Source organism: Tasmannia lanceolata, unplaced genomic scaffold, assembly GCF_043159265.1.
Source record: "Tasmannia lanceolata isolate RefF3 unplaced genomic scaffold, GAP_Taslan_0.1 ptg000013l, whole genome shotgun sequence".
Classification (NCBI taxonomy): Eukaryota; Viridiplantae; Streptophyta; class Magnoliopsida; order Canellales; family Winteraceae; genus Tasmannia; species Tasmannia lanceolata.
The window spans coordinates 9419681-9491769 of record NW_027518690.1 but is presented as its reverse complement, the minus strand read 5'-3'; the positions used below and the strand labels follow the sequence as shown (position 1 = coordinate 9491769).

General features: G+C 38.5%; 2 protein-coding genes and 1 pseudogene across 10 annotated transcripts; 2 read left to right on the top strand and 1 right to left on the bottom strand.

Moving 5' to 3' along the window:
• Positions 1–18541: 18541 nt before the first annotated feature.
• Positions 18542–34956, top strand: LOC143889727 (uncharacterized). Of its 9 annotated transcripts, none has more exons than XM_077394039.1 (9): positions 18571–19032; positions 19256–19306; positions 32848–33238; positions 33327–33512; positions 33597–33779; positions 33868–34164; positions 34253–34330; positions 34436–34660; positions 34748–34956. In XM_077394039.1, the coding sequence occupies exons 3-9, from the start codon at positions 32858–32860 to the stop codon at positions 34769–34771; spliced, it is 1374 nt and encodes a 457-aa protein (XP_077250154.1). In that variant the 5' UTR covers positions 18571–19032; positions 19256–19306; positions 32848–32857; the 3' UTR covers positions 34772–34956. The 9 variants fall into 9 exon arrangements, 7 of the variants coding, with proteins under 7 accessions (XP_077250154.1, XP_077250155.1, XP_077250157.1 ...); XM_077394040.1 differs by having other exon boundaries at positions 19251–19306; XM_077394042.1 differs by lacking the exons at positions 18571–19032; positions 19256–19306 and adding an exon at positions 19576–19760.
• Positions 34957–35072: 116 nt separating this feature from the next.
• Positions 35073–41004, top strand: LOC143889729 (trigger factor-like protein TIG, Chloroplastic). The gene is made up of 6 exons (XM_077394046.1): positions 35073–35212; positions 35368–35548; positions 39043–39135; positions 39403–39483; positions 39583–39732; positions 40816–41004. Exons 2-6 carry the CDS (start codon positions 35483–35485, stop codon positions 40924–40926), a joined length of 501 nt encoding a protein of 166 aa, XP_077250161.1. The 5' UTR covers positions 35073–35212; positions 35368–35482; the 3' UTR covers positions 40927–41004.
• A 29836-nt stretch (positions 41005–70840) lies between these two features.
• On the bottom strand, positions 70841–71663 carry LOC143890933 (glycine dehydrogenase (decarboxylating), mitochondrial pseudogene; annotated as a pseudogene).
• Positions 71664–72089: the final 426 nt, after the last annotated feature.

Below are 72089 nucleotides of genomic sequence, written 5' to 3'. Positions count from 1 at the left end.
TGATCACTAGAAATTAAATAATATAAGTCATAATTAATTTTATTTTAAATTTTTTTTTTCACAACTACTCCAAGAGCTCCTTTTTATTCATGGCAATGAACATAGACCAAAAGTGTCATGTGTTTGAAACTAAAACTTTTAGATTCAAGATACATTAAAAAAAAAAAAAGCCTCTCAACCAAAAACGAGGTACATATGCACAATTTTTAATCATGACAGAGTAAACAACATAATCATGTTAATCAGCTGTACTTTCTCATTCTTCAAAGCCAATATCTTAAAGACCAATAACCATATTCCTATGGTAAAATGAACAATTTCATAATTACAGAGAATAAATACATTTCAGCTGTGAAATTCCAGCATAATTCCGTTCTCTCCTACGCGGAATCAAATAAATCAAAACATTAAAAATTAGCTAAAGCACCTCTCACATGATTTAAAGCATCACTAACTTTCAGAAAATTTCACAACTAACTACTGACATAATTCAAACACTCATGAGGCCATTCTAAAAACAATAAAGAAACAACATGCTTCTAAAGTTAATATATTTTGATTCGAATCAACATATAAATGCTAAACCTACAGATCGAATATCAAGCATTCCAAATAGATTCAGAACTTTAAGAAATTTCAAAAAATAAAAACAATAACATTCAGATATAAACAATGAGATTTTAGGAACTTATAGCATTTGATTCACACTATATATATAAAAAAAAATCAAGCAAGGGATGAAAAGAGTACAGAATCATAGAAAAATACCTTTCACTAGGTTTTATACCCGCGGCTTGAAATCTCAGCTTGAATTCCTCGTGAATCAGCCTGAATCTGAGCTTAAGAACGTGAAAAATCTGGAATTTCAAACTTCAACAGCTTGGATTTAAACTTGAGGATGAGACAGAGGTAACACGTGAGCGGCAATAACTTTCGCTAGAGAAGATGATTGGAAAGAAAAGAAAAAAGAAAAAGAGGATAAGAAGAATGCAATGTTCGGAACTTGATCGGAGCTCCGGCGAGCTTGCCGAGGAAGATGATCGGAAAGAGAAAAAAATGGCAAGATGAGTTAGGGTTTCAGATTTTTATCTCTATTTTCGTCTCAAATTAACGAAATAACAATCAAAAGTGATAATCTGAACCGAAAGAGACTAAATCAGAGCCAACAGCTCTTGGATCTAGTTTTTTTTTTATGAAAAGAAAAAAAAAACAAAATCAGATCTGAAAAGAACAAATCAAATCTGAGATGATAATTCAAAAGACTAGTAAAAGAAAGCAAAAGAGGTGATTGAATAAAGGAGTATTCGGCCGGAACTCTGGTAGATCCCACCGGAAAATAAAGATCGGAGAAGAAGAAGGGAGTTAGGGTATTAGATCTGGTATTTGGGATTTTTCTCTCTCTGGATTTCTACGGAAAAAAAAATGAACCACCCCTTTTTTTTCGTTGATTTTTCTTATATATAAAAAAAAACAGCCGTTGATATTGGCACACCCCAAATTAATGGGCGCACAAAATTGATAAGCGCACAATTCAGCCGCGACAAAAAACGGGCTAATTCACCCCCTTGTTATGAAAATAAATTTTTTATCTCCTTTTTACCCATAGACAGCCCCCTACCTTGATTAATTCAACCCCCCTCTTTCATGCTTACACCACGGTCTCTCTCGGCTCGTTCGCTAGGCAAACGCGTTCGGATCTCGATGAAATTTTGCAGGGACCTTACTAGGACCCTAACCTACCTTGGAGTGAAATTTGGAGTTTTAAAGCATTGGTTTGGTTATGGTTTGCTCAAATATGAGAGGTTTAGGGTACAGTCAAAATGGGGTGTCTACAGATGCCCCTCTTTGGCAGAGCGTGCTTGTCGCGCAAATGCCAAAGCCGAACAGACAACACATTTTGATCGACCCGAAAACAAAACAAAGTAATTTTTGGATTTTTGGTACAAAAATGATATCCACAAAAGAAAAACAACAAAAAGACACTACAAGACTTAAAGCAAATAGGAAAGTGATCTCTCACTAACCCTTAAAAAGAAAGGTAATCATGGTATCTCAAAGAGACCACCTCTTTCTAACGCTCATGACTCAACTCAACAAACAGAAAACACAAACACTCCTTCATTTTTTTTATTTTTTTATTTTTAAAATCACAAACACTCAGAGAAAATTTGTTTTATATGGTGCCGCATAAACTAGCTCCATGGAAATCCCAATTCGTATGGTTCTGTACAAACCAGATCCATATAAATCTTCTCTTAGACATACTAAAACAAACATAAAACCAAACACTCAAAGAGTTTTTTTTATTTTATTTTATGATACTGCATATACCAGCTCCTTGTAAGTTCAGATACTTATGGTTCTGCAAAAATCAAATCCATATGAACCCCTTACAGATATTACAAAACTAAAACATCCAAAGATTTTTTTTTTTTTTTTTTTTTTTTTTTTTTTAAATGCGCTGCTGCATAAACCAGCTCCATGCAAACCTTTCACAGATATACGATAATAAACATAAAACCAAACACTCAAAGAGTTTAAAACCAGGGCGATAGCTATACAGATCATTGCTGAAAATCCATCTGTTTAGTTATCAAGGTAACTCTGACTCCTCTCTTTCAAGGTAGCGAATCACCTAAGATTTAAATGGTGCCACATAAACTAGCTCCATGTAAATCCAGATTCATATGATTCTGCAGAAACCAGATCCATATGAATCTCTTCGCAGATATGCCTGACTCCTAACCAGTTAGGTAGCGACACATTACGGATCAAACCTGATTGTATGGTGCCGCATAAACCAGCTCCATACAGATACAAAACCAAACACTCAAAGAGTATGAAAAACTTCACCAAAACAATTATAAAACCAAACACTCAAAGAGTCTCATTTTAAAAACTAAAGAAAAAAAAAAAACAAACCGCGTATCACAAACTCCGGTAATTTCCAACTTCATTGGAAACTTCTCAAAACGCTAAATGAAAATCAAGACCGTGAAACACGAAGCATTTAATTTCTAATCTTATTAGAAACTTAAAACAATGGATGATTGAAAGAAAAGACATTATAAACTTTCAAAATGATGAAAGAAAAAGGATCAGACCATGAGATACAGATTCTGGTAACTTTCCAAAATATCTGAAAACAAATGAAGCAAAAGATCGACTCTCATCGATTTCGTCGATGAACCAATCATCTCTCACAAAGAGTAACTAAAGAAAAATCTCGGTCCAAGACCAGACTCAAGTAACTTGAAGAAATTGTCGGGTATCAACTCTTTTTCAAAATATTCAACAAATGCTTGAAGTTGTCAGAATGAATTCTAGACTCCATTGGGGTAGAGAATTTCCAAAAGATTTGACTCCAAAGGAGAACAACTGGAATGAGGAGCTCGACTCAAAAAGAGCATGTTCGAACTTCTCTAGTCGTTATCTGATGAAAATATCCATCTCAAGCATCATCGCTTGCTTGACATCTTTTATGACGTAAGTTATAAAAGATGCCCCTAGTATGATTATTTCCATAACAAAATTCATTATAGAGCAAAATAAGAAAAACAGGCCAAAGGCTTTTTATTGTCAAACATTTGGGATTTACAAAAGATTCTTCTCATGAACACTTGGATTTACAAGACTTTCCACAGGTACAAGAAACTTGCTCTGTTCAAAATTCTCTTCATTTCTACCATCCGCTGATTACTGCAAAGGAATTTAAGAGTCTGCCACTTTCTGAACTATGCTCGGTCTCACATTATCCACGAGAGCCGCTAATTTTCCTCTTTTCTAAGGGATTTTTTTTTTATCACCTCAGCTTTGGGGGAACTTTGACTATCAAGACCTCAAAACTTAAACTCGATTCAACAAAGGAAAGACAAAAAATAAACGAAGACTTTGACAACACATGACTTTTACACTAAGAGAGACTGAATCTGCTTCTTAGACTGATAAATGTTTTAAAATGTTAAAAGTCAACCACTCTTAAAATCTTTTGAATACTGCGCTTATAGGTATTTTACTCCTCTTTTCGGTATTTCAGTCATGGTTATTATCCCTTTGGATTGCTTAGTCTGAAACTCCTTAACTCAAAGAGTATCAAAGAAAGCTTTGCTGTCGCTTATTCAGACATTGAAGTAATGCCAAAGAAAAAGAAAGCTTAGCTGACTCTTAGAATTGTCCTTTCTGTATGAAGTCACTGCTATGACCAAATCGCCTTTTCAGGTTTTCGGTTTAGCGGATCATATGCCTTAATTTTTGCCTGGACCGTCTGCCCTTGCAGATTTTCCATCCAGCAGGCTTTGCACCCTAATTTTTGCCTAAGCCGCCCTTTCGGGTTTTCAGCTTAGCGGGGAATGACCCTAACTTTTGCCTAGATCGCCCTTTCGGGTTTTCAGTCTAACGGGTCTAAGACTCCATCATTTTTTTTTCTTTCTGTTTCTCTACAAACCCGGGCCTAAAATACACCAAAAGGACTTTCAGGTAGGTTTAGGTTCAAGCAGGGTAAACATTGGTGTGTTTAAATGTATTTAAACCGAATCTGGACCTTCCAGACTGCCTACGTATCCCTGAAGAAAATGGGAATCAGGTCTGCGTAGTTCGCCCATTTGGGGTTTCAAGGATTTCTTTTCTTTTTCAAAATGTTACGAAAGATTTGACCGAACCTGAATTAATCAGGCTACCTACGTACCCTTAAAAAGGGATCAGGTCATAACGTATTTCAGGTTCAATATCTTTTATGACGCAAGTCATAAAAAATGCCCCTGGTTTTGAGTTTGTCAAAGAAAGGAAATATATATTTTTATTGGCTCAAAGGGTTTACAAATGGTTTTAAACATATAGGTTGTTGGCTCAAAGCTCAAATCGATCAAAGATGGCCTCCTGGTGTATCAGGCATAATATTTTTTTAGCTGATCCAGGTTTGTAGGTTCATTTAATTTTTCTCCATTTTCATTGAGGAGTCTTACGGCTTTTCCAGGCAGGACTTCATCAATGATGTAAGGACCAGACCAGTTTGGCCTGAATTTCCCTCTCGGGTCAAATATTGGTGCCCTATTGGACTTCAAAACAAGGTCTCCAGGCTTCAAGTCTCGGACGCGAACTTTCTTGTTGAAAGCTCTTTCAATCCGCCTTTGATATCCCTGAATGTGATATAAAGCTCTCAGCCTCTTCTCATCTATCATCTGCAGCTCATCATGTCTGGCTCTTGCCCACTCAGACTCTGGTAAGCTAGCCTCTATCATCACTCTCAAAGAGGGAATTCTCAACTCAACCGGCAAAACTGCTTCCATTCCGTACACCAAAGAATACGGAGTCATACCTGTCGAAGATCTGATCGATGTCCGATAAGCCCACAAAGCATATGGAAGTTTGTTCGACCAGTCTTTATAAGTCTCAGTCATCTTACTGATAATGACTTTGATATTCTTATTCGCTGCCTCTACAGCCCCATTTGTTTGAGGTCTGTAAGGAGATGACTTATGATGTCTGATCTTGAACTCTTCACACAGGTGTAAAACCTCCTTTTTGAAGTGTGACCCAATATCTGAAATCAACTCGTGAGGTACTCCGTATCTACAAATAATATTCGCACGAATGAACTTCGCAACTGTGTTCGAAGTTATGGAAGCATAGGATGCAGCCTCGATCCACTTTGTAAAATAATCGATAGCCACCAAAATGTACTCATGCCCGCTCGAGGACTTCGGATAAATCTTCCCAATTATGTCTATTCCCCATACTGAGAATGGCCATGGCGAAGACAAAGAATGCAACTCTGAAGGAGGAATATGAATGAGATTTGCATAGACCTGGCACTTGTGACATTTCTTCACAAAAGCAAAGCAGTCTGCTTCCATTGTGGGCCAATAAAAACCAAGTCTCAAAATCTTTCTGGATAACATTTTCCCATTCATATGAGGGCCACAGACTCCTTCATGAGTCTGCTCAATAAGCTCCGCAGCTTTGTCTTCATCCACACACAGGAGTTGAATACCATCAAAAGATCGCCTGTACAGCTCTTCACCACAAATGATGAAGTTGGCAGCTAATCTCTGAAGAGTCTTTCTCTCTTTGCTCGAAGCTTCAGGAGGATGTCCTTTATCAGAAATGAGATTCTTGATATCAATAAACCACGGCTTCCCATCTGGACACCTGGCTGATATTTCAATCGCATTCACATGCGCAGGAGCCCACTGTAATCTCACAGCTAAGGGTTGGACTTCCATAGTTGCAGAGATGTCAAGCATCGAAGCCAAAGTAGCCAAAGCATCAGCAAAGTGGTTCCTGGTTCTTGACAAATGAGTAAAAATGATATTCTTAAATTTTTTAACCAGAAATTCCAAATATGTATTATAAGGAATCAATTTATCCTCTCGAGTTTTCCATTTCCCATTGATCTGACAAATAATGAGCATTGAGTCCCCAAACACATCTATGTCTTGAATTTGAAGAGCTAAAGCTGCCTCAAGCCCTGCAATACAAGCTTCATATTCTGCCATGTTGTTTGTGCATTCAAACTGCAGTTTGATGGATATAGGGATATACTCTTTCTTTGGAGATATCAAAACAGCACCCACTCCTTGACCCCGATTATTGACCGCTCCGTCAAAATACATCGACCATCTGGTACTCGGAGTTTCTTCTTCAATATCCATGATCTCTTCATCAGGAAACTCAGCCTTCAGAAAAACATTCTCCTCTGTGGGAGAATCAGCTAACTGCTCTGCTATAACCCGTCATTTGATGGACTTCTGAGTGACATAAGTGATGTCAAACTCCGACAACAATAACAACCATCTTGCAGTCCTTCCTGTAAGGGCGGGTTTTTCAAACAAGTACTTTAACGGATCCATCCGTGACAATAAAAATACCTTGTTTGATAACAGATAGTGGCGAAGCCTTTGGGTAGCCCAAACTAATGCTAGACAAGTCTTTTCCAAAACTGTGTACTTTAACTCATATTCTAGCATCTTCTTACTGATATAATAGATAGGCTTTTCTCGCTTAGACTCTGGATCTTTCTGAGCAAGCATACAACCCATTGCAGTGTTTGTAATTGACAAATACATCAACAAGGGTTGGCCATGAATGACAGGTGATAAGACAGGAGGCAAAGATAAACATTGTTTAACCTTTTCAAATGCTTCCTGGCATTCATCATTCCACTTCTTCGAGGAGCTCTTCTTTAAAAGCTTGAAAATTGGTTCACATGTCATAGTTAAATGAGATATGAACCTTCTCAAGTATTGAACTTTTCCGAGGAAACCTCTGATCTGCCTTTCTGTTCTTGGCGGTTCCATTTCCTGGATTGCCTTGATCTTTTGAGGATCTACCTCAATTCCTCTTTCACTGACCATAAATCCAAGGAGTTTCCCTGATGTAACTCCAAATACACATTTGTTCGGATTCAGGCGAAGCTGATATTTCTTGATTCTCTCAAAGAATTTTCTCAAAGCAATTGTATGCTCCGGTCTAGTCTTTGCTTTAACGATCATGTCATCTACATAGACTTCGACTTCTTTGTGAATCATATCATGAAGAAGAGTAGTTGCTGCCCTCTGATATGTTGCACCAGCATTCTTTAAACCAAATGGCATTACTCTGTAGCAGTAAGTACCCCACTGAGTGATAAACGCTGTTTTCATCATGTCTTCGGGTGCCATCTTGATCTGGTTATATCCCGAGAACCCATCCATAAAGGATAACAGAGCATGTCCAGCAGTATTATCCACCAGGAGATCAATGTTTGGCAATGGAAAATCGTCCTTTGGACTTGCTTTGTTTAGGTCTCGAAAATCAACACACATTCGAACCTTCCCATCCTTCTTGGGCACTAGTACTACATTAGCGAGCCATTCAGAGTATTCAACCACTTGGATGAATTTCACCTCTAGGAGCTTCTTGACTTCTTCATAAACTTTCAACTCCCATTCAGTTTTGAGTTTTCGGAGTTTTTGCTTCTTTGGATTAATGCCAGGGATTAAGGGTAATTTGTGCTGAACAATCTCCTCATTTAATCCCGGCATGTCATCATAAGACCAAGCAAAAACTTCCTTGAACTCTTTAAGTAAAGAGATTAATTCCTTGCGCTCCTCAGGAGATAAAGTTTTGCCAATCCTTATTTCCCGAATTAAGGTTTCATCACCAATATTCACGATTTCAATCTCCTCTTCGAGTGGTTTTGCACGGCGACTCTTCTCCTGTTGAATCATATGTTTGATTTCAGGGGAAGTTTCGTCGGCATCCTCATCAGAGGGGGAGTCTTGATTATCATTATTATTATCAGATTTTAAAGCAGATTCAGTAGATGAAACAGAAACAGGAATATACACAGAAGAAAACTCCTTTATTTCATTGAAAGTAGAATTGAATACATCCAATGATGAATGGCCCACATCAGGCTTTACAATGGACTCATGAAATGTATTTACGGACTCAAATGATAGGTTGACATCAGTATCAACCGATTCAAACAAATGCAAAGAAGAAACGTCAGGCTCATCAGCAAAAACAGCCTCCAACTCGACTTCACTAGGAGAAATGGACTTATCTCCGGCCTCAGAAACAGACTTGACCTCTACAGTACCTGCATTAAAAGAATCATTAGAAACGGAAGACCCTGAATTAGACTCAGAGAATGACACATACTTATAAACAACTGACTCTTTTGAAGGAGAAAGACAGGACTGAAAAGTAACCTGAGGTAGGACCTGAGAGGTCCAATTAGTCAAAGGTCCATCAGCCGGGGTGATAAGGTGAGTAGGATTCAGTATGAGCGGGCTCTTGCTGATCACGGCTACAGTCTGCGAACTCTCATGGAAAAGAGAACTCAGTGCATCCGACCCTACTGCATCTGCCCAGTCTATTTCAGTATCTGTTTCAGCTCTTGTGCCCTGTAGACTCATCAGCTCATCATCAAGTTTTATGTCAAAGAAGATCTCAAAGCCCGGCAGCCACTGCCCAGTAGATTCATCTTTCCATGCTTCAGCAAAGCCACAGAATGGGATATCAGATCCTTCTTTGCGGAACCTCCCATTCATAGTCAGATCAAATGGTCCCATCGGCAAGTCTACACCTCTACGGCGACACGCTGCCCATTTTATCATATATCGTTTCATTTCTTTGATCTCTGCTCTGGTTGGTTCATACCCAAGTCCAAATAAACCATTAAAAGTCTTGAACACTGGCCACTCAGTCATACCCTGATGGTATCTACCAAGTCCTGCCCCTGGGATATAACCCTGCAGACGGATCATTCTGACAACATTCGAATTTGTACTGCTTAAGAAAAAGATTTCTTCATTCATCGCTTCTTTAACAGTTATAGTTGCCACTTCTAAGGAGAAACCAGTCAAACTAATATCTCCCTCCCTTCCCAGGGTCAATTCCTGCGAAATTTGACCCACTTCCAAATCCGGGTCTCCTTTAACAGTGACCACCTTATGGTTCAAAATAAATTTCAATTTCTGATGCAAGGTGGATGGGACAGCTCCAACTTTATGTAACCAAGGACGCCCCAAGAGCAACAAAAAGGAGGCTTTAATATCTAACACTTGGAATTCGATATCAAATTCTTCTCCTCCTATCAATACCTCTGTGACTAGAGTCCCGATCACATCTCTTCTGGTCCCATCATAAGCCAGAATACCCTGGTCAGAAGGAACAAAGCTCTCAGGTCCGAAACCAAGAGTAGTCGCTGTACTAAGAGGGCATACATTCAGTGCAGACCCATTATCAATAAGGACTTCGGGCACTTTCTTTTTATTACAAACGACAGTAATTCGAAGCGGCTTCGTATGGTCTTTCCCCTCTGGGGGCAAATCACTGTCTGTGAACGAAAGAGTCTTTGCTGTTCTGGCCACGGAAACTACGCTGACAAGCTCGTCAGGAGTTATCTCAACAGACACCTGGGCAGAATTCAACTCTTTCAACACCACTTTCCGGTGTTTCGAAGATGACATCAATAGACCCCAAACAGAGATATTTGCTTGGGTTTTCTTCAACTGCTTCAGAAGATTATCATCTTCTTCATTCACCACGAACCGATTCTGCCTCTGACCATCAGCAGCTCTTGCAATCTCTGCCGGATTGTCAGCGCTCAACTCAGGGGGTTTAAAGACTCTCCCTCCTCTGGTCATATGACGCATCTCGTCACATTGATCATCCAGCAACAGTAATTCATCATCATCCATACTCAAAACATAAGGAACTCTGACATCTTCCTGCTCAAAGTCATCCATTTCTAAAACATATGCGGTCTTTCTTCCTTTCCTCGTGTCATCATTATGAGAAAGATACGATTGAGATGAAGAAGACTCCGCAATCTCTATGTCACTGAATGACAAAACATAGGGCTGCTTCCCTTTCACATCCTGAAGTTCTTCCTCATCGAACTCCAAAACATATGTGTTATCTGTCATGATAGCACATATAAGGGTGGATGGATCAAGAATGGGCTCATCACGAAAGATGGCATTTACTGTAGGAGGAGGAGCAGCACGATGATTCGGGAGAGGATTCTGAGTAATATTCGGCCCTTTAACTGAGAGCTCATCTTTATCAATCAGATTTTGAATTGCATGCTTCAAGGCGAGGCAATTTTCAGTCAAATGGCCCGAATTCCTGTGATACTCACAATGTTGATCCAGCCTCCAGTATGGTGGTAATGGATTTGGCACAGGTTTCAGATCCGGAAGCTTTATCTTTTTGTCCCTCACCAGCTTTTTCAATATCATCGGTAAAGGATAAGGGAGGGGATCGAATTGCCTGAAAACATTTTTTCTTACTGGTCTAGCCACCTCAGCAACAGCCTTGACCTCTGGTCTGAAAGCTGGCTTGAAATAGTTCACTGCATGAACTTCTTTAGGTGGGGCCATAGGCCTCTTGCCTTCCCGCACATCGGACAATGCCTTCGCTCTAAGCCCTTTGGCTATAGCGTCCTCTGTCTGGGTGCCAGTTTTTATCAAATGATCAAAACTGGGATAGTGTTGGGGTGCTATGAAATGAAAGTATTGTGGAGACAGGCTTTTGATCACCAACTTGATCTGATCTTCTTCTGGCATCCTCTGACTCAATTGTGCAGATTTGCGCCTCCAGCGTCTGATAAACAACGTGAAAGTTTCCTGAGGACCTTGCTTTAGCTGCTTCAGGTCTCTCTTTGTTATCTCGATCCCCTCCTCCATCGAAAATTGTTCAACAAACAAGTTCGATATATCATCCAAAGATCTTGTTTCTTCCGGCTTTAACCTCAGAAACCACTTCTTAGCTATTCCTATGAGAGACATGGGAAATAGCTGAGCCATTTGTTCACGGCTCAACCCGTGTTGCTGAGAGAGGGTTATGAACCATCTGACATGGTTCCTCGGGCATCCAGTGCCATCATACCTATCATAATCCGGCGCCTTGAACTTTGGCGGCAAAGTAACACTCGGAGTTTCAAAGTACTCCGAAATATCAAACCTCTTCGGCCCTTGGAATTTCATGTTTTCAATGTCCTTGGCCATCTTCTGACACATATTGAATAACTCATTCTCCCTATTTGTCTGCGGAGCGCAATACTCTTCAGCGTATTGGCCTTCGTCGAGGTCAATCTCCTCAGCAGGAAGATGAGGTCTATTGGGAGCAGGAAATGCAGAAGGAGTAGGCTGGATGACAGGCGCTCTAGAAGTAGAGGTCTTGTCAGTATTCTGAGATTTCAGCACGGCCATTTCTTCTTTCAATCCCGAGATATCTCGAGACATGTTTCTCAACATTTCTTGAATGACCATCATGGGATCAGTTATATCAGCCATTTGGTCAGACTCAGATGAGTTTGATAACTCAAAGGTAGGGGATAAAGATTCTCTGGATGATATAGGTGAGTCAAAATGACGGACAAGTCTAGAAACAGAGGAAGATCTAGACCAGGTAGGTTTGGACTGGTTTTCTTTTGATGGAGCGATGGTTGCTCTCTTTCAGAATCCTGAATGGAAATTAACATATTAGATTAAATGAATGATGGTTGAAATAAGACATTCTGAGCAAATAAAGATAAGAGAAAAACAAACACACTTTCATTGATAAAATTTGAATTGTGATTACAACATATGACAATACGAATCTCTGATCACAATTTGGATAAGAAGATTGACAAATAAAAAAGGAAATACAGAAATCAAGATAATCCAACAGATATGAAATTTCAAGACTCTTCAATCCGAGCTCTCCTGCTTGCAGGCTCTTCCAATATTTCATCACGTCGGGCTTGGGATGATAAACTGAACCTCCTTTCCATATTTTTGTTTCCCCAAGCAGCCACAATGGATCTGATAAGATCAGGAGTGAGATCCTCACAAAGAGGAGGGACTACAGCTCCGGGAGGACATAAAATTCCCGTAACCTGATGGAGAAATCTCATGGGTGCATAAAAAGATGATTTCTCAAGACCCATGAGGTAAACAAATGGATGTGGGTAAGTGCTAGTGAAAATTTGGAAGCACGAATGACTCACCCAACGAAACTGGCTCCACTCTACATGTTGTAACCAATTGTGCCATTCATCAATAGACTGAGGTTGATTGGCGATTGGTTTCCATGTACGGAAATTTTTCAGGGTATACGGATTTTGGTTTTGTCGCTGAAGAAATTGAAGTTTTTCACCAAGCCAGACATACAACAACTTTACACACCCACAAAAATTGTCTTTGATCTCTTGGGAAGCAATAAGATCTAGTCCCAAGAAGGTCTCTGCTAACATGGTGGGTATAGGATTCCTCCCCTCATTAATCTGATCTACCACTCTTAATAGGGTCAAAGATGCAACGTGGGAGTTTCCGCGAAGAACGTGTCGTGCGAAGACCATAAAGATTAAAGCGCTACGTCGACAATCTTGAAAACGAGAATTAGTAGGATCGACGTTTTTGGAAAAGAGCTTAATCAAGTCTTGAATTTTTACGCACTTATCCGTTAGACATGGCAGAGCATCCACAGTTTCATTTTTGAATAGTTTGCAAAACAGATTATGAGGAGATTCTATCCTTGAAGGTTTGATCCAGAGTCCCTCAGATGGGAGCTCTAGCAGGGCACACCAATCCTCAAATATGGGACAGAGTTCAAAACGACCAAATTTGAATACATGAAGAACAGGATCCCAAAGTCCAGCGGCTGCTTGGAGAAACTTCCAATTTATATCCCGACTGTTCAAATGAGTGAACGAATTGATGAAATGATCAGCCATATTTCTCTGTGACTGTTCACGCGGAAGAGCTTTAATTGCATCGGCTATCCAATTATCCAACAAAATGTTCGCCATAATCAGACCTGACACAAAGATGGAAGGGATAATGAGGGAATGAAGAAAACTTGGAATAATCAAAGATTAGAGATAAACTTAATGATCAAACATAAGAAGGATACAATTGGTGACATCGAATATTCCAATGATGATCAAAGATGATCAGAAACTCAGAAACAAGACCGCGGTCACAAAATGACAAAAGTAGATCATAGACCGGATCTAAATCTGGAAGATGGATGTCAAAAATGTATGATCAAGGAGATCAACAATGATAGACTATGGCCATAGAGACAGTAGACAAACTGTCGACCATATCTAAAGACAAAACAAGCAAAAATTTGATTAATATATACGAAATATGAATGACACAACAAAAGAATGGATAAATGAGGTTTGAATTTGAAGAATAAAACAGGTGAAATTTATCATCACTGGGCCAAAGAATAAACCGTAGCTATAAGTGTGACAAGTATAAGTCACTAGCCGGGTTTAGATCTGAGAGATGGATAAACAAGACAGACTGATTCAAGCCAGGGATCTCTACTAGAAAGTAGGTCCTGATCTTATAATCAAGAGATATATGGACAAAATCTCAATGAGAAGAGCAAAAGATAGGCCACGACCATGAGAGGGGCAAGTAAGGCCACTGGTCGGGTCTAGATTTGAAAAACGGATTGATATGACTAATTAGATTAGACAAGGAAACCTCACTAAAGAGTAGGCCCTAATCTGATAATCAATATATAAGATATATACATATATATCCTAACCAGGGGCACCAGCCCTAAAATATGATCCCATAGAGTCAAGACACTTGACTCCAGACAAACATGTGAGTGTACTAGGACCGCGCTGTAGTCACATAAAGTGAACTACAATAGTCTATGAATAGGACATGGCTCCTAAATCTAGGCTCCAACATGTGTGAGAAACACATGTTCGTCCTTATATGGATACAATATATATAAACACATGCAGATCCTAATTGGGTTTCACTAAGCCAGCAAATATATTCATGTACATAATATATGTAAAATGAAAGTAGAGCTCCGGACTCAATATATCGGGTACTATGCTTATGATCCATACTTAACATGTATAACACAAGTACGCCTAGTGCTATACATAGTATGCTTCATTGCTCATCGGCTGCTGTAAACACAAGTACGCCTAGTGTTTACGTCTGCAGCACCGGCGCATAGCTTGGTAATAGATACAACAATCCCAGCAGGGTAATGACATCCCATCTGGCATGTACTGTATCTATCCCATGGAGCCAATAATAATAAAATCAAATAAGAGCAAAAATAAAAACAAAATGATGTATGCCGTGCAGTGTGTGAATCCCTTGTTTTAAACACCTATTTGGTGCCCCTGGATTCTAAGCGATTAAATTCCCATTTACAATGATTTTAGCCAAAAATTCCTCAAAGTTAGTAACAAATGGCATTTTAACAGAGTTAGGCAACGTTTCAAGAACATCCCCAGCAGAGTCGCCAGCCTGTGGACCCCGATCCGTGATAGGCGGCGAGAGGGAACGGGTCCCTAACACCATCTGGATCATCCACGTGTGTGAGAGCTCTGCCAAGGAACTCTCGAAACGGATGCCACCCTCATAGCATAGCACGAGTGGCGATATAAAAGAAAGAGATATGTCTCAATCCGGAACCGAGGTTCGAAACCGAGACATACCTGAAATAAACTCAGAGTCGCCATCCATGGATATGCCATGGAACCCTAAAATCAAATCCTCTGTGCAATGGATAACCAGAAATATATATGGGTTCGTGCCTGGTTACGAATGGGGAAGGTCTGAGAGCACCCCCGATTCGTCCGAGTGCAAGCATTTGGTCTCTTATGCCATTTATTATTAACTCCAAAGAAGTTTGGGTAAAAAAATCATCTGAAATGGGAACAATCCTCAGGAATCGTCTACCTAAGCATGCATTTCCTGAGGATAAAGATAATAAATACATATAAAATAAAATGAAAGATGTGCCACCTAAGCGTAGCTAGGTTATGAGTGACAAACCTAATGGGTGTCTAAGTTCTGATGTGCAAACACATGCAAGCTACAGCAAAAGGTATAGGATCAGTACGAGAAAGTAAGAAAACACATCAAAACATATAATAACAACATAATAAATCCTAAGACTCTAAATTATTAGCCCGAGTCCTCGGATGGTCTGGTATTCATCCAAAGAAGCCTACGTATCCCCGCCTCCACGAGAATCAAGGCAACGTAGTTCTTCGCGCCTATTCTAAGCTAGGATGCCTAAGACACCTAGACCGCTATCCTAGACTCGATCTAAAAGACCGGACCAATTATTAAAGTTTATTGTACGATTATTTAAATTCCAGTAAATTGTGGATTTTAGGACACCCTATATGCCCTAACTAAATGCAGATTAGCCCTAGGCTAATGCAGGTGGTTCCTACAACCTATGTGTAACTAGGCTGTATTTCCTAAGGAAAACCAAGGGTGGACTAGCGTATCCTACTCTAGTCATCACTCGGCAATGTGGATCGCCGACTGACCGGACGGAGGCGCTCCTATAACTCTAGGACAGACCCCTAACTCTAAAAACAAGCACACAACAAACAAACAATCAAGCAACCTAGCAAAAGAAAAACCTAACTCTAAAACTCTCTATCTAGGAAAAACACCTAACTCTAGAGGAAAATCTTTTGAAAACAAAATTAGAAAGGTTGCTTATTCAAAGAAAAAGATTTTTAAAATGTTATTTACAAAAAGTTTGGCTGGACTTGGGATATAAATCCCGAGCTGCGCTACGTACCTCGTGGGAGAGGATCAAGCCAACGTAGTTCGAAACGAACTCTTTATCTATGAAACACTTACAGCAAATCAACCATTTTTATGTTTTAAGTTTCTAATGTTTTTTTTTTTTTGAGATTTTTAATGATTTCAATGTTTATGGATTTTAAAATTTCTGATGCTTTCACCCTTTTGGCCAAAGACCGGAGGGAATATACAAAATAACACCTTAGGGACAAACCCTAGGGCGAATAAAGGAAACTATGTTCTAATAACACCGTTATAAGAGCAAATGAGTCAAAGACTCTCTAATAAGAGCACAAAGGGAGCAACCGATTCAAAGACTCTCTAATAAAAGCAACTAGAGGATAAATGAGTCAAAGACTCTCTAAAAGAAATGGAAACACGATTCGAAGACTCTCTAAGAGAGAAGAACACACGAGTCAAAGACTCCACTGACAACAACTAAAGGGTAGATGAGTCAAAGACTCTCTAAAAGAGAAGAGGAAACACGAATTTGCACATTTGGCAGAGGTAAAACACCCCACCGGGCCGGACAGCTACCTAGCCATAGGTTGCAACAAATGTGCAACCCAATACCCATAAGGATAGGGGTATGTTGCCAAGCCGAGTAAGGTGTTCTCCCAAAACCAGACGATGCACAGAGAGGAGGACTAACGAGAGAATGAGACCGGGCGGGTCTCTCAAACACACACAAAGATGGGCTCTAAGCAACCTTATCATTGCCCTTGCAAAGGGGGAAGCGAGGCTAAGACAACTAATTGACCAAATTGGTCTCTAATTAACAAAAAAAAAAAAAAAAAAAAAAAAAAAAAAAAACAAACTGAGGTGCAATCTCAGAGAGGATTCTACAACTGAGGCTTGCCTCCAAAGGAGGATTGCCTAACGAGACAGAGTATGTCTCCTAGCACAGGTTATAGTATCTAAAGAAATCTAACAGAAATATAAAAGACTGTGCTAGTCTAATCAAAGAGAGAGGAAAATACTACCAGATAATCGCAAATTCCAATCAATTATTATAAAAACAAATCAAATATCAGCAAAATATGATTTACAACTAAATAGTGCACAATCTGTAATAATAGTAATCATACAATGATAAGCAACATTAATTAGTCCAGACCAGCCGCTGGATAGCCTAATAAAGCAAGAAACAACATTAAACACTTCTATGCCCAACCACAAGTACCACTGCCCCGATATGGGGGTGAAATCAGATGATGCTAAAGTAATCATCTGATATCACAAATACACAGGATAATATTCCTACAAACCGCCTTGAAATCAGACAGTACTCATGTCGATAAAATCAAATAGAGTAGTCATCTGATTTCCTTCTTCAAAAAAAAATTATCATTGACATATGACAGTACATATGATGGACTATGATGACAAAGAAACTTAACCCCTTCAATCAGATAATACAACAACTCTATTACTAAAATTCTTAATTGACCAAATTTAGACAATTACTAAAATCAAATAACCAAAACAACATATATTCCTAAATGAGTTGATTTAAAATAGAACCAACCTCCAATCATATATTCTTTACTCTGACGGATTTGATCTATCATAATTTTAATAGTAAGCAAATTTATTTATAATAAACGGAAAACAAAGATCATGAGGATAATTTTTATGAAATATTTAACCTTGCACAGAGATAACATGAGTTATTGAAGCTAATATATAAACTTGTTGAAAAGGAAGTTATTCAGCTGGAGCATTAAACACATTTCAAACCCCCTCCTTTTTTAGTATCCCTATGATAGTCATTTTTTTTTTATCATCATGTAGAGAGCGTCATTCCATTATGCTTAGAAAATTAAATAAGAACATTCTACCTGTTGAACACTCTCTTTACGAATTTAGGCATTGTTAAAGGAAAATAATGAATGGATTGACTAACATACAAATGTCCGACTGAAACTTAATACAATAAAAATTATATGTCAATGGGTTTGCATAAGGTCAAAAACATTACCTGATAGAACTAGAGATAAGGACAAAAATGATTTCCAAAGTAAATATTATATTAGTACAAACCTGCTCAAACCTGCTCAAATCTAAAGTAAAATATTCAAACAACATAAGACATTATGCCCAAATCCTCTTGAAGACATTTAACAATTATTATGAGAAAACTGGGCTAAAAAAAATAAAAATAATAAAAATAAAAAATAAATAAATAAAAATAATAATAATAAAAAAAATGTTGAAGTCTGGAAAACTGTGTTCAAACCCAAAATTTAACCAATTTACAATAAGACAGATGAATGGGGTCATCAACAATTAAAAGGGATAAGCCATAGGGAAATAATATGATGAGTGAGAGTGCTGTCCATATTCAAAACGAAAGAGTGTTCCAAATTTCAAAGTGAAGTGGGATCTACACATAATAAAATAAAAGAGAGAAGCATATGTCAAGGGTGCACTACAACAAAACCGCTGTTTAGCAGCGGTAATTTAGCAGCGGTCTTTAAAACCGCTGTTGAAAGTGGGTATTTAGGCGCGGTCAATTAGACGACCGCTGCTATATCATCGGAGAAAAAAAAAGCTTAAACAAACCACTCGCGCCATATTTTTTTTCTCTCCCGCTGCCTCTTTTCCTCTCCCGCGCAAACCTATATTTTCCCTCTCATGCCCTAGCTTTTCTCTCCCGCTCCCTCTTTTCCATCAGGATCTGCTAACGATTAGGAGCCCAAAACTGTCGAGAAACCCTAATCTACATTGCCGATTGATGAAGGAGAAGAAACTGAGGAAGAGAGAAGCTTCTATTGCTTTGTTTTGTAGGATTTGACAATTCTTTTTCCTTTATTTGCTAGGGTTTCGACCATCCCTCTGCATTTGGTTCCATCTCCACGCCCTCCCTGTTTTTGGCCATTGTCAAACGAAGAAGAAGGGGGCTGATTTGGGGTTAGGGTTCCTTCTGGCCTGAGATATCTACCATCGTTCCAACAATGTGAGTCCCCTTGATTTCTCTTTTCTTTTTGAAAAAGGGTTTCATTATTAGTTCCATCTCTCTCTTTCTCTATAAATCTGTGCCAAGGCTCTGTTTTTTGTTTTCACTAGTACCCATTTTCTGATTTTCGAGCTAGGGTTCCTTTGTATTTTCAGTTGTTTTTCATTTCATCTGTTAATAGATTTATGATTCTCTTTCCCTTTGGTAATTTCGGCAAGATTAGAGAAGGATAAGACAAAGGAGAAGAAAAGAAGAAAAGGGATCTTAACTAGAGGTAACTTTTGTTTCTTTTTCCTTAATTTTACTAGTTTTGTCATGATATTTATGATCTGGTTCGGTGTTTATTTTATTTTGTTATCTCTATGGATCTTCTCCTAATTGAGTCTCAAATTTCCCAGATTTTTTTTTTCATTTCAAAGGATCGATTTCATTTTTTTCTTAAAATTATGGAGATTTTAATAATAACATTGTAATGGTGTAGAACATTTAAATAGAGAGTGAGATCGCACCTATGCCTGGATGACGATTAAATGATGTCAATGTGGGGAATGTGTTGTATCTTTGGCCAATCTTGGCCCCCTTCTTCTCTACATCGTTCCTCCAGTTTAGGACAACATAAAATCTTCAAACATTCAAGTGTGGTGGGGAGGCCATAATCATTATTGTCATCATCAGGAAACAAGGAATGGAGTTGACGATAATCTTCAATTATCAGTTCTTTGAGGGAGGTGAGACTTTCCAGCCGAGTGGGCATGAACTTGAGATTAGAACAAAAATGGATTTCTAGAGTTTTGAGTGTGGTGGGAAGCCCCCCCCGCCCTCTCCATTTGCCAAGGACTCTAGGTTGTGACAGCTATAGATCTCCAAATGTTGGAGAGAGGGTAGATCTTGCAACCAGCCTTCCGTGGACCAACACTTCAAATCATCAGACCATCCTATGTTTAACCTCTGAAGATCGGTTAGGGGTTTCAGCAACCCATGTGGTAGTGATCTCAGGCTTTCAAAGCGTTCGATAGTCAATATGGAAAGAGAGGTGAGGCAAGGAACTGATAAGCTTAATAGCTTCTCACCACACCTCCCTAGTCTTAAATCACAAAGAGATGAGAGCAATGGAAGGGTACTCAATTTTTCACAGCCAATTATTTCCAACTTTGTGAGGGCAGGAAGAGGGTTGGCTTCGGGAAATGCCTCCAGCTTAGGGCATAATCTTAATGTAAGCTCACGAAGAGAGGGAAGATGGATATCAGGAGGCAAGAGGCGTTCACATTTTCTACAGTCGTCAAAAGTAATGCTTGTTAAATTGAAGAGATGCCCTATCCAACTTGGAAAGCTGACACCACCATAGGCAAAAATTTGTAAATTTTTGAGGTTTGTGTGGGGTTGGAGGCCTTCCAAGACCGTCTCGTCATTAACCATTCCATCTTCTGAATTATCATATCCATCCCATTCCAACACTAACTCATCAAGGTATTTTTTATCTTTCAAATTGGCTTCTTTTGCCTCCTCTATGTTTTGCACATTCTTGAGACCCGAGATGTGAATTTTTCTTTGACGTTCCTCATGTCCTTCAACTCTCCTATCTGACAACCACTCTCTTTGCACACCTTGAATTTCAACAATGTTTGGAGCGAAGTTAATTTCCCAATTCCTGGAAAAGAAATCGAGTACCAATTCAAATGGACCGATTGTATGGCAATATATCGTAGATTAACTAGATTCGTGATACCTTTGGGTAACCCTTTAAGTTTGACGCAAAAATCCATACATAGCGTTTGCAGATTACAGAGATTAGTTACTGATTCAGGTAGCCTGTCTATCATCGTGCAAGAGAGGTCAAGGTAACGTAGATGCTTCAAATTGCCAATTGAATCTGGCAACTTTTCGATTCTAGTGAAACTCAAATCTAATACCTGCAAGCATGTCAACTCCTTGAGGGCATCATTGATGATTGGTGGGGGATTAAGAGAATTAACACCCACTAGAAATGAGCGTAAGCTCTTAAATTTGTACAATACCTTCAAAGATATTGGATTCTGTAGTCCTGATTCCACGATAAATGGCGTGCAATTTTAGGGATGGTGCGTGACACACCACATTCCATTCTAAGACATTCATCACCTGAGATAGATTCTGCTAGATCATGCATGAGATCATGCATCACGTATATTGAAGTCTCCCGATAGAATTCATGATGAGAATATTGAAAGAAAGACTTCAGCAATAAATCATCAAATATCTCCCCACCTATGTCTTCTAGGATCGTGCTTCATTTGGGTTGAATGAAGCCCACAACCATCCATTGTCGGACTAACACATTCTTCCCAAACCGAAAATGTTTAGGAAATGTAGCACAATAGGCAAAACATTGCTTTTGATTCGGTGGTAAGTAATGATAGCTCAATCTTAAAGCTGGTAATATTTCATTTTTATCATCCTTCCATATTTTGCTTGTCAAGATGCTTTCCCACTCACTCACATTCGTTTTAGAAGACAAGATGCCCCCCAATGTCTTTATGGCCAAAGGCAGGCCTTCGCACTTCTGCACGAGTTGCCTACCAATATCCTCCAATTTTGGATGCGCATTTGAAATTCCTGTCACAAATGCACGCCTAGTAAATAGTTCCCAACAATCACCATCTGGTAAAACCTTTAAATGGTGAGCACCAACTGTGCCCACTATAATTGCAACCCTTTCACTTCGTGTAGTTACCATAATTTTACTCCCCTTTGCTCCAACACCAAAGGGGACTCGTAGACTGTCCCAGTGAATTTGATTTTCATCCCAAACATCATCTAGAACAATTAAAAATTTCTCACCATTTACTTTCTCTGCGCGGCATCCAAGTTTGAGAGACCACAGTGACTTCCAGTTGCAGATTCAATAATTGCATTTGTTATTCTCAATACATTAAATTTGTCAGACACACAAGCCCACACTCTTAGCCCAAAATGGGTCTTTAGCCTCTGATCGTTATAGACGAATTGAGCAAGAGTAGTCTTCCCAAGCCCACCCATGCCCATTGTGGGGTTTGATTTCAGGGGTCTGCAAATCTACAAACCTTCAGCATGTACTGAAACTGTAGGAACCCGGGGAATCCAAGAGGGAAATTCGAGGGAAATTCAACTGCCAACGGTAGCTCGTGGGCTTGTGCTCGTCATGCTAAGGGAAGTGACAAACCGAGAGACGAGAACTGCCTCATTACTAATAGCTTTGGAGGCTGCGACGTCTTCCAAGCGCTTCCAAGTCAATTCCCTCTTCTCTTGCATCTCTGTCTCCCTGACTTCGTCTTCTTGGAATCTGATTAAGCACTCCTCGAAGAGCTCTGAATCAGCATCCGAGAAAATCCTCCTTACGTTCAGGGTCAAGCTCTGGACAGCCTGGTTCCAATGGGTCCTGGTGTTTTCCTCCAAGGCTGGGAAGATGATGGGAAGTATCACCTTCCGATTCTGCGTGATCAAGTTCCGTATGTGGTCATTGTTCCAGAGCAATAAGGCTCGTTCCGCCACCTGAAAAAAAATAACAGTAGTAAAACCAAACTATTAAAGAAAAACTAAATACTGAGTCAGCTATAATGAGAAATAAATATCAGTGAGGTTCTAACATTCACAGTTGCATTAAAGGTTGTTTTGTTCTGACACACAGTTTCACAAAAGGTTGCTTCTTTTTCTTTACAGATATATCTAACCAAGTTCATCCATTGTGGACATTATGTGCCTCTTTGGTCAAGTATTGAGGGTGTTTTCCAAATCTTAGAAATGTACTTGAATATTTCATTTTTATTTTCTGAATGTTGAAAGGCTTTCATTAATGAAAACGAGACCGAGAGGGTCCCCAAGATACAATGAAAAGGAGGCTAACAGAAAAAAGAAAAAAAACAAAGTACCATACAACAAACGAAATCAGAATTTAGGGAGGGATAAGATCCAAAAAGCTCTAAACTTTCCCTAGAAACACCCTCTCTCGCCAGTCTGTCCGCCTCCCCGTTGGCAGACCGCCTCACATCACATGGAGGAAAGAGACTGATGGCAAACCCAATCTATCCCGAATCTCGTCAAATAAGGCTGCAAATCTCCAAGGAGCCACATGAGAACCTCTAAGCCACCGGATGATGTTAAGAGGGTCCCATTCAATCTCTACCTTGTTCAAATCCACGTTGTGGAACATTTTAATTCCTTGGTGAATAGCCCGGACTTCCGCCTCGTTTGCATCCACAACCCGAATCGAACCTCTGAATGCCCATAATACTACTCCTCCATTGATATCTGAAACTTGCTCTAGTACTAGAATGCTTCACGTGTACGCCTTTAATCAGCTGATTAATAACTGAAATGATGCTTACAGGCTTACACCAGAAGTCAGCGGATTCTAGGTTTAATCTTGCAAGGAATTAAAATATCCTTCGAGGTTCTGTTAGTTTCTTCCGTGTCTCAATAATGGGAACAATTGGTTAGTACTTAGTAGTTATTCAATTCCTCCTACTTACTCTGAAAAGCATGAAAAGTCAGTCACTTTCCCATTGACAGAGTCACAGTTTCCTGATGCAACTGATAAATCTAACAAAAACGTTATACCCAAATTCTCTAGTGGTGTGGAAACAGAAGAAGCCCTCGACTAATTGTTTATTGGACTAAAGTCAAGGTTTCAAGTTTCGGTTTCAGTATGCATTTTGATCGTCAATGGAAATGGAACCATGTGGGTTTCGAATGGAAATTTCAGTGGGCATCCCGTAAAATTACGGAAATTGTAATGGAAACACAAATGACGCACATTTAAGATAAAACTTCCGGAAGTGCTAGAATAAGCAGAAATACACTAAAAAACCATCATATAAATAAAAAATCACTCATAATAACAACATCAAACATATAGCGCATGTCTGATTTATAAGTTATGCATACACTAATTTTCATACACAATTCAAATAAATATAATTATATAGTTGGGTTGGTGGCCAAAAAGGGCCTCATATGGACTTTTTCCAGACAAAAGAGGGGTAGGGATACGATTGATTAGATAGGTGGCAGTGAGAACACATTCACCCCAAAAATCTAATGGAAGGTTTGCTTGAAACCTCAAAGCACGAGCTACTTGAAGTAGGTGCCTGTGTTTCTGTTCGACCACTCCATTTTGTTGTGGGGTGGCCACACAACTATGTTGGTGAAAAATCCCTTTGTTGTGAAGTAAGGATTGGAATTCAGAAGAAAAAAACTCAGTACCATTGTCGGTTCTAATTTGTTGAACTTTGCTATTAAACTGATTTTTTATTAAAGCAAACAAATTCTTGAGATAAGATAAAGTTTGAGATTTGGTTTGCATCAAGTAAACCCAGGTGACTCTCGTGTAGTCATCAACAATTGTCAAGAAATAATGAGCACCACAATGAGAAGCAGTACCATAACGGCCCCAAATGTCACAATGAATTAACATGAACGATCTTGTAGAAGAAATACAACTCAAAGGAAATGCTAATCTAGATTGCTTGGCAAGTGGACAAATACCACAGATTGATTTATTAGAAAAACAAATACTCAGAATTGTTCTTGGACAATGTTTGAAGACGAGAGTGAGAGAGATGCCCTAGTCCCCAATGCCATAAATCAAATGATATGCTGTTGGAAGGGAAAGAAGCCTGGTTGGCCTGGTGTGGTTGGAGGATGTAAAGACCTCCTTGCTGTTTACCCGACCCAATCACCATCTTCGAGGACAAGTCCTGCAAAATACAATGTTCAGGAAAGAAAGTGATTGAGCAATTTAGTATTTTAGTGAGCTGACTAACAGAAAGAAGGTTATGGTTAAAGGAGGGCAAACATAAAACATTATCAATGGGTAAAGATGATGTCAACATGGTAGAGCCAATATGAGTGATGTGTGCAGTTTGACCAGTAGGTAAGGAAACTAGCTTCATGGTTGAGGTGGGTGATGCAAAGCATAAGAGAGAGGGGTCAAAAGCCATGTGGTCTGTTGCTCCACTGTCAATAATCCAATATGGGGTAGAGTCACTCAAGCAGGCTGAAACATTACCTGAGAGGTTGGCATTTGGGGTTGAGTTACCAGTGGATATAAGAGATAACAACTTATGGTATTCATCAGCAGTAAAAGAAAATTGTGGCTGGACAGATTCAACTCCTGCAATATTTGGAGGAGAAGTGTGTTGCTGATGGCTGTTAGAGGGACTAGCTGCGTTGGCCATGAAAAACGGCTGCTGAGGACAATTTTGCTGCTGAGCAGTTGCAGGTTTGGAGTTGCGTTGATTGCTCTTGGCTGATTTACGAGGGGGGTAATCATGAATCTTAAAGCACTTATCGATTGTATGGTTATCCCTCCCACAATTAACACAAAGTTCTTGGAATTTGGGTGTGTTGATGGTTGATGGTTTGAGGAGGAGGCCGGTTCGTTCGAGAAGCAGCCATGGCAGAGTTCTCTATAAATGATTTCGGTTGAGCATGAAGGGAACGTTGCCTTTCTTCTTGAATAAGAAGATTATATGCACGATTGACGCTTGGTAAGGGGTCCATCAAAAGAATATTACTCCTCACTGAACTGTAGGCCTCAGTTAGGCCCATTAGCAGCTGCATCAACCGTTGTTGTTGCTCAAAGAGAAGCGGCAGACTTGGAAGGTGCACACGTACAAGGGCCAACCATTGAAATTGAAGAGAGCTCATCCCAAAAGGGCTTGAGCTTGCTGTAATATGCACAAATGGAAAGGTTCTCCTGCTGTAATGTGGCAATAGAACTCGTTAGTTCAAAGATTCTTGGGGCACTGCTTTGAGAGAATCATTCTCTCAGTTCAATCCAGACATCATGAGCTGTAACACCATTGTTGATACTATCAGAAATTTCACCGGAGACGGCATTTAGCAACCAAGACGTGACCATATCATTGGCTCGGTCCCATTCGCTGAACATGACAGAATTTGTGGCCGGTCGAGGAAGAGAACCATCTATGAAAGCCAGTTTTTTCTTGGCATTCAAGGCCATCCGCATAGCACGCGACCAATTGTAATAGTTGTCGCCAGTAAGAATTTTGGAGACAATAACAGCCCCAAGGCTGTCAGAATGATGGATGTAATATGGTGATGACGAATACACATCTACAGAGTTTCTAGAAAGAGCATTGGAAATCCTTGTTTCTGAAGGTAAAGGAAGTGAAGATTCATGAGAAGAATCTGATAGCGGAATAGAGGAGTCTGCCATGATGGTTGGATAGAGCTAGAGAGCAAGTAACTTGCAGGATTAAGGAAAATGTCTATTGCAAGTCATGGATGATAGGTACTTGGCCGTGGATTGTTAAATCCTTGTTGATTGTAGGGGAAGCTTTCAATGCCTCTATTCTGATCACTGTATGTTTGTGACCTTGCCCATGTCCAAGGGAATTAGATGATCCTGCCAAATAAAGAACCTCGTAGTTATATTGTGATGCTGGGGGTTTCATGGGAGTAGAGGAGGATGTCGTAACCGTAAGCTCATCATATCTTAGGAGGGACACACACACACACAGAGGGAGGGAGGGTCATGCATTGATTTTGTTAGTGTGTAGCGATCTTTTTTGATATAAATATTTCCTTACAGTTTTCATCTGAAGCACGGAGTTGTTTGATGCGAGCTTCAGATTGTTGGGAATAAGTATCCTCGAGAGTTTTCTAATGCTTTCGAGCAGAGGTAATGTGAAGGACATGTGCGGGAACTTCTTTAGCAAGGATTGTGTTGATCCAGGCAATGATCAATTGATCCTTGCCTGGATACATTGATGGGTACATTGATGAGCACAGATGCTACAGGTATTCTCAAATGGACAGCACAATTACAATGTCCCCAGCATGAAGTTGACTGCTACTTAAATCCCCATCTAAGATATGAAGATATTTTCTCAAATGTGGCAGAGGTAAAAAAAATGGGCTTTATGAGTGTATGGATAGAATGTTGGGCAAGGACTTTGCAAAGCTAGAATGTTGGGCAAGGACTTTGCAAAGCATATCAATGTCGATGTGCAGCTATTTACTTATTTTTTAAGGGTACTACTTATTTAGTTGTTAGTTATTTTGATGTCTTCTTCGTTATTTATTAACTAATAAAATATGAACTTTGGGTTCAAGAGTTAAGACACCAAAATTTGGGGATCTTTGTTGTGCGGGTCTTAAGCCTCACATGTAGTGCTTCGGGCTAATGAGGTGGTATTTCCTACATTCCTTTGAGTTGTGACCTTTCATGTAAAATAGATAATATTAGGAAAACAGCAGAAATTTTAGACCATGGACCTATGTTGCTTATGTATTCCCCTAATCCTCTTCGTGGTCCAACAGCCTGTTAGTTATTCTAAGAACCAGCTCCAGACCATTTTGGTCAACTAGTAACATAAGAGGGGCCCCTATTAACAAGGGCCTTTTCAAATAGAAACTTATGAACCTTCATCTAGTAGTAATTCATCTAGTAGTAGAACCGATACAGTCCTATTGGGAGGATGATGGGGAAAGCGGTTGCACATTCCATCATCCCCGCCCTTTCCCAATTCAATTCCCCAAACTCATGCACTAATTTTTCGACCCCTTCTCTTAATCCTTTAATAAGTCTACATCCTCCCCAACAATCCTTAGATCATTATAAAGGTCGTATTTTAGATATGGCTTCTTGTGTCTTTTTTCCATACCCATGTTTACAATGAATTTGATCTCCTTTTCTATCTCCTTCCAAAGAGAGGAATTTCTTCGTGTGGTTCTACTATTTCTCCCCGCTCTGGAAGGGGTGGAAGCTAGTGAGATAAGGTGGCATAGTTCTGAACATGGTTTGAAATTTCGACCGAAATCTGAAATTTCGGATTGCGGTCAACACCGACACCAAAACAACCGAAATCCAAAATGTACGAAATCTACAAGGAAATTTCGGTCGAATTTTTGGAAATTTCGGTAATTTCGGCGAAATATGACATAAAAGGGTTTTTCTAAAGATGCTTTTTCATTTTCTTCTTCTTCTCTATGTTTTTTATTCTCTTCATGCTATTGGTTCAGACCTTCATCTAGTAGTAATTCTTCTTCTTCTTCATCATCAACTATCTTTAGTGAGAGATCTATTTGCATGCTCTCTCTCTCTCTCTCTCTCTCTCAATCTCTTTGAAGGTATTAATGGCATTCTGGAGGTACCAAAGTCAATTCTCACATATCTAAGACGTAGTTATTATGTATAGAAGGAAGCATCTTAGTCTTGACTTTACTTGTTTATATAAAGAGGGAATTGTATATATGTTGTTTCTTCTTAGTTGGAATATGGTTGGACTGTAGAAGCATTGGCTGTGGTGCATTTTGTTGTTCGTATGATGCATAAAGAAGTTTTTAAATCTCATTTTTATTTCCCCTTGAGTTGATACATGTGCTTTGGATCACAAAATTCCAACAAGTTAATTATTCTTAGAGACAATCATTTACTTTTTCAGTGAATACCCATGATATTAGGGACAATCATATCCGGGTTGACTATCCGACCGGATCTCCGTGGTGGTTTCAGTTGTACGCGTTTCTTCCCATCATTTTCGTTCTGTTCTGGAGAAAATTAGAAAAACAATTATGGATAGAAGTTGGATTCAACTTCCAAGGTATGGCCACCTGAAGCTTTAGTTTTCCAAATATAGTATAAATTAGAAAGGAGATGCATTATTTTAGGATGTCTAATGTGTGTCTGGATTTGAATAAAATAGGAATGACCCGGCGTACGAGGAAGGTGTTGTTCAATTTCTTAACTTCGCATTTGCTCATGGAGCTGTTGAAGGAAAGATATTCTGCCCGTGTACGAAATGTGGCAACATTAGAAGGGTTGATAAAGATGACGCCATGGCACATTTGCTATGGCATGGGATGTTGTCGGGCTACACTAGATGGATTTATCATGGGGAAAGGTCATCTCTTGGTAGGGATGATAATGCTAATCGAGTGGTCGATGAACCAATTATAGAAGATGAAATGCATGAAGTGTTACATGATTTATATCCAAGGTCGAACCACGATGATGATGGACAAGCAGATGAGGACGTTGAGCTAGCAGATGCAAGTAGGGACGGGCCTGGTGGAGATGCAGAGAAGTTTTATAAATTATTACAAGATGCCGAGCATGAATTATACCCTGGAAGCAAGTTCACAAAATTATCTTTCGTGGTTCGGTTGTTTCACATAAAGTGTCTGAATGGGTGGAGTAACAAGTCATTCACCATGTTGCTTGAATTGTTGAAAGAGGTACTTCCCGAGGGTGCTGCACTGCCGAAATCCTTTTATGAAACGAAGAAGATTGTTGGGGATTTGGGCCTCCAATACGATAAAATCGATGCATGCCCTAATGACTGTATGCTATACTGGAAGGAAGCCTCCAACGAGGAGACATGTCGCATGTGTGGGGCTTCAAGGTGGAAAACAACTGAATGGTATTCGGAAGATCAGGGAACTCATTCATCCTCTAAATACCCAAAAGTTCCTGCAAAGATTCTGCGTCACTTTCCTTTAAAGCCGAGGTTGCAGAGGCTATACATGTCTACCAAAACGGCTTCTTTCATGACATGGCATCATGACAACCGTACGAAAGATGATATATTAAGGCATCCTGCAGACTCTGCTGCATGGCAAACTTTTGACTACATTCACCAGTGGTTTTCCTCAGAGCCTCGCAATATCAGACTTGGGTTAGCAAGCGACGGATTCAATCCATTTAGGACGATGAGTATTGCTCATAGCACATGGCCTGTTGTGCTCATTCCATATAACTTGCCACCATGGATGTGCATGAAGCAACCATATATAATGATGTCGTTGCTAATTCCTGGCCCATCTAGTCCAGGAAATGATATTGATGTCTACTTACAACCCTTGGTTGAAGAGTTGAAGGAACTATGGGAGACAGGTTTGCAGACCTATGATGCATCGAAGAAAGAGAATTTTCAAATGCATGCAGCACTTTTGTGGACGATTAGTGACTTTCCTGCATATGCTAACTTGTCGGGATGGAGCACCAAAGGAAAACTTGCATGTCCTTCTTGCAGTAAGGACACCTGTTCTCTTCGTTTGAAGCATGGAAGAAAATTTTGTTACATGGGTCACCGGCGTTTCTTAGAGGAGAACCACAAATTTAGGTTTGAAAAGTTTGCTTTTGATGGCACTGTAGAAAAGAGGTCAGCTCCGATTCCCCTGTCAGGGACACAGGTATTCCATCAATTACAAAGTATTAACACAACATTTGGCAAAAAGAAAGATACCAATCCGAAGAAGAAAAGCACCCGTCGGAAAAAAAGTGGAACTGAGGAGAATACATTGGACCAAGGAAGTTCTAATTCTGCATCTAAGAAAAAAGAGAAGCATCCCAAGGAACACAATTGGAAGAAGAAAAGTATATTTTTCAGTCTGCCGTACTGGGAAACACTCCTACTGCGCCACAACCTAGATGTGATGCATATTGAGAAGAATGTATGTGACAGTGTAATTGGGACATTACTGAATATTGAAGGAAAAACAAAGGACACTGTAAAAGCGCGGCTAGATTTGCAAGAAATGAAACTGAGAAGAACACTTCACCCGATGAATAATGAGAGGAACAAAACATACTTGCCTCCAGCATGTTTCACAATGTCTCCAAAGGAGAAAGAAGTTCTTTGCAACATCCTGAAGGACATCAAAGTTCCAGATGGCTATTCGTCTAATATCTCGCGGCGTGTGAATGTTCGAGAGCGCAAGCTTTCCGGGTTAAAGAGCCATGACTGTCATGTTTTGATGCAGCAACTACTTCCGTTAGCTGTACGCTCATCATTGCCTAAGAATGTCAGCTCGGTATTGATTGAACTATGTAACTTTTTCCGAGAGTTATGTTCAAAAGTCCTTAATGTAAGTGACCTCCTCCAACTCCAAGATCGGATTGCACTAACACTTTGTCATATGGAAAAGATATTCCCTCCTGCCTTTTTTGATATCATGGTGCACCTACCTATACATTTAGCAGACGAGGCAGTGTTGGCTGGACCGGTACAGTACCGATGGATGTACCCCATAGAGAGGTATGCATAGTTCATGAAATTGTTTTTCATACTTGAAAATTTATTCGTATTAGTGAAAGTAATGAAAAGTTGTTTTCGTTTAGGTACCTGCTCACATTAAAGTCATATGTGCGCAATAGAAGTCGTCCCGAGGGATCTATTGCAGAGGGGTACCTGGCAGAAGAATGTATGACATTTTGCTCGAGATATTTTGAAGGTGTTGAATCAAAGTTGAATCGACCAGTTAGAAATGATGAGGATATTCCGACTGAAATAGAAGAAGGATTCGCTATTTTTTCCGTAGCAGGACGCCCTATAGGCAACGCTAAGACGTGTGCCTTAGATCAACTCATTGTTGATCAAGCACATCGATATGTTCTCTTCAACTGCCCTGTAGTTGAACCATTTATTGAGTAAGTCAATTAAATTGTCTAATCATTTATTGAGCAAATACGTTAAAGCTCTTTTCTCTAACAAACATTAATTTCTATGCAGAGAACACCTTAAACATATTCAAACGCAGCATCCTCGTGCTAGACCAAGGGTTATAGAAAACATTCACAACAAAAATTTTCCAACTTGGTTCCGCACACATGTAAGTTTGTTATGAACCATACGCAAATCTTCAAGTTTATTTAGCAAAAATGTTGATCTTTGTAATTGAACGATCAAATTCTAAATAGGTTCAAGAGTTGCATCGTTCAAGAAGTGAGCAGCTATCAGAAAAGCTTAGATGGTTAGCCGGAGGTCCATCGACCGTCGTTACGAAATACAAAGGGTTTATTACTAAAGGTTTCCGCTTTCACACGAAAAGTCGCGAACGGTTAAGAAAAACACAAAATAGCGGGGTTGTTGTCACTGCAAGTACAAGAAGTTTTTCAAGCTCTAGGGATCGGAATCCAATGGCAGGAGATGTTAGTTATTACGGTGTTTTGACAGATATCTTGGAACTTAACTATTACGGAAGAATAAAGGCATTACTTTTCAAGTGTGATTGGTTTGATGTTCTAACACCGGACAGGGGAATGAAAATAGATGAGTTCGGCTATACGGTTGTAAATATGGCACGGCAAATTTATAAAGATGAGCCTTTTGTATTTGCATCTCAAGCTGAGCAGGTATTCTACGTGCAAGATCACCCCAGCAAAAAAGATTGGCACGTGGTTGTGAAGACGAAACCTAGGGACTTGTATGACGTGGGTGGGGAAAATGAGGAAGCATATGTCCAGACCGAGGCAGTGGAAATCCAAAATTTGGAAGACATTGGTAGATGGGAACGGACAGATATAGTTGGGACAATATTTGATGAACCGTTGGAAACCTTGACCCAGAAAATTCAAGATGATGACGAAGAATGTGATAGTGAATCAGATGGTAGTGACGAAGATGATACTGACGATGCTAATGTTGACATGGATGATCTAGAGTACGGTCACTACACTCTTAAATCAATTTTATTTATTTGGCAAAACTGTAAATTATTATTTTCAATTGGCTGTTAGTTTCATGAAGGAGCATCCACTAGAATATCTACAATTGGCCCTTTCATGCTTATTATTGTAGTATTTTTTTTTCATTTGATGCATTAGCCTCACTAGTAGGTTAGTTTGTTTATTTGATGCATTAAGCTAGGGACTTGTTAAATTTTTATTCATACCATCAAAATTTGAAATTATTATTCATTGTTGTTATTTCTATAATTTTGTTCTCTCATTGTTATTTGACCCACTTTTAAATTGTGAAATTGTTATCTTTGTTTACACTAGTTGTATGTTTTTAAATTTAAATACTAATCTCAATTGATAATCTTCTGCAGGTAATTAGAGATGACACGACAAAATCTCTTGAGGCCATCGTCACAGTTACAGGATCAAGATTCATCTGATGATGCTCAGGATCACTACCAAGATGACCTGGCTCAGCACTTGGATGAGCTGCCACACTCCCAGCCCTCAGAGACACAAGATGTTCCCTCCTCGTCGAGGAGGACTCGGGGTCCGACTTATTGCAAAGATACGTGGGGAAAACAAGGCCCGAAGAAGAGAGTGAAGTTCAATGAGCTGAGCCAGCCTATAGGTAAAATAGGGAAAAAATTCACGAGTTTCCTAGGCTCTGTTGCGAGAATTGGTCCTAAGTTGCCCATTGACTATCTTGATTGGAGACAAATGCCGAATGAAAACAAAGAAGATGTGTGGGATATTGTTCAGGTACGATGAAAATGAAATTTATGTTAGATTTTCTTATTGCATTCATTTTAATTCCATCATATTATTAACATTTTACATGACCTTTTAGCAAACTTACGATGTTCATGAGATACATAAGAGTTGGGTGATTGGTAATATCGGTCTGAAATGGAAAAATTGGAAGTGTAAGATCAAAAAACAGTACTTCGATGAAAATATGCCATGCACAGAGCCGAGAGTAGAACAATCGCAGTGGACGAAACTTTGCATCCATTGGCGTTCCCCGCTAGGTCAGGTAAGATGTGATATTATTGTTTTGGTTTTTCTGTGATTTCATTCAAAGATTTATAATTTTTATTATATGAATTCTAAATTGCAGGAGCAGAGTAAAACCAATAAGGCTAATAGGTCCAAACAAAAAAGTATGCATACTGCAGGAAGTAAGAGTTTCGCAATGATACATAGTGAGGCGGGTGGGAATCTTAGCCGCATCGAAATGTTTAAGCGTACTCATACCAAGAAGAATGGGAAGCCTGTTGATCCAGCCTCAGAGGAACTGATGGTATGTTAGGGTATAAAATGTTTATATTTATATATTTCTTGGTTTTACTGGGTAGTTTTCTTATAAGTTATCTTTATTTTACTTTCAGAACAAATTTAAAGAGTATGAGACACAGCATCCAGAGGCTACCACTACCGGCATTGTTGCTAGGGACGACGGCTTTGCCCAGTGTGTGGGATCAGAAAGGCGTGGCCGAGTACGGATGATGGGATATGGTGCAAACTTGAGTAACACATTTGGGTCATCCTCAAGTCGCATGAATTACTGTACACAGATCGAACAACAAAGAGATGTAATTGAACAACTTAGGGAGGAGAATAGCCAGTTTAAGGAGGCTATTACCCAAAAGATTGATGATTTCATATCGACTTACATGCGCAGCCAGGTAAAATTTGAATTTTGTTCGTTAAGAGTTAGTTATAAATATGTGATATGATGCTTTTGAATGATGGATCTACCTTAAAATATTTAAGACTCCCGCTGAGGGGACACCTACACGAATGGATGCTTCGTCCCCCTCTAGTATCAACATAGATCGCTCCCGCCCTGAGGTATAAATGGTTTTTACGTTTTCATCCAATTAATCATGTATTTTCTTTACTATTATAATTTTGGAGTATAAATGTACTTGGCTTCATTTCTTTAATGTTGCTAAGGTTATTTTGATGAGCATGAAAGAACCGGGGCTTGAAGTGGCCAAGGGACTTCTTGTGAGTGATGATCCGATGACTCTAGTTGATGGCAAACCAATGGGAGATGGATTCTCTCTGGTTAGTATCAGGGTTGCAATGGTGGGTACTGAACCTCTAATAAGACCATCAGGACGACGCAAAACTATTAGAGACGCCGCGGGAGGACATGTGCCATGGGTTTCTTCCTTTGTAAGTATATGATACTTTTATTTATTAATAAATTTATTTCGACTTTGTTGAATCTGTCACTTATTCTAAATTTTTTTTTTTTTGCAGGTCAAACGAACAGGAAGCACTTAAGCCAGTTTCTTGTGTCTTTTCTATTTCTGTTCTTAATACATGCATGGATTTTGGTAACTTTTTGTATGGGGTTTTGATGTACTTAACCAAACACGAAGCACAGTCCCTTTGTCTTATTCCATTTCTATGGTTGATGTATGAACCTTTATATTTCATTTCTAAGTTTGAAGTAGTGTATTTTGCCACATTATGTTATTTTTATGTAAGGTATTTTGATGTACAATTCGTACAAATTTAAGCTATTTAATGTCTCTGTGTTGTCTATTCCAAATGGGAACTTTATAAGGTATAGAGATGATGGTTGTTGGGATGTATTGGAGAGGGGGCTGATGGTGGATTGTTGAAGGAGGTGATGTTGAGATGGAGGAGAGGAGGCTGATGGTGGATTGTTGAAGGAGGTGATGTTGAGATGGAGGAGAGGAGATTGTGGGTGATGGAAAGGTTGGTTGTTTTCCCTCTTCTTCTTCTCAGATTATATGTTCTTCTTTTATCTCCATTTCCCCCCCTCCCCCCGCCCCACTTCTTTATTGTTCTTTTTTAATTTTTTCTCTGTTTGGATATTTTTTCCTCAAGGAGCGGTTCTGTTTTGATTACAGCCCTTATTGTAGGCAGCGATGACAAGCAAGGTCATCATATGCATTTATCTGTTGTGAACTGAGGAATGGAATCCATAATCCCTTCATCCCCATTTCACTCATTTCTGTTTATGTGATGTCAACGGATCAAGCCCGCCAACTATTTGATGCAATGCCTGACATGAACAGATATTATAACTGGGTATGTAATCTCTTGGCACATCTCCATCAACATTTTTTTGTATTGCATATCCATAGTAGTTCAATGTTTTGCCAAGGATATGTCCTCTCCTCATAGATACAATTTAGATTTTATGTAGAAGAAAGAGATACAATTCAGATTTTAGAGTTAGGCCATGATTTCTTCCATCAAATTCAAAACTATTGATCTAAATCTGTCATGACCATGCACGAGAGGATTTTTTAGGCGATATATTACCTTCAATAGCCTACACACTTTTCCAGCCTCCCCATAGGCTGAAACCTTGGTGGAAGGTCCATGTAGACTTTCTCATGATGATCACCGTGAAGAAACGCATTCAAAATATCAAGCTAATGAAGAGGCTAATCTCTGTTTACAACCACAGTGGTAAGAGCACTCTGAGAGAGTTGATTTAGGCAACAATAGAGAAAAGGTCTCTTGATTATCAATCCTGTATAACAGGGTAAACCATTAAAATATACCAAGATATACTGCAGGTGGGGGGCACCATCTTGGCGGCACCACTTGCAAAGGAGCGAGGGTGGGCCATCAATGTTGGTGGAGGGTTCCATCACTGTTCTGGGGAAGCAGGAGGTGGATTTTGAGCATATGCTGACATTTCTCTCTGCATTCATTATGCATTTGATCAAGGGTATTGTCTGTAAGGTGGATATGTCAGTGTACCAGTGCAAGAAAGCCTTCCTCCTGACCATAGCCGTGAACTGCTCACTGACCTGCTGGAACACCTCATGAATTGATGTCGAGTTCCCAATAAACATAGATGACATTTTCAGCTCCTTGGGTGGGATGTCACAAATAGTGGACTTGACATTGTTTGGTTTCCATTCCACAAAGTAGGAAGAGTTCTTTTTCTGAACATTAGTCATCTGTTCATCTACTTCTTTGTTGCTCATCTTCCCGCAGAAAATGGCTGAAGCTGTCAGATAGCGACCATGTCGAGGGTCATCAGCACACAACATATTCTTAGAGTCCCACATCTGTGTTGTCCGCTTAGGCATAGTGAGTACAAGGTACTCTTGGGAGCCTCTCGACCACTGTTTCAAAATGTGGATGTAGGTTTGAATGCGGTCAAAACAAATCCTAGTCGATTCGGAATGACACGGACGAGTACACGGTTGCACATATATTCTGCTTTGCTTTTGTACATGGGTTTGAGAAGAGGCCCATGTGTTCATACTTGAGATGTAAATTCCTCCTAGAAGATAGGAGATATTGTGAGTTGGTTGAGCACCACTTAGTTGACCTTAGCTTTTACCACCGTATGCATATAGCGACATATATCAAGATATATGAAGAGATCAGCGACAAGGTAACATCAAGCATATATGCTGTGAAATCATCCTAACCTCAGAATGCTCCCTACACAATAATTTGCATTGGTGTTTTTCAAGGCTTACAAGTATGCCCTTCTAGGCTAAAAAGGAAACATTGGAAGCCTAGTACATTCTCACGTAAAATATCAACATAGGCACACACAGGTTTTTAATGTAAAACATATACAAAGAGGCTCATGAAAATGGTAAAACAGGGTTTACCTTGATTGTCATGCCCGGATGTGCCTTACTGTGAACGGGACCATGCTTGGCAGTTTTCTAAAACAAAGATTTTGTCTATTGCTGAAAAATCCAAATGTTTTAAATGTTTGGCTCTGAAATTTGTTTCTCCTTCTATAGTATATTTGAAAATTTAACAGATTGGTGATATTGTGGTCCTTGATATATTTGCTACGAGAATTGATAAAGATAATTCTACTGGTGAAAAAATTCCATCTGCAGAGAGAAAAGGTTTGTTCATTTGCACTTTCTCATCAAGGTGTCAGCATGTTATTCTTTATTTTTATCACATTCTCTGTTTTGGAATTGTTCTTTATAATTCATTCCAAACATATTGAACAACAAAATGCAGATTTTGTTTAGAATTTTGTTGTTGCAACTTATTCATATGCTTTCTCTATATGAGTTTTGACTAATGGCTTGATGTTACTTTATGTAGTTTGTGAGTAACCTAGCTTGGGTTTAGATCATAGCTTGCATCTTAGCACATCACTATATTGTCTTTCCCTCTGTGTGATCTAAAAATCTTTTTACTAGTTGTGGTAGCAAGTTTATAATAAATCTAGTGAGAGCGTGAGCCTTCACTCAAGCTTGCTGGGATGGCTTGATGTATATGAATTGATGCAGTACGAGACAAAAACCAACTGAGATAAAAATTATCGGATTTTAAAAGTTTAATCCAGTAAAAATCCATTAATATATTGAAAAGAAATTAAAAAGTGAAATGCAGGCATGGACACGAGGTCCACCATGATGTACTGAAAGGGTATATTCAATTAACCCTAGCATAATAATCTCTCAATGGATGTGTAATAATTCAGCCAAAGTCCAAGTGGTCCTTTCTCTTTCGTGGTACACCGTGAAGTTCTAATCAACCCTCATGCGTGGAAAGGGATCATCGTATATAAGACTTAGGGCAGATCTGAGCGTAGAAAAAAAAGAGTAAGGCTGGGGCTAAAACCTCAGCTTCCACCTCCGTCATAATGCGGAGGAGCAATGTAAGAAAGTGTACTTTCTTGTATAAGAATATCGCTCCTGAACCTCTCGAGTCAGTCATATTTCCACAGCCTGTCATTCCAGGAGTAACTTTGCAGCTTCCATCGAAGTTTTCTTTTCTTTTCTTTTTTTCTTTTCTTTTTTGAAACATACTTTGTAACTTAACTTCGGCCAGCTGCTTGAAGGAGCCTACTGCTTATCACAGACTAGTTGTGGGGAAGTAGCACCTACTGGAACCCATTAAATCCTTGCACCAGTAAACAAATATTGAAACCAGACAAGAAGACCGTCCACATTTATACTTATGTCCCAGACACTGCCCTTATGTTTTGCTCTGTCCAAATGCTCCAAATTGTGGAATAGAATAACACCTTCCAACTGCTAAAGCCACCTCCCTCTCCCATCTACAAATGATGAAATGTATTTTCCAACTTTGTTGCCTTGTGAGGACTTTGTCTTATCCTTATGTTTATGACTATTTTGTAGGCAAATTTCAATAGAAATCCTATAAAATCACAGAAACGTATGGAAACATATGCGAATGTGAAATTTCAAGATGAAATTTCAGGAAATGCTACGCACATAGAACCCAGTCACATATGACAACCATCCATAATGAATGGTCACAATTCCTTTTTCTAGGTGGAATGCAAGGAACTATTTTATAGAGATTTGCCAGAGCTGGATGACTTTCTTGCTGATATGCTTCTTCCTGGATGCAGTACCTTGAGTCAGGTCTCATTGATTAAGTTATTTTTCTTTCTGAACTGTACAATGTTATGTCATTATTTCTCTCAAAAATTATCTGTTGTATTGATTGTGATTTTACAGAGTGTTTCACATAAGATTGCATGCAGTTTAAGTTTGTAGAATTGGCATAAATTCTAACTGTTCAGTGGAATTTTCTTTTACCTGAATTGAAAGGTTAGGGAATCAATACTTGAGAGATGTAAAGAAGTCGAACAAACAGCTAGAGAGCAAGCGACTGATAATGCAATTTTGGATCAAATGTGCAAGGTGAATTTACTGTTCTGAAAAATGGCATGGGAAAAATTTGCTCCCGGAAGCTGTCAATACTCAATAGCACCAATTATTTAAATCCTTTTTATATGAAGTTTGTGTCTATATGGTTGCAGTCTTCTCAGGGTCAGTCCGGGTGTAGGTTTTAGGGTTTAGTGTTCCACACCTCGTGTTCAAATCTGTTACATTGCTCCTGTTTGTTTGTTCTTCATACTATATCTGGTGCTTGTGTTGCATTATGAATTTTTCCGAGTTGATTTTCAGATTACTGAGGTTGATATTCCCCAGTCCTTGTTCGAGGATCAAGGGAGGCAGCTTTATGGGGCCAGACTTTTAGAGCTACAGGTAAAAAGCTTAATTGTGGTACCTCTTTTTTTTTCAATCTGTGATTTCAATATGAACTCATATACAAATTTTCAAAAAAAAATATGAACTCATATACAGGCAAGCACAAAACTAGATGAACAGCAGTTGGCTTCTCTTTCGAGTGAAAATGCAGTAAATGAATTCCTGGAACACCAGAGGGGAAATATAACCGATATAATCAAACAAATGCTCGCTGCTGGAGAGATATTCAAATTTGAAAATTTGCAGGTGAATGCAAACCCAGTTAGTTTTCAACATGCAATGCTTCTTATGTTTTGCAGTTAAAGGATAACCTTTCGGTTGCGAATTCATTGACTTTTGTCCATTGGAAATAGACCATTGTGTGTTCATATATTTTGCTATCTTGTATTTTCTTATGGATCTTGATTGGCAATTAGGATTACCCATTCTTAACATTTTTTGCGCAGTGAACCACCCTATGTGAGGTATAACATGAGTGGTGTAGATCAAGCCTCACATGTATGATAGAAACTAAGTAGTATAGGAATATGAGGCATTTGGGCTGCATGAGATCAAGCATCTTTGATTTTTGGCTGTTTTGTTTTGTATTTTATATGTTGTTCGGGATATCTCAGCCCCTCTCCTATTTCTCTTCTTCTTTTTTTCTATGATTTAGCGGACACTTTGATTTACTGCTGACTCGCATGTCAACACGTTTCGACACTCGTTTGACACTTGTAAACATATTGCTAGAAGTGTCAGACTTAATGTGGGTGCATCTGACATGTTTACTCTTCTTTTAACTCTTTAACTAATACTCCCCTCCACTCCCCCCCCCCCCCTTTTTTTTTAAACCTAAAACACTAAACAAATACTTCTTCTGATATTATATTTACTGTATCCTATTTATCTCTCTATCTCGCTGCATATTGGAGACTGAAGATAAGTAGATTAGATTGATGAATGCCCCGTTATTTGATTATCTCATGTTTCTTTGAGACTTCTAGTTTCTTAATCTTAAGGTTTATTACTTTATTAGTTCGTTAAACGAATGCCATATTTTATCATGTTGCAACTTTATGACTAGTACTCAGATTTTTTAGATTTGGGTGTATCCTTGTTTCTAGATTTTTTAGAGGTTGCCAAGTCAAACACCTCATACCCATCTCAACAATCACAGATCTGTGCCCACATATCATAGTTTTTTCTTCGATAATATTCTATTCGTTAGTTCTCAACAAAAAAAAAAGGTGACACGCTTCATATGTTTAACAATGCAGTTTTGAACTGATAGTCAGGAATAAATATGAGAAAATAAAGGCATCATATTGACTCTGGATTTGATTGCAGTTTTCAACAGAGGATCTGGTCAAAGAGGTTGAGAACTCTGTTGCTGAATTCAAACGGCATAATCAAGACTATGATGAGGAGCATGTAAAAGAGCAGGTTATTCTCTTCTAATCCCAGCAGACATCATGCATCATTCTTTTTTGTTTTTCCAAATTAATGGAGAAAGGTTTGAAAGGATCCTTTTACCTTCCTGAGCACTATCTCATTTATTGTTGGATTCCACAATGACTTACATGGGTTTTTTCCTAATCATTATGTATATTTTGATTTTTATAGTTTTTGGTTTTTATAAATGTGATGTGTATATAACAGGTTATGTATCAGGTGATGTGTATATAACAGGATCTGCTGAAAATTAAATTTTAAAAAAAAAAATTGTAACCTTTAGCGGCGGTCATGACCGCTGCTGTATGCTGCAAACTTAGTATATTGTTAGATCTATAGTAGCGGTCTAAACGGCCGCTAGTTAATATTAGCGGCGGTCCTTACCGCTGCTGTATGCTCCAAACTTAGTACCCTGTAGTCCTGATTTAGCCGCGGTCATGACCGCCGCTGTATGATGACATTTAGTAGCGGTGATCACCGCTGCTAATAGTAACTACCCGTACTGTATACAACAGATTTAGCGGCGGTTATGACCGCTGCTATATTGCCGATATTTAGCGGCGGTCAGGACCGCTGCTATATCGCAAAACTTTAACAGCGGGTTAGACCGCCGCTATATTGCCGACATTTGGCAGCGGTGTAGACCGCCGCTATATTGCCGAACATAGACTCCTCAGAGATGACAACAGTAGCGGTGATAACCGCTGCTAAATTAGCTTCATACACAAGCGGTCCGTAGAGCAGCGGTCTTAACCGCTGCTATAATATATAGCGACGAGACATTTAGTAGCGGTGAACAAACCGCTACTAAAAGTAATAGTAGCGGTTTATCCTTCTTTCAGCAGCGGTCTTGACCGCTGCTAAAAACCCTTTTTGTTGTAGTGGTGTGAGGCTCATCAGAGAATGTAACACAGCTATTGATCTGCTAGCCTACCAAGAACCTAAACATGAATACACAGTTTCCCAAAGAACCATCCTAAGCAAGGAACAGAAATCTCTTTCACCAAAATTTACCCAAAAATAAAAAAATAAAAAATAAAAAATATTTTTCTTCAGAACGTATCCCAGCACAGGTCAAAATTATACCTCCCCATGGAATAAATAAAAAAATTCCATGCAATCTTATCATTCTTTTACTAAAAAATATATATATACTTGTGCTAAACGGAAAAGAAGTCAATTTTTTAATGATAGCTTAATAACAGATAAAATCAATGCTTAAGATATGAAAGCATCCAATTATATATATGAGCCACACTTCGAAACAGGTAGTCTTTCAAAATGTAAGGGTAATTATAATCAATAACATGAAATCAGAGAAGGTATTTAAATGTTTGTGCATTAATGCCAACTAAATATTGACTTATATAATTCATGAAGTGACTATAGATTTTCATAGATACTGATCACTAGAAATTAAATAATATAAGTCATAATTAATTTTATTTTAAATTTTTTTTTTCACAACTACTCCAAGAGCTCCTTTTTTATTCATGGCAATGAACATAGACCAAAAGTGTCATGTGTTTGAAACTAAAACTTTTAGATTCAAGATACATTAAAAAAAAAAAAAGCCTCTCAACCAAAAATGAGGTACATATGCACAATTTTTAATCATGACAGAGTAAACAACATAATCATGTTAATCAGCTGTACTTTCTCATTCTTCAAAGCCAATATCTTAAAGACCAATAACCATATTCCTATGGTAAAATGAACAATTTCATAATTACAGAGAATAAATACATTTCAGCTGTGAAATTCCAGCATAATTCCGTTCTCTCCTACGCGGAATCAAATAAATCAAAACATTAAAAATTAGCTAAAGCACCTCTCACATGATTTAAAGCATCACTAACTTTCAGAAAATTTCACAACTAACTACTGACATAATTCAAACACTCATGAGGCCATTCTAAAAACAATAAAGAAACAACATGCTTCTAAAGTTAATATATTTTGATTCGAATCAACATATAAATGCTAAACCTACAGATCGAATATCAAGCATTCCAAATAGATTCAGAACTTTAAGAAATTTCAAAAAATAAAAACAATAACATTCAGATATAAACAATGAGATTTTAGGAACTTATAGCATTTGATTCACACTATATATATAAAAAAAAATCAAGCAAGGGATGAAAAGAGTACAGAATCATAGAAAAATACCTTTCACTAGGTTTTATACCCGCGGCTTGAAATCTCAGCTTGAATTCCTCGTGAATCAGCCTGAATCTGAGCTTAAGAACGTGAAAAATCTGGAATTTCAAACTTCAACAGCTTGGATTTAAACTTGAGGATGAGACAGAGGTAACACGTGAGCGGCAATAACTTTCGCTAGAGAAGATGATTGGAAAGAAAAGAAAAAAGAAAAAGAGGATAAGAAGAATGCAATGTTCGGAACTTGATCGGAGCTCCGGCGAGCTTGCCGAGGAAGATGATCGGAAAGAGAAAAAAATGGCAAGATGAGTTAGGGTTTCAGATTTTTATCTCTATTTTCGTCTCAAATTAACGAAATAACAATCAAAAGTGATAATCTGAACCGAAAGAGACTAAATCAGAGCCAACAGCTCTTGGATCTAGTTTTTTTTTTATGAAAAGAAAAAAAAAACAAAATCAGATCTGAAAAGAACAAATCAAATCTGAGATGATAATTCAAAAGACTAGTAAAAGAAAGCAAAAGAGGTGATTGAATAAAGGAGTATTCGGCCGGAACTCTGGTAGATCCCACCGGAAAATAAAGATCGGAGAAGAAGAAGGGAGTTAGGGTATTAGATCTGGTATTTGGGATTTTTCTCTCTCTGGATTTCTACGGAAAAAAAAATGAACCACCCCTTTTTTTTCGTTGATTTTTCTTATATATAAAAAAAAACAGCCGTTGATATTGGCACACCCCAAATTAATGGGCGCACAAAATTGATAAGCGCACAATTCAGCCGCGACAAAAAACGGGCTAATTCACCCCCCTGTTATGAAAATAAATTTTTTATCTCCTTTTTACCCATAGACAGCCCCCTACCTTGATTAATTCAACCCCCCTCTTTCATGCTTACACCACGGTCTCTCTCGGCTCGTTCGCTAGGCAAACGCGTTCGGATCTCGATGAAATTTTGCAGGGACCTTACTAGGACCCTAACCTACCTTGGAGTGAAATTTGGAGTTTTAAAGCATTGGTTTGGTTATGGTTTGCTCAAATATGAGAGGTTTAGGGTACAGTCAAAATGGGGTGTCTACACTATGCAGTGTAGAAGCTTAAATGGATCTGTATGATAGAGAGGTTGCTAATAGGGTTTCCTTGATAACGTGGCAGTTTGTAATAATGTGAGGGTGAGGGTTAAAAGCTTAAATGGATCTGTAAGAGAGAGAGGTTGCTAATAGGGTTTCCTCGATAATGTGGTAGTTCATAATAACGTGAGGGTGAGGGTGCTTAATAATAGGATTTCCTTGATAACATGGCCGGTATACTAATATAAAATTTCAGCAGAGAAAGAGACTTAAGAAATAATTAAATATTCAAATCTAGAAAGAGAATAATTGATGTTGGACTCTAATGGTGTCAGGAAGGGCTATAGGGTCTTTTGCCCTCTACCTTTTTAAGATTGGTGCGTCTTTTGATGATATGAGCAAAGGAGCCCTTTTCACATAGATAAGTTTTGCAGCTATCCACTTTCCGTATTTTTCTCAAAGCTAGCCATTAAGGGGAGGGTGCCCGAATCCTTTTAAGCTCATCCACTTCCACTCACTTATCCGATGTGGATTAATTTCTTTCAAGTGAAACCCCCCAACAATCTCCACCTCCACGTGGAAGCACCGTGGACAATCTCGCCCCTCCATGCGGAGGCAAGGTGGGAACTACAAGATCTCCCCCAAGGGATTTTTCCGTGCTCGGTGGCTTACCAGGGTTACCGAGATCTTCCCCGAGGGATATTTCCATCCTCGGAGTCTACACCGGGGTTACCACGTATCTGGCTCTGATACCACTGTCTTGGAGCTTGCTCCAGCCCATACAAACTCTTCTTCAACCTACAAACAATGTGATGTTTGCCCTTTACATGAAGTCCTTCTAGCTGTTTCATGTAGATTTCTTCAATCAAGTCTCCATGTAGGAAAGCTGTCTTGACATCTAGTGGTTCAATTTCTAAGTCTAGACTAGCAGCTAGACTTAGGATAGTGCGAATAGAGGACATATTCACCACGGGAGAAAAGATTTCATCAAAATCAATACCTTTTTCCTGCCTAAATCCTTTCACAACTTGCCTTGCTTTCTACTTCATATTCTTCTTATCATCTTGATTATTCACTTTGAATACCCACTTGTTCTTCAAAGCTTTTCGACTCTTTGCAGTTCAACCAACTCATGGGTTTTGTTCTTATGCAAGGAATTGATCCCTTTTTGCTTAGCCTTCTGCCACTGTTCCTTATGCTTATGTGTCATAGCTTCTTTGAAGTTTTCAGGTTTAGCTTATGTGAGAATCACATACTCTGATGATGGATATCTTGTTGACGCCTTTCTTTCCCTTTCTATGAGAGACATATCTTGATGATGGACATCGCGACTTCTATGCAACTTCTTGGCCTTGGGATCCCACAACTTGTACCCAAATTCATCATCACCATAACCCAAAAATACACATTAGGTTGCCTTGTCATCCAGCTTGCTTCGATTCTCCTTAGGTACACGCATAAAGGCCTTGCATCCAAACACTCGTAAGTGTAAGTAGGACACATCTTTGTCTGCCCATACTCTTTCTAGCACCTCTCCTTCTCATGGCGATGAAGGAGATCGATTTATCAAGTAGCACGTTGTACACATGGCTTCACCTCAAAACTCCTTAGGTAGCCCAACAGATGAAAGCATACTTCTAATTCTATCCACTATTGTGTGGTTCATTCTTTCTGCAACACCATTGTGCTGTGGCGTGTAAGGGACGGTCTTCTCATGTCTAATGCCATGCTTCACACAATAATCCTTGTACTTTCTTGAGGTGTACTCACCGTCATTATCCGAGCAGAGACATTTCAATGCCTTCGACGTTTGCCCCTCAACCATAACATGAAACCTCTGAAAGATTTCAAACACTTAATCTTTGTTATTCATAGCATAGGTCAAAACTTTCCTGGATGCATCATAAAAAAAAAGAAACAAAATACAATGCACCACTAAGAGTTTTCACAGTCATAGGGCCACATACATCAGAATAAACTAAATCAAGGATGCTAGTTTTCTGGTTAGCATTAGAATACAAAAGAAACCCTGTATTCTTTTTCTTAATAAAGCTTGTAAAGTTTGTTATAATTCTAAGAAAGGGCTTTGTTAGGCAATTTCGGGAAATCCATTTTGCATAAGAGAACAACAACCTCGGATGAATTAATAAACAAGACAAATTCCGCCAAAAAGTTAGTCTATGTGGGTTTTCTCTGGTGCAAAAGTAAGCCCCCAAAAGGCATTCCACTAAATTGCCGTGCAAATTCTCTAAACAACCTATTTAAAAGTGCGAATAGTGGGGTATTATTACTGAAACCAAGGAGTGGGAATAGGTTTCCTTAATTATTTAAACTAGTATCCAGTTTCCCACTTTTGGTGCCAGTGAGAAAATCTCAAAGCATTTTGCAACTAAAGGCATATGATTTTTCCGAGTACCTAAAATAGAACCATTAATTGCTTAATAGATCATTCACGGTGTTGAATTTGATTGCTAACCACCTGGTTATCTAACGTCAGATAAACTGTCAAGATCCTTTACATATTGGGCCCACTATGTAATAGTGGGCATAGCTTCATATAGAAGCTCCAGATCATGTTGATGTGTCTCCATCGAAGCTCTCCCATTTCCACTGCAATTAAAACAAAACGATAGAGGAGGAAGAAGAGAGTGCAATGTTTGAAAATGATGCAAAACAGAAGAAAGAAAATGTGGAAATAAGAAATATTATAAAGGGGGGCAGAAGAGAGCGGGATAGACTAGAAGAGAGAGAAGAAGAAGAAGAAGAGGAAGAAGAATTCACGAGGTATGTTTTACTTATTGTTGGATTGTAAGGGCCATTTGTCTTATCATACTTGGTCCATGAACAAAGTCATAAGGTATGTTTTACTTTTTTTCCTATAGTTTTATTTCTATTGACATTTCTTAAATTTTCCTCTTTGCTACTTGAAAGAAAAAGAGGTCCGTGCTGCTATAAGGCCTCTAAACTCCTCCCTCAGGACACCATTACGTTGCCATGGGGACGGGGCAGCCCGACTTCCATAGGTCCTTGGTTCGACCTCCTAATGAGGCGAAGCGGTAGCGAAGCTCAGGTGGTGATGCAAGTGCGCTGTGAGTGTAGTAGCCCCCTCTTGGGCACTGTTTGTTTGGTATTTTGACAACCGATTGGTCATACAGTATTTGAGTGACTCCAAATATTGTTTTTTTTAGGAAAATTCCTTTTGAGTACCACCTCCTAAGCATCCCAGTAATGGTTGCGACCGCAATAATTATGTTTTTTGGGGTGTTCCTTAGTCTACTTTGCCGCTAAGTATCGAGATTGACTCATTAGTGCCTACAAGGTGATAAAATTGCCCACGATCCAGTATTCAGCAGTAACAGTGCGAGAAGTCGAGTGTTCAATTTGTTTGGAGAATTTTGAAGAAATTCACAGGAAATAAAGATGGTGATTCTATTATATACTTCAAGTTAAGCTGTTTGATTTTGAAGGTCATTCAATTTTTGTTAGGGTCGTCCACGAAGACAAGAACATCATCCTCTCTTTGCAACTTGTAAATTTGATTTATTTTTTTAGCTTATTCAATTTAGGTCTTGGGCCATCCAAGAAGACAGGCATCTCAGGATCTTCAATTTGTGTTATGGTCACGTCTACACTATATGGAAATCCATGCACGTCCTAGAAACATGAAAAATATTTTCAATGAATAGATCATTTTAATACATTTGGGAGAGAAAAAGCAAAATAGAACAATGGGTATAGAGAAAAAGATAAGATAAATAGAAAAATAGAAATGAAAACCTGTCATTATTGCATATTGATTAAAACATGGTAAAATAGAAAAATAAAGCAACATTTGGCATTGGTTGTAATCTTATTTAAAATGATTAAAGAATGGGCATCGTTCTCAATATTGTCACTCACTGTAAACCTTGCATGCACCGAAAAGTTTAAGGGCCCACCTGAAAAAACCGTTTCATTCAGTGAGAGATACTAAGAAATAAACCAAAAGAATAGAGAGATCAGGGAGAGAGGGACAGAGAAATCAGGTACAGAGGGAGAGAGAGAAAAAAGGGGGAGAAGAAGAAGAAGAAGTATGGGGTAAGTGAAACATTTTCAAGCTAGAAATCTATGCTCATTATAGACATTTCTATGTTAGAAAGTTAAAATAATGCATGAGATAATTCAATATCGAGGTCATACCCTCCTTTCGTTATAACACTTTCTTCCATCGAACCTTGCTCTTCTCCAAAGAGCAGCACATCTAAATCACCGGAATTGCCGATCAAAATCGCTGGTAAAAGAAATTTAATAATCATAATCTCAACATGTCCACATGCAAATATAAAATAAGACAATCTCTAGTTCACATCCTTGGCCTATCCTCTTGAATGTGAGTAGCATCTGCATTTAAAAATGTATAAGGGATGAGTTTCGACCACAGAAACACAGCTGGGAAAAGAAACTTGTATGTCATTTAAAATCGTAACAAACATAAACTAATAATACTCTAATTAATACTCTTATAAATATTGACATATACTAATACTTATTAAAATATGGAACATCAATACAAACAACACATCTTACATTGCATCTGCAAATATAGAAGGTAAGAGTTTCAACCACAGAAACTCAGCTGGGAAAAGAAACTTGTATGCCATTTAAAATCGTAACAATAATAAACTAATAATATTCCTATTTATCTCCTTGTAAATATTAACATATACTAATACTTATTACTATATTGAACAGCATTACAAACAGCACATTTTATTGCATCTGAAAATATATAAGGGATGAGTTTCAACTGCGGAAACCGAGCTGGGAAAAGAAACTTCTATGTCCTGTGAAATCATAGAAAAAATAAACTAATAATATTCCAATTGATCTTTTTTGTAAATATTAACATATACTGATACTTATTTAAATATGGAACAACATTACAAACAACACATTTTACATTGGATATTCTTTTATCAGTTTCACTTGGAATGCCATGATCCATGCATGCAATAAAACTTTATAAAAAAATAAAAAAAAAACTTATGCAATATGTATCATATGAATATCACATCCCAATGCAACAATATGTATCTAGATGAGCTTAGTCTACAATGGTATGAATGCCAATGCCCACCATTTGTACTACCTATGGGTGCAACTTGGGTCGGGCTCAACCCGAACCCGACGATTTGAACCCGATTTTTTGTCAGATTGGGTTGATGCTAGGCCGGGTCGGGTTAGCATTAGGGTTGGGAACCCAAGTTTAATCCGAGTCGGGTTATGGTTGAGGCGTTGGCAACCCAACCCGACAATCAACCCAAGCTTTTTTATCTTTTTATTGCTTTTAGTATAAGAATGAACAGTGCCGGAACCGAGTTTAGAAGCTTGATGGAGAAACATTCTGAAATGGACGAGAGGAAGAAGAAAAGAAGTTCTCTCCATCGTGATCAAAGATCATTCACGGCCTTTGATCAATTTCAAAGGTGGAGATGAACTAGAGGATAGTAAAAGGTTCGTTAAAGGACTGATGTTGACTTTGTTAAAAAACAAGGAAGCAATTACAAACCCTAAAATGTTGGCGGATAAGTCGAGGGCTATGTCAATACACGTGGATTTCTACAGATAAAAGTTTGAAAGTTTGGTAGTGGTTTTCATAACTCCTTGTTTTTTATTTTTGCTTGGATTTTGCAGCAGCCGTTGGATTTGGTGTTGATCCTCGTGAGGAGTACTCTTTTTATCTAAACCATTTGATTTCTTTAACATGATAGGTTGAAACAAAAAGTCTCATTAAGGGCATGAAAAAACACATAAGTCGAGGGCTATGTCTAGTCAAATAAAAAAACACATAACTTGATAGCAGTTTATCCCTCCATCTTGCAGCAGCAACCACATTTGTTGTAATGTGTATCCCGGTTCAGAACATTGTTGTATGGGAGATGATTTTTGGGGACTATTTGTTCTTTGCGAAGTTGCAGAGATTTGATGGATGTTTCTCTTGGAAGGATTGGAAGGATTAAGAAATGCAAGGAGAGGATCTAGTTGGGTCGGGTCGGGTTGGATTAGGGTTGAGTTATTCAGGGGGCGGGTTGGGTTCAGGTTGACTCTTGTCGGGTTGAGGGTCGGGTTCGGGTTGAAGTAGGAATGCATCAGGTTGGGTTTGGGTTGGCCTTGACCAGACTCAACCCGGCCCGAGTTACACCCCTAGTACTACCTTTTTTTAGGGCTCATCACGACAGTGGTATAAGAAGGTGTTATGTCAATGTATCCTTTCATTTTCGATGGTTTTATTCTGAACTTCGTAAGTTGGGACCCGGCATGCCAATGTATCCTTGGGACCCGGCATGCCAATGTATCCTTTCATTTTTTATGGCTGAGGAATCTGTGTTTGTATATTCTATTGGTTCTGACTTGTTATGTCACTATACACAATGTGTACTTCTGTTGCTGACTTGTATACATAGATTTCCTTATCATGCTGTGTGATGCATGAGTAGTATTACAGTTGTGCATTTGACACTTAGTATACTTTGGTCGGACCTTCGTGGCTTGTGCAGTATTCTTGGATAACTAGATATTCCAGTGCATGGGTTGCTTTGGGCGGGCTGTTGTAGCTTGTGTGGCATACCCGCATTTAGATGGCTGTATTCACGGGTTGCCTTGGTCGGGCCCTAGTAAGCCTGTGCGATACACTTGGCATGTGGGTTGCTATGGTCAGGCCTTGGAGGCTTGTGTGGTATACCCTGCGTATTGAATACTGTGGACTGTGAGTCCGTCACTTAGGTACCTAGGTGGAGCTGCGTAGTGGTTGTTTGTTACTTGCTTCGCTCGGCTCAAGGAAGCAAAGGTATTGTGAACATTGGACACTTACAGTGTTGCTATTCCTTAAATGGACATTTACTTAAATGATTTTACATGTAAATCTTAAGTAAATGAACATTAAATACGTTTGCTTAAATGACTTCACATGTAAATACGAAGAACATGAAAGGAGAAGAAAACCAAGAAGAGACAAGGAGACAACTATGATGCAAATTCTGTGACTCGTATGAGTCTCAAGACTTTGAGTCAACTCACTTCAACTTGTACAGGTCTCAAAATTTCGAGTCAACTCGCTTCGACTCATTCGAGTCACACAACTCGTACGAGTCGCCCTTATGAGTCTACTTGAAAACAATCCGACTCGACTCGACTTGCGAGTCAACTCATACGAGTCAACCGAGTTTGACAACTATGCTCACAATCAATTGCCAATAGGGGTGCAACTCGGGTCGGGTTGGATCGGGTTGAGGCCAACCCTAACCCAATCCGAGATAGCATTCCCTCAACCCTAACCCAAGCCAACCCTGCTCGGGTTGAGAATGGTCAACCCTAACTCAACCCGCCATTAAATCTCTCAACCCTAACCCCTAACCCATCTCATCTACCCGAAATCGGGTTGGGTTGAGTTGGGTTGGTTCTTGTTCACCTTGGGCCAAACAGAAAAATACAATAACCCAAAGAAAATCAAGAAAAATTAGAGGTCAGAGGTCGGGTTCGGCCGGGTAGGGTTGGGTCGGGTCGGGTTGCCAAAGGCCTCAACCCTAAGCCAACCCAAATTTAAATCGGTTTGGCTTTTCGAGGGCCTTATCTTTTATTCAAATTTTGAAATTTATGTTGTATATCAAAATCTTCCCTCTCCATAATTAATAAGCAAATTTCACCCAACACAAAGCTGTATACATGATTCAAATTTCTTTAAATAGTTTAATATTTCTCCAACATTCTAACCTTGAGTTGGTGGGTTCGAATCAGTAGTCATTCTGAGACTTTAACACTGCCTTTGGTGGCTGTTAGCCAATTTATGGGCCCATATTTAGCTCTCCCTATCACCCTAAACGACTTTCCCACACCCATGATTCAATATTGGCAATATATATACCTCAACTTTGAACGCCTTTCTTAATAACCTTTTAAAGTTTGTTATGATTCTGAAAAGGGATTTGTTACGCAACTTTGAGGAAACCAATTTTGCGGCAGACTTTTGCATGAGAGAACAGCCACCTCTGGACGGCCTCAAGAGACGACGAGAATGCCCTCAATGGCCTCATACGTGCTGAAGACAATGATAACTATAATGTCTCCATCCACATTTATGACTACGGTTACATGTGGTAAAAATTGGGCCAATCATGACAATCCTAATATCCTTAATATGTATTCCTGCTTATCTTAAAACTAAGCCCTTAATGCATACAACGAAAGTAGGACCTAGGACACTCCGATTGACTGTTCGAGTCAAGATGGATCGTGGCCCAGACATAGAAAGTAGGTTCTGATAAAGGATCTGAATGAATCCTCATGACCGGAACATATATAGGTAGACCCGATTCGAAGTTGATCCGTTGACACTGTAATAGTAGAAGAAATTTTTATGTGACACTTCCCTGATCAAGCTGTTTCAACCAAGGTTTTAAATTTCGGTTTCAAAACCCATTTCGGACCCTAGCATTACCGAAATTTCGGTCGAAATTGAATACTCACGAAGGGTTGGGATGATGGCAATGAAATTTCTCACCATTTCGGGTAACATCAATTTCGGTTTCGGTGGATTTCGGTCCAAAATTTTGGATTTCGGTCGAAATTTAAAACCTTGGTTTCAACTAGGTATTTATGTTCAAAAATTTTCCAAGAATTTTGGCCGACTCTATTACGAAGAATACAATAGATAACTGATCTTAAGAGAGTCCACTTTTGCTCTTTTCAGTTATATGAGTCATCGCCTATGGTCTTGATTCTGTTTCATTTCCATTTCATTTTGATTAGTGAAGCGCACCGCTTTGGTGTTTTGTTTTGGAAAAGATGCTATAATTAGAGAATATTTTTTAATAATTTGTTTTAATAAGATCTAAAAAAAATGACCAAAACATATAAGAAATCGTTATATGAAGCAAAATTAACAAAGCACATTTTATTACTTAAAACATTAAATTTAATTATCACAACATATTAGTAAAATAAAGAAAATCAATATGGCTTAGATGGGTTTGTATAGGGTTTTTCATGTTTGGGAGGAAAAAGGCAAAATATCCTTCAAACAATTTTAATACGGTAAAAAAATGGCAACAGAGCAGTAAAAAACCAAAAAAAGGACTGTTAAGGGGTGAAACTATTATTTATTTTTTTTTATTTTTTTTATTTATTTATTTTGGTCGAAACAGGTTGAAACAGCTGAAACGGGCCGAAAAGTAATGAAATTCTGGCTGAAACAAAATAGAGAGTATTTTTGTTCCATTTTTCAAACTGGAATGAAATGTTTCAATCAAAATGAAATGAAATTGACACCTTAGGTCCCCATGGTTTTCCACTTGTTCTATTAGGCTTTGATCGAATGACAAGAGTAAAAGTTTAACAATGAATTGTCATGTCTGGCAACCATGATTTTTTTTTTCCATGACAAATTAGTTTCTCAAGAGATGAAACAAGGGTAGTGCGGGTGTGAGAAAGATGAGTAAAGGGTGAAAAGTGGGTAAAAAATAAGGAAAAATTCTAGGGGATTTTGCAAAAGAAGACTTCTACTTTGATTTATTTGCAAGAACAGTCTTGTAGTTTAACAATTTGCAAATAGAGTCATGAAAAAGCCTGCCTGCGAAATGCCTTCTGTGATGGTCCCTAGCATATGCCTCTCACATGAATTAATTCAATGAGACAAATTTTGTTCTATCCTCCAAAAGTGAGATACGAAATGGCTTTCCGTGAAATTTAAGGAACTTTCTACTTATTAATGCTCTCTTGTCCTCATTTCTCAGTAAACTTTCAGCAACGAGAGAGAGAGAGAGAGAAAGAGAGAGAGAGAGAGGGAAGAAGAAGAAGAAGAAGGAGAAGAAGAAGAAGAAGAATAATGGGTACATATCTCTGCTTCTTTTTCCTTTCTTTTCATTAAATTTATTGAAAACAACCAAAGAGGAGGGTGTTATTATTGAAACAATTGAGTGGAAATAGGCTTCCTCGACTATTTAAAGAAGCATTTAGTTTCTCACTTTTGCTGCGGAGTTGCCAGCTTGCCAATGTATTTTTGTAAACAAATGCTTCTATCTATCTATTACTATATAGCAACTGAGAAAATAGTCGATTTTTTTGAATTTTTCGGATGCTCTATCCTTTTCTCTTTCCTGTGCTTTTACCGCCCACCCGAACTCTAAATGAAGAATTCCATTTTTATCCCTCTCCTGGATGAATGGCTGAGGCACATGTTTGCAATCTTAGGATTTCCTCAATTTTTATTTTATTCTGGTACGTACTCTTATTTACTCTTTTTTTGGCCTTCGAGATGAAACATTTATGTGAATACTGTTCTTGCAATCTGATCAAATACACCTTAGCTCAATAAACTAAGTAAATGTCGTCTAATCTACCTCTAGCAAATTGTGTTTAGTATACCTAAGTGCAATTTCATATAATTTGTTCATGTTTTAAACCAATCCGGATGATCTTACAGAGCATGCTTTATATGGATACATTTAATAAAGGGCAGTGATAAATTTACCTCCTTGAAAGAATAATAACCCCTATTCCTTTCAAGGGTGTGAATTTATCACTGCCCTTAATAAATTACTCTAATTCTCCATCATGATCACTTTTTATGTTTATTATTTGATAGGGACCATCGCAAATGGCATTTCATGCAGAGGAGGCTGTTGCATGAGAGAGCAAGCACTTCATATGAGGTGGCTACTCTCTCATGAAAAAGCCTGCCTGCGAAATGCCTTCTGTGATGGTCCCTAGCATATCCCTCTCACATGAATTAATTGAATGAGACAAACTTTGTTCGATCCTCCAAAAGTGAGATACGAAATGGCTTTCCGTGAAATTATGGAACTTTCTCCTTATTAATGCTCTCTTGTCCTCATTTCTCAGTAAACTTTCAGTAACGAGAGAGAGAGAGAGAGGGAAGAAGAAGAAGAAGAAGAAGAAGAAGAATGGAGTACATATATCTGCTTCTTTTTCCTTTCTTTTCATTAAATTTTGTTGTATGCGCTATTTTGCTTTGGATTTTCCATTTCTTTCCGTGTGAAAAGTTAACTGCTGATTTATTAATACATATGTGATTAAACCATATGCTTTAATCTGCCGCAGCAGTAGCCTTTGATCTGTTTCATTTTCATATGTGATACAAAGAAGTATCCATAAATTAGGAAATAGCCAGAGATTTTGATTTTACTGGACCTATTTGAAAAGTGTCATTATTGTGTATTTATACTTGTCTTTATAATTGAAAAATCTAGATCTCTCTTCTTTTCCTCCTCTTTTTTCATCTAGATGCGATATTTTTTTGCCTTGTTCTGCATTCTGTAGTGTGTAACAGTTCCTCTTAGCATTGATAAGTTATTCTTGTTTTTAGGGTAAATTCAACCAACCATCTGCTGTTATTATGTAAAATTAAGTAGGAAGGTGAAAATCATAATCCTTTCTTCAAAGTTATGAGAAGAGTCATGGATCTGCAAGAGGCCAATACGTTTTTTTTTTTTTTTTTTTGGGCATTCAAACCATTTTCCAGATTTGAATATATCTAGTATTGCTCTTTTTGGAGATTGCTGATAACCATATGGAACTAAACTGTTTGACCCAAAACTAGCTAAATTTAGAGTTGGGTTTAGTGCTTCGTGAACCTGAACATATTTGCTTGTTTTCTATTTATTTTCTAGTGTACATGTTGTTTGCTTCATACGAGACATAATTTACCCTAGCAGTAACATGTACTTTAAAAGGGGGTATGTAGATGACACTAAATATTCTCTTTTTGGCCAGGAAAAATTGGGTTGTCGAACAAGCGACTGAGGCCCCCGTCCCAAAATCGATGATTATTACCCTATCAGTGATTGTGGCCCTGACGCTTACGGTTTTGGTGGGAATCATTTTATACTACATTATCGCTGAGTATCGGGATCGGCGTCGACTCATGGATGCTCTCGAGGATGCTATGAAAGAACTGCCGACGATTCAATATTCACCAGAAACCATGCAAGACGATGAATGTCCCATTTGTTTGGAGAAATTTGAAGAAAGTAATACCAACCTTAAAAAGCTCTCATGCAACCACATTTTTCACTATGGTTGTATCTACAAGTGGATAGTATTACATACATCGTGCCCTACGTCATCCCGTCAGTCAATTTAAATGCATAGTATATTATACTCATTCTAAGTAAAAATAAGAAAAGATATCAACTTTACGAGTAATGTAATTGCAATTTAAAGTGAATGTAATAATTTCAGTTTTAGCTTAACTAGCCTTCTTTTCCATTAGCTGATGTCGGCCAAACATTCAAACCATTTGAATGGTATATATATATGAGAGAGAGAGAGAGAGAGAGAGAGAGAGAGCTGGTTGGAAACGACAAAAACAAGAGGGTGACAGTAACAAACATCCACAATAATGTCATAATTTCCTTTTCAAAACTGAATAGAATGAAAGGAAAAGAGCAGTAATTCATGGAATGAGCTGTTCTTCATAATCATTCATGATCGGATGATAGTTATGACGGGAGAACCAGACATGCTCGAAATAGGGATTCAAGAAGGCTACTATTGTACAAAAATTCAATCTAAGACACGGAAAGACCAAATGCCATAGGAGTCAAACAAGTACACAAATCGAAGACATTAGAGATTTATGTGGTTTGTCACCTTCTGTGACTAAGTCTTTGGTTTTGGATTTTTCACTGTGCGAAGGTTAAAAAGTAGCCAAACGATCTACGACCAAAAACTTTAATATCTTAAAAAGTACACGAAGTTACGCGATTTTCATATTACAAAAATACCCATAGTCAATGCTTCCAGGCCTAGGGAGAAGAAAAGCTGTCACTATAGATGTGGGGCATATTGAAATCACGGTGAGCTATAGAAAATATTGCAGGATATAGAGTTGGAATGTGAATGATTTTTTCTACGACAAACACCACATGTTAGAATTTTGAGTTTTAAGAATATAAAAAAGAGATTCGCTAGGGGCCATCGCAGAAGGCATTTCGCTGAAGGACTGTTGCACGAGAGTGCAGCCATCTCAGATGAATTAAATGAATTAGAAAAAAAGCAAGGGCACCCGCACCCTTGGACATTCTCCAAGATGTTAGACAAGATCTTGGATATAGGGGAGGGCCACCCAGTTCTGTACCCTTATACTCGAGGTCAGCTAATGAAGAGGCCAATTGTCTTGCTTGAGTTGATCACCCTTCGCTAGGGATATACGTCTATTCACCTCTTTGATTGTGATTGTTGTATCATCTTTTTCTCCGTCCCTTATTCTCTAGCTTCTCTCAACCTCCTCGGTTGTGAGTCAGTATTTAATCATTAATAAAGTTGCATCATTTAAAAAATAGTTAGAGCCTAAAAATGTGAGGTATTTAGTAAAGAATTTTACATTTATAAGGTATTAAATAAAGGGCAACAGAAGATCCTTTACATTTATAAGGTTCTAAATAACCTTTTAAGGCCATACAAGTTTAATTCCCCATCACCTAAAGTCTTCATACACCCCTTTAAATTAGGCATGGCACCCATTCAATGCAGCACACCTAAGAGGAATGGTTTGCATTACCAAAGTGGTGGAACTCACACGAGACAAGCTGACATGGTTACAACCACAATCATAGCATCCAGTATATATAGCAGAAGAGAAAATAAGAGAATTTTTTGTAGAATTACACATCACCTTTTTTGACTTTTTTTAACAATGGCACCCATTCAACACACATATTTTCAATCATACCCTCTCCTTTATGCTTTTTAACAAAGGCACCCATTAAAGCCACATAATTTCAATCCTACCCCCCTCCTTTATGCTTTTTTAATAAAAAATCTATAGGGTGATCTTAACCATCCGATTTAAGAGGAACAACATATTATGGAAACCTCTATAGATTGGAGGGCTAGGATCAGCCTATGGAAATGATTTTTGGGGCACAACCTATTTATGTTGTGTTCCATCACATGGACGGTTTGGATCGACCTGTGATGTGGTCCGTACAGTTCTTTGTTGGCCCGTGCATCGCACGGGGTTTTTTACTAGTATATATATATATATATATATAGAGAGAGAGAGAAAACGGTTCCTACACATATGTGTAGATAAGTTATCTACGCACTAGCTTAAAATACAATGGGGGCCACATTATTTGGGTGATCCAAACCATTCATTTTTAAGGCCCTCACATAGATAGGGTGTCCACAAAAAATCAGATCCATAGGATCATCCTAACCATTCGAACTGTGTAGACAAAAAATGGACTAATTTGTGAAAGTTTAAAGACATCCATTTTACCTCCACAAATCGTAGGGTTTGGATGATCCTATGGATCTGATTTTTTGTAGACACCCTATCTATGTGAGGGCCTTTAAAATGGATGGCTTGGATCACCCAAACAATGTGGGCCCCCACTGTATTTTAAGCTAGTGTGTAGAGAACTCTCTACACATATGTGTAGGAACTGTTTCCTCATATATATATATATATATATATATATATATATATATATATATATATATATATATGAGGAAACTGTTGGTGAGCATAAGCTCACCAAACTTATGGTGAGTTAGCTTGCCCAATCACATGGGGGCCCACTTTGTTAGGATGATCCAAACCATTCATTTGAAAGTCCCTTACATAGATGGGGGGTGTACCAAAAATCAGCTCCATAGGATCATCCTAACCCCTCCATTTGTGGAGGACAAAAATGGACAGACACAAATCTGCCCCATTTTTGTCCTCCACAAATGGAGGGGTTAGGATGATCCTATGGAGCTGATTTTTGGTACACCCCCTATCTATGATAAGGCCTTGCAAATGAATGGTTTGGATCACTCCCCAAAATGTGGGACCCATGTGATTGGGCAAGCTAGCTCACCATAAGTTTGGTGAGCTTAAGCTCACCAACAGTTTCCTCTATATATATATATATATATATATATATATATATATATATATATATATATATATATATAGAGGAAAGTGTCTCCAGTCTCTCCCCTAGATAAGCTTATCTACTCCTCCCTTTAAACAAACACAGTGGGCCCACGCTGTTTGGATGATCCAAAGCATTCATTTGATAGGTCCTAACATAGATAGGGTGTGCCCAAAAAATCAGCACCAAAGGGTCATCCTAGAACTTCGTTTTGTGGGGCCTTGTGGTACCCAGAATGGACACATATAAACGTCAACGTTTATATGCGTCCATTTTGGACACGGTGTGCCCCACAAAACGAAGTTCTAGGATGACCCTTTGGTGCTGATTTTTTGGGCACACCCTATCTATGTTAGGACCTATCAAATGAATGCTTTGGATCATCCAAACAGCGTGGGCCCACTGTGTTTTTTTATAGGGAAGAGTAGATAAGCTTATCTAGGGGAGAGACTGGAGACACTTTCCTCATATATATATATATATATATATATATATATTGAACTGTAAAATGACCTACGCGAATGATCACATGTTCAGAACCTTTAATTTGAAACACCATACTTTGGGCTACGGAAACTAAAATGGCCAAAACAAATTCTAATACTAACTGCATATCTAAGTACATGATATTAGACCTGGCAAAAGTGACCCGTGCCCGCGGGTCGACCCGGCCCACCCGCAAATTTGCGGGCATGGGTCTAAGTTTCCGTGACCCGTCAAAAACCAACCCGCAGGTGACCCAACCCGCAAAAACACGGGTCGGGTCGGGTTGAGTAACTCCTCACTTTATAAAAAGTACGGTATGTCTTGCACCGTAGGATTATCCAAAGTTCCAAACCGTCCATTAGATGGGCCATACCCTAAATAGGTTATGCCCCAAAATTATTTCCATCGGTTGATTCTAACCCTCCGATCTATAGAGGGTTAGGATCAACCCTCTAACATTCAGATTGGAGGGATAGGATCATCCTATGGAAATGATTTTTGGAGCATAACCTATTTAGGCTATGGCCCAACTAATGGACGGTTTGGATCATCCTATGGTGTGGCCATACATAAAGTGAGAGTGCCCAGTAGTGTTGATAAGATTTAAATGTGGTTTTTATTTTATTAGAATTTGTTATCAAGCTTCTCCTTTTGCAATTTCTCGGCAAGTGGCCTTTGTGTATACAAAGATGCGCGCATCCAAATGTTTGCTAAAATGTTCCTAGAAAATGTAAAAAAGTAATCATTACACCACAAAAAGTAAATTAGCTAAATTATAAAGTTTTGAATGAAAAATTACCTAGAAAAGGTTATAAAATTTTAAAATTACAGAAAAAAATACCAAATCACATCTCCGAGGTCAAATCAAAATAATTATTACAATCCCATATTTGCGGGTGACCCGACCCGCGGGTTGACCCGGCCCACCCGCGGGCCGCGTGAGTCACGTAAATTTTGACCCGCCAAAATGCGGGTCATTTTCTCACCCGACCTGTGGACCCGCACCCGCATCACCCGCGGGTTGACCCGGCCCGACCCACCCGTTTGCCAGGTCTACATGATATCGATAATAACTTATTTTGATGATTTCACTATTTATTTTCACTATTAGATATCTTTTCGATTTAGAATAGATACATCATATTCTTTCTCCATTTTTTGTAAATTTATTTCCTTCGGTACCTTTCCTTTCCCCCTTTCCTTTCCTAATTCTGGTATGAATATCTTCTATTTAAAGCTATAGCCGTTTCTTTCCTCATAAAAGTAAAGAGTCCCCGTCCCTTACTTTTCTCCGCTTTTATTTCCCTTCCCCTTTCAAAATGGATTTCATTCTAAATAAAAACTGTTGTACTTAGAAACTCAAAGGTTTTCACGCGTCAAAGGATACTATTACGTATTCATACTAATACAGCTCTTTCCTCCCGTAAAATGTAAAACGATTCATTGGGCATCTTATTCGTTTGTTTCCTTTTCAAAACATCATGTCAGCGTTACTTTGTTTCTTTTTTATTTCTTATCATTAATCTCTTTTTTTAATTTCGGGAACCACTAAACCCTCTCTCTCTCTCTCTCTCTCTCTCTCTCTCTCGCTTCTACTTTCTACCTGTAATTCTCTCCTATACTATTGCCATTCGAATTCGATTTCGGTGCGACTCCCTCCCCTTCCTTCTCTAAACATTTAGTGATTGAATTATTAGTATCCATTTTCAATTGGTGATATTTTAGATTATTGCATTGGTGATATTTCAGATTATTCTACTTCCCAGAAAAACGTTGACGTTATTCTTTGTGTAACACCCAGCCCCAATGCTTGAACTTGTTTTAACTTCTTGAAATGGGTGTCATTACCAAAAATCAAGCTCAGGATTAATTGCTTAGAAATGAGTGTCGTTACCAAAATGAAGCTTGTGAATTTTCTTTGAAATGGGAGTTAATGCCAAATGAACTTAAGATTAATTTTATTGAAAATGGTAAAGGGTGCTATTATCATCAATGGAGTAAAGTCCATTTAAATACCTTTTCAAAGGCTGCTCATTTTGGAAAGCACAATAAGGTTGACCGTATATAACACCTTAACTAAAGTTAAATTTGGCTTTGAATAGAATCTTCCACTAGTGGGTAGGATTTTTTAGGAATCTCTATCTTTTCAAGATTCAATCTTGGTAGGTTTCCTCCTATGGATTTTCAGCTAACAGAAAATAAGGTAGCAAACATTTCAAAAAGGAAAAAGGGAAGGTCAATAATTCCTTGTTTCAAAATATTGCTTGCAACGAAAAGGGCATGTGAGCCACATCGTTTTGGACAGTTCCTATGGGGGGAAATATTGGGTTATCATATCTTTAGAAAGGAGCTGCTTCATAGGCTAATTGAAGATCTTTAATTCTCTATTTAATTAGGATTCTATTCTTAATAAAGTAAGACACTAAATGTAATGGTAACTGCCTAATTGATTTGAATTACTTTCTAGGAAAGAGGGTGCCTCTATACATGAAAGAAAATCACTAAAATCTTGAGGGAAATCATATAGAAGGTGAGAAGGGTCGTGAGTTTCAAAATGCACAGAAGCCTTATGATATCTACTTCTACCCCAGACTTGCAATGGATTTCTTTTGCCGCTTGAAGCTTGCTTCCAAGGTTTAGAAACTGATGAGCCTTACCTTGCAACTCTTGTCTCAAGTAGATTTTTATATTTTTAGCCATTGGAAGCCTCTGCTGCCCTCATCGTGCGGATTCAACAAATCTGCAAACAACTTATAAAAGTTGCATTTCTTGATAGTTTTATAATAGCATTGGATCTCACCCATAAACTCCATCCGTTGGTGAATCTCTGCTAATTTAGCAGCCGCAAGTTTCAAACTGGGTACTTCGCTAAAGGAAATTCTTGGAGTAGCGCTTAAGGTAGGTGATCCTACCCTATGTCAGTGTATTATCAAATATTTACATTTAGCTAAGTTGAAAGCTTTCTATTACAATTTTTGCATATCTACTGTCACTTGGAACTTGTTTTGGAGAAGATTCTCACTGACCGTTTTTGAGTGTGTCATTCTAAATAGTTGAATGTCATTATGCATGGTATCCTTTAGTCTTGAAATGTTTTCATTCCTATGACCGTTTTTTAGTGTGTCATTCTAAATAGTTGAATGTCATTATGGATGGTATCCTTTAGTCTTGAAATGTTTTCATTCCTATACATAAAAAGCTTTATGAAGAACATGATTTTGAAAATTAGAATTCATGAACCAACAATTTGAAAAGCACTTTGTTTACGATATGGTTTTCATAGATTGGAATGGGGGGAGTCCCCTATGGCTTGAAGCGTTTACAAAATTTATGGCACGGTATTGCAAACATTAAATTGCTTCTATCCATAATTGTATACAGTCTTGGTATGGAATGGATTCCGCCAGTAAGGTTGATCTCTGGTGGGGATCTAGTGCCCAACCTACCAGTGGGTGAGTACACTGGACGTGATCACGTTGACCGGTCAAATTTTATCTGCCCGTAAGGTTGATCTCGGGCGGCCAGTAGGGAGTCCTCTGGCTATTGATAATATTACATTGCGCGCTTTTGGACCTGTGAGTCCTGCGAACGAGTGTTCGCCTTGGGTTACGCTACTTGCCAATAAGGTTGGAAATTGGCCACAGAGAAGACTGTTAAGTATTTGATTTCCAAGTGGAAAAAAAAATGCAAAACCAAGTGTTTGAAAATGTATATTCTTTGTCAATGATTTCAAAGTGGAAAACTGCATAACCGAGTGGTTGGAACTGTTTTTGTAAAAACATGTATTTTTCTTATATAGCTTATGTAGAAATGATTTTCTTGATTCTTATCAATTTCTTCATTGGCTAAATTTTATAGCATGTTACCTATTTTCCGCACCATCATGTTTTCATTTTTCCTATTAGCTGGCTTGGATTTGGAAAACCGGCTGGGCTGTTAGCTCATTATGTGGTTTAACAATTTTCAGATACCGAGGAGCGGCAGTAGACTTGCTGAGTTCAGGCACTTGGATTGGAACCTAAGACATTTCTTGCTTTCTTTCATTATTTCCAGTTTAGAAGCGTTTGTTATTTTATTGTGGATTTAGACTTTTTGACCTATATATGTATTTGGTTTGAGCTTTAATTGAGACTAAAATTTCCGCATTTATTAGTTGCTCTGAATGTTGAGAATAGTTGATTGTAAAGGAGCCTTGCATGCTTGTGGGGGCGACCCTATGGGCGTGCGGCGGCTGTCACGTGCGCCTTACCTCGAATTCTGGGTTCGGGGCGTGACACTTTGAAAGATTTACCACGTAAACCTTCTTGATCTATTAAACTTGCCATTTATATTCCTTTGTTATCTTTTTGTTGCAGCCTCCACTTTGATCAATTCACCCTTAATTTTTGATTGAACAATTAGGATTATACACTATTTGGGAAAAGAGACAAAAGGAAGTGGATTGTGAATTTATATAGTGGACGGTCATGCATGAACGTGCAGCCCAAAAATACAATACGGCCCAAATTCTTTGGATGATTCAAACCATTCATTTATTGGGCCTGATGTAGATAGGGTTTGCCCAGAAAATCTACTCCATGGGATGATCCTAACCGTCCAGGTTTCTATATTGTGCTGTCCATTTTAAAGATCTACAAAATTTGGATTTTTCTAAATCTGTACTTTGTTTTGCTACTAATATTTTTACTACTTTCTTTTTTTCTAAGCTGTGGGATTCATGTTATTTTAATTTGAGTGTTGTTGAGGGTTTGTGAGATTCAATTGGTGAAATAATTATAAATTGGGCATGTGGGTTTTGGATACTCGATCTTGATCCCATGGAAGATGAGGCCCCAAAGGCTTAGGAATATATACAAAGAAAAGGCAAGAAGTAATTTTAGGAACATGAGCTTTGGCTTTTCTCTAACTCGATGAATGTCACTGTGAATGTTTTCTTTTGACTTCGTATTGGCTGTATCTTATGTTCAGCTGTTATAGCCCTAGCTTGGGTGCCTCAATTATTACATTTCCCAAAAAACTCTCTAGACAGTTGGGTTTGTGCTGATAACACTTCCCCTTCCGCTCTGTTTGGATGCTTAAGCATTCTTTAGGGAAGCCAAGCCATGAATGTTTGGATCCAAGTTAAGCATTCTTCTTTTCTTTTGTGGCGTGGGAGAATGTGTAATTTACCTATAAATCTCTTCTTTTGTGACATATTTCATATGTAAATGGTAGTGATTCCACATCACCGCACATGCAATTATTTACAGTTGGGTTTGTGCTGATAATCCCAAAAGCTTGCCTATAGAATTTTTCGGGAAGCATGACTCTTTTCCAAGCATATCCCATATCTCTCTCATATATCAGGTACGATTTAGTTTTCTCATTTTGAAGAAGAGAAGTGAAATCTCAACTTGCATCTGTATTCTTCAATCGCCTGATTTAGTTTCTTTATCTTATTTTATTTTTTTCTCATTTCCATTTTAGTGCTGCTGATCCCTGATTTCGGTTTTGTTTTCAGTTTCGTTTTAATACCCAAAGCGATTGTTATTCCGTTTCATGATTTGATGCTGTATTTTTTACAGGTTTAGATGCTTAGGATGGAATTCTTTGGATTTTTTGGGAAAAAATCCCACAATATCCCAAGTTTTCTTGGTTTTAGGATGACACTAATATTGGCCATTATGTTGAAGTACGATTATTTATATTTACTCTTATTTTCAAATGAGACATTGACTTCTTTGGAAGCCATTGACTATATCATTTCTAAAACGGCTATCGCAGTCATTAACAAATAATCATATTTAACTTTATAGCCTTCATGGATACGATCATATCTAAACATTTTTAGATATACTCAAAGAGGCCCTAAGGGGTAGCCTATATACTCCTAAAATTTATTTGCATACAATCTTTATGTATTTAGTCTTCTTCGTGATTAATCTCATTCTCCTCTTTTTCTCTCTTCATTTTTTATCCCAGTGTGATTTTCCTACTGGGTTTATCATTGGTGGGCATAGTACAGGGAATGAAAATGTGTGTTATTTGTGCATATTTACCATATGATATTCTTCTGGATTTTTCAGCAGAATCGTATTTGTAATCTTTGGGGAGAAAAAGCTAACATTTGGCAATACAAGGTGCACCTTTTCTTTTTTCTGGTTTATCTTCTACTCAATTGTGTAATTTTTATTGTTTATATTTACAGATATATATTCCTTATGAATGTTTCTTTTTTCTTTTCTTTATTTTTATTTATTTTTAAATGTTATAAAGCATTTTTTTTGGGCAGCTCCGTGCAACTAGTATATATAGGATAGGGTAACTAGGTTAGAATAGGTTTTCTATCATTAATGCCATTCCATAAATAAATTAAAAAAGGTTTTCTATCATTATTGCCATTCCAGAAATAAAAAAAACAAGGTTTTATATCATCATTATTTTTCATGGACTGGCTGTTGCATGAGAGAGCAGCCACCTCATATGAATCAAATGAATAAGACAAAATACGTTGAAAAGTGAGCCTATGTGGCTGCTCTCTCGCAACAGCCTGGCCGCGAAATGCCCTCTGCAAGAGTCCCTAGCAAATCCCTCTCACATGAATTGATTGAATGAGACAAATTTTGTTCAATCCTCCAAAAGCATGGCTTTCCGTGAAATTGCAACTGTATAAATACTCGTTAGGATTAATTACAATGAATCTAAGATTAGTGATCAATCCATGGCCAAGATGATCTAGATCTCTCATATTCTAACAAATATAGGAATGAGTGGACATGAGATGCACATACCTTGTAATTAAAATCATTATGAGTAATGAATGGACACAAGATGAAGATTGAAGGAATTCTTTTAATGACTTAGTCATCTATTCCAAATAGCAAAGTAGCATTGCTTTTAATGACTTGGTCATCTACAGAAGTGGGTGGTAACTTTTGTTATACTAGCAAGAGAGTTTTTATATGATGCCAAGATTTCTTTTAAATGGAAATGACTCAGCACAACCATATTTTGATATTTTCACACACCATCTTGTCTTTTATGCTCCTAGGATTTATGTGGGAGAATATTTAATGGTGACATCAGCTTTTTCTTGGTGACATCAGCAAAATCTTGTCTTGAAAATGGTGGTCTCTCTTTCTGTGAGAAAGTTATTACATTTCCCCAAAAGCTCTCGCGAGTCACGAGTCAATTAAAGAGGAAATGGGCCGTGCAGGCCCGCGGCCCGGCACGGCACGAATAGCTACAGTGAGCGTGCCGTGCCGGGCCTGGTTGGGTGGCCCAGCGGGCCCAACACGGCACGGCCCGTTTTCCAAGGCACGGCATGGCCCAGCACAGCATTGCCCGCGAGCCCGGTTACAATTTAGAAAATGCATTTTTTTTAGGAAAACGCGAAATTACCCCCCAAAAGTTGTTTCATACGGCTACTTTGTGGGGTATTTTCGTCCAAAACATATATTTTCATAAAATCTTGAATTAACCACCCCAACAACTCTTTTTGGGGGTATTTTGGATTTTTCATTGTTTAAATCTTTTTCATTCCCTAAATACCCTTCCCAACAACACTTTTTTGTGGATTTCCTTGGACCCCGATCCGGGAGAGAGGCGAGGGACGAGCCCCCAGCGGCCTCTTGGATCATCCACACGTGAAGGAGAGCTCTACCAAGGAACTCTCGAAACAAAACAAAACTCAGAGTCGCCATCCATGGTATACGGCCATGGATCCTAAAAAAAAATGCTCTGTATACCATGGATAACCAGAAATGAATGGGTTCGTGCCTGATTACGAATGGAGAAGGTCCGAAGAGCGCCTCCAATTCGTCCGAGTGCAAGCACTTGGTCTCTTATGCCATTTATTATTAGATCTAAAGAATTTTGGGTAAAATCATATGAAATGGGAACAATCCTCAGGAGTCGTCTACCTAAGCATGCATTTCCTGAGAATAGAAATAATAAGCATACAAAAGATAAATGAAAGAAATGTGCCACCTAAACATAGCTAGATTATGAGTGACATGCATAACTGGTGTCTATGTTCTGATGGACATACACATGCAAGCTACAATTAAAGGTATAGGATGTACAGGAAAGGAAATCTAAAATTAACAGTTAATCATGAGTAGTAAATGAAATAAGGAATAAACAAAATGCCAGGCAAATAAGAGAATAATGAAATAAAAACCTACGGCGTGCACATAGCGCCTATCTACAATGGGGCAAATACATAGCGCCTAATATAAAATCCTAACACATCTCATCTAGAAAGCAGTAAATGACAGATAGGAAATGCAATAATAAAAACCTATGGCGTGCACATAGCGCCTATCTACAATGTGGCGAATACATAGCGCCTAATATAAAATCCTAACACATCTCATCTAGAAAGCAGTAAATGACAGATATGAAATGCAATAATAAAAACCTATGGCGTCCACATAGCGCCTATCTACAATGTGGCGAATACATAGCGCCTAATATAAAATCCTAACACATCTCATCTAGAAAGCAATAAATGACAGATAGCAATTGCAGTAATAAAAACTTATGGCGTGCACATAACGCCTATCTACAATGTGGCGAATACATAGCGCCTAATATAAAAATCCTAACACATCCCATCTAGAAAGCAGTAAATGACAGATAGGAAATGCAGTAATACCGTAAAGTGTCACAACTAAGAAGATAAACATGCGCAATGAGCAAACGTCAGTAGATGATAGTAAAAAGATAATAATCAATAACCTAATAACGATAGAGAATTACAGCTAAGCACGTGAGAAATACAACTAAGCAACTAGGTAAAACACATAAGCAGGTAAATGCTATAGCTAAGTACGTAAGTAAGCAAGGAGATAAAAACAAACTATCATGATCCTATGTAAGAATCGATATACAAACACAAGCCCTAAGTGCTAACAACAGACCCTAAGACTCTAATGTTTAAGCCCGAGTCCTTAGATGATCTGATGTTCATCCAAAGAAGCCTACCTATTCCCGCCTCCACGAGAATTAAGGCAACGTAGTTCTTCGCGCCTATTCTAAACTATAATGCCTAAGATGCCTAGACCTCTATCCTAGACTCGATCTAAAAGACCGGACTAGTTTTTTAAAACTTCTTAAGCGATTATTTAAATTCCAGTGAATTGTGAATTTTAGGACGCCCTATATGCCCTGACTAAATGCAGATTAGCCCTAAGCTAATGCAGGTGGTTCCTACAACCTATGTGTAACTAGGCTGTGTTTCCTAAGGCAAACAAATGGTGGACTAGCATATCCTATTCTAGTTATCAGTCGACAATGTGGATCGCCAGCAGACCGAACGGAGGCGATCCTATAACTCTAGGACAGACCCCTAACTCTAAAACAAGCACACAACAAACAAACAATCAAACACCCTATCAAAAAGAAAATCCTAACTCTAAAACTCTTTATCTATGAGAAAATCCTAACTTCAGGGGAAGATCTTTTGAAAACATGGTTTTAAAGATTTTTGAAGTAGGTTTAAAACATTATTTACAAAAAGTTTGGCTAGACTTGGGATATGGATCCCAAGCTGCACTACGTACCTCGTAGAAGAGGATCAAGCCAACGTAGTTCGAAACATATTTCGAGATAAAGATGTCAAACAAGTAAACAAGGGTGATTCACAAACAACTAGTGTGGTCACAAACAGGTACACCAGCGTGGTCACAAACAATTAACTAGCATGATCACAAACAAATGAAACGCCAATCAGATAAAACATGTCAAAAGGAAAAGACACCCCTAAAACAAATGAGACAAAGCATGTCTCTTATGGGGCTCCAAGTAACCTTATAATTGCTCTTGCAATGAGGGAAATGTTCTAAAAATGATTAAAACATCTAAAAGGCTGGGTAAGCCTACTAAACAAAAGAGGGGCTTGGGATGACTCCTTCATCGCCCGTGCAATGATAAATGGTCCGAGAATTTAAAAGGACATTTGACTTATACAATTCTTATAAACTATTTATACCCATGAAGACGGTTATGTTGAACTACTACCACTACACATTATGAAACATGTGGAGGTGAATTAATTTCAGAGCATAATCACAAAACAAGATAAATGCATTGGACATTATAAGGAGTGCTATCTAGTGATTAACAATATTTTTCAAAGCATGGCAGTAAGACAAACAATTGGATTCTATTAGCAAGTATGAAATTTTGAGGCAAAAGTTATACAAAATCCAAGGTAAAATTACATTCTATTCCATGACTTTTTTTCAAAATCATTCAAAGTTTCAAAATGATTTGGAGAAATATAAATTGTAAAATATGCACATGCTGATGGCACAATGGACTATTAACATACATGCATATTCACCTGGGGAATCTCAATTACAAATAACCTCTGTCACAGTCAGAATTCCAAACAGTCATGACTACAAGCTATTGAGTGAGTCTCACAGAGAGAATATTAGAGATCTTGAAGCTATGGCTATGAATCACTCACAGAAAACACAATCGTATGCTGTTGGATAAATTTTCAAAATAACTTCCCACGAGTCATGAAGAACCACAATTGATCATTAGCATAATCATAATCTTGTGCAAGTAAATACACATCCAAAGAAAATTGCAATGAATCTCAACAAAAATCGTGATTATATATCATCCGAATGTATTACTAACCTGAAATTGCAGATTACATCACCGGACTATGCAAGATCGCCAGATTTTGGTGTGAATTGCCGGAGAAATGAAGGTAAAGTCCAAATCTTATTCTCAATGAATCCGTAGCTATGCCGTTGGTCAAGAGATAGCTGAGGAGTGGCGGTCGATATCAGCAAGGTTGCCGGAAAGAAAATCTAAATCCCTTTATCTGTCTTTTCTCTCCTCTTGAACGAGATCCCAATTTTTCTCTTCTTCTTGAAAAAATTTCAACAGATGGAACCAGAGCAGGAGCCGAAGCAGGAGAAATACTCTTATCCATAGCGTAAGGCTCTCCAGGAACTGAATTCATGGGTATATAATAGACTGACCCAACTGAAACATTATCACGATCAGCAATCCCATTCACACTCTCAATACTATCCATACTCACACCAAATCTACTTGCCAGTGATTCAATAGAATCCCCATTTTGCATCACATAACTCATTACATAATTCCACAACCCGCTCGAACAACCACACAATAAATGCAGAGAAATCGCTGCACCAGCATGCGCTGGGCGTGTCGAATTGGGCAGAAACGCAAGCCCCTCATATGCATCCCCAACCATTTTATACACAAACTTCACATCCTTCTTCACAGTAAAAGTTGTGTTGCTCAAATACTTCTTACTCGGCAAAGAACACAAACAATTCTTCCTTGAGATCGAATCCATCAGCTCGCTTTTTATAGACATCAATCGTCTGAGGACGGCAATTACTCGCGATCAAGAACATCTTTTTCTTGCTCTTCTGGATGTTGTTGCACATTGCCATGGCCTCCGCGGCAGCAGTACCTTCATCAAGTAGAGATGCATTCAACATTGGTAATCCAGTAAGATCTGAGATCATCGTCTGGTAATTGAGAAGCGATTCGAGCCTTTCTTGCGAGATCTCGGCCTGGTAAGGAGTGTATTGCGTGTACCACCCCGGATTCTCCATTATATTCCTGAGAATCACACCAGGAGCTGAAGTGTTATAGTATCCCATCCCTATAAAGGATTTGAAAACCTTGTTCTTCGAAGCTAGGGTTTTCATGTGCGCAGATCATCTGGCTCTCCGTCAATCCTTTATCAAATTTCGGCATCTTAATGTCTGAAATTCGGATCGATTTTGGAACAGTAGCATCAATTAGGGCATCGAGGGTTGGAAATCCGCACGATTCTGCCATTTTTGTCTGTTCTTCCGGTGTAGCCGAGTTGTGCCGGCGAGGGAACGCATCGCTCTGTTTTAACAATTCAACCGATACGGATCGGGTCTGAGAACAGAGTTTCGGATCCAGATTCGGAGATCCGACATTTTTCCATGGCAGATCGGAGAAAATTGATGGAGTTACAGAAGAGATGTAGCGAGGAGGAGGGAAGGAATGGGAGAAATGCGAGTTCTGACGTTTTGACTCTGAAAGGACTCGGCGGAGAATCTCCCGATTCGCGAATCTCCAAGCTTGTTCCATGGATGTGCGCAGTTTAATAAACTATGCACCCTATTGAAGAAGGAAGAGATTTTGGAGGGAGAGATGGAAGAGGAGGTAAATGATAACGGCAAGGGCAGATCACGATCGGAGCTCCAACGGATTGACCGGAGAAAAACTTGAAAATGCTCAGATCTAGAATTTTGAAAGCTTCAAATGAGAAAAATCAAGGTTCCGGCGAAGATAATCTTGGTGTTCAAGGTAGAGGAGTGAAGAAGATGACTTTAACAAGGTAAAAAACAAAGATTTGATTCGCCGGATTCCGGCGAGCATTGTCGGAGAAGATGAAGAGCCGACGAAAATCCCTTTCTTCTCTCTACTCTCCTGCTCTCTGCAGATCTCCCTCTGATTTTTCCGATCATAAAAAATGAGAGCCCCTCATGGCCTTTTATAGAAAAAGGGGGAAGT

Excerpts from the sequence above, each read along its gene's own strand:
- LOC143889727 (XM_077394038.1), top strand. The coding sequence starts at position 29,539 with ATGTCTACCAAAACGGCTTCTTTCATGACATGGCATCATGACAACCGT. Across the intron at positions 31,445-31,526 it reads GTAGTTGAACCATTTATTGA|AGAACACCTTAAACATATTC; the intron begins GTAAGTCAATTA and ends ATTTCTATGCAG. Across the intron at positions 31,627-31,714 it reads CAACTTGGTTCCGCACACAT|GTTCAAGAGTTGCATCGTTC; the intron begins GTAAGTTTGTTA and ends AATTCTAAATAG.
- LOC143889729 (XM_077394046.1), top strand. The coding sequence starts at position 35,483 with ATGTCAACGGATCAAGCCCGCCAACTATTTGATGCAATGCCTGACATG. Across the intron at positions 35,549-39,042 it reads TGAACAGATATTATAACTGG|GTTAGGGAATCAATACTTGA; the intron begins GTATGTAATCTC and ends CTGAATTGAAAG. Across the intron at positions 39,136-39,402 it reads TTTTGGATCAAATGTGCAAG|ATTACTGAGGTTGATATTCC; the intron begins GTGAATTTACTG and ends GTTGATTTTCAG.